At 34.0% G+C, this 56,670-nt stretch overlaps 2 protein-coding genes across 3 annotated transcripts; both read right to left on the bottom strand.

Annotated features, from left to right (window-relative positions):
- Positions 1-315: 315 nt before the first annotated feature.
- On the bottom strand, positions 316-47,954 carry LOC126887287 (cell division cycle and apoptosis regulator protein 1-like). Of its 2 annotated transcripts, none has more exons than XM_050654696.1 (8): positions 47,473-47,954; positions 39,848-40,133; positions 35,089-35,592; positions 26,317-26,620; positions 15,280-15,531; positions 10,460-11,345; positions 5,472-5,707; positions 316-708 (listed from the first exon to the last, which is right to left on the bottom strand). In XM_050654696.1, exons 1-8 carry the CDS (start codon positions 47,840-47,842, stop codon positions 418-420), a joined length of 3,129 nt encoding a protein of 1,042 aa, XP_050510653.1. In that variant the 5' UTR covers positions 47,843-47,954; the 3' UTR covers positions 316-417. The 2 variants fall into 2 exon arrangements, with proteins under 2 accessions (XP_050510653.1, XP_050510652.1); XM_050654695.1 differs by having other exon boundaries at positions 47,296-47,954.
- A 2,477-nt stretch (positions 47,955-50,431) lies between these two features.
- Positions 50,432-52,371, bottom strand: LOC126886307 (uncharacterized). The gene is made up of 2 exons (XM_050653180.1): positions 51,747-52,371; positions 50,432-51,648 (listed from the first exon to the last, which is right to left on the bottom strand). Exons 1-2 carry the CDS (start codon positions 52,369-52,371, stop codon positions 50,432-50,434), a joined length of 1,842 nt encoding a protein of 613 aa, XP_050509137.1.
- Between the last annotated feature and the right edge of the window lie 4,299 nt (positions 52,372-56,670).

Raw genomic sequence — 56,670 nt, forward strand, 5'->3', positions numbered from 1 at the left:
CATGACCCAAGTACTATTCTCTCTTCGACCATGCTTAGTAATTCTTCTGAAAAAATGATAAGAACATATTATCTTGTTAGCATTTTTCACTTTTTTTTAATCGCATTCTCTCTTCTTTTCATCGTCTTGTTCTTTCTCTACCCTTCTCTATCTTCATATTTCACTATGCGTGTATTACTTATTTTTCTTCCACTTACCAGATTGCCCTTCAAATTGCATGTATTCGTTCTTATCTCGTCTCTTTCTCTCTTTTCTTTTGTCTTTTATTTTGTATTTTAAATGAATCTTGTTTGAATTAGTGAAATAAAACAAAACTGTGATTAAATTCCTTTTATTATATTTTTTAACCGAATAAGTAAGTCAAGAAATTGAAAAGTTACAATTAATTAAAATTATTATAAAACAACAAACCAACCTTTAGTCTTTTTCTTTTTTCACTTCACTCATCTCCACGTCATCGTCGTCCTTTTCTTTTTCATTCTCCTTTTCTTTTTCTTTCTCCTTTTCCTTCTTTACCTCCTCTTTCTCCTCCTTTTTGCTATGCGCATGATCCTTATCCTTCTCCCACCTAGACTTTCCGTCGTCTTGTTTTCTGTCTCGGTCCTTCTCGTCTCTTTCTTTCTTTTCCTCCTTGTGCGAGGTTCTTACAATGGGATCGATTTTGTCCTTGATGTCGAGTAAAGTTTGATAATACAATTTCGAATGGGTCTGAAAGACATTTATTAATTATTACTATAACGGATAGGACAAATACAAGGTGATTCAGTGAAACGGTACGATTTGACAACGCTGCTGACGATAAAATAGAATAGCTGCGGGCTTGCGACGTAAACGTTGTGAATCTAGAGAGTGGGAAGTTCAGGTAGTTATCATGGAGACGTGGTCGGGTGAACAACGCGCATTTGATGTGAAAGCTGATTACAAAAACTATCATTTGCCGCCCAACGCTGCTGTTCCGTCTAACAAGGCTATTAAGACTTGGATTGGGAACTTTGAAAGTAGTGGTTCAACATTACAAAAAAGCGGTGGCAGTGTCAGAACTGCATGCACACCACAGAATATTGAAGCGGTGCGAAATTCACTACACGCGAGTCGTCGCAGGGATCTCAAAGATCTTCAATGCCTTTTCAATAACATATCTAACTGTTGCAAGTTAGTCCAGAAAGCCACTGCGCATCCGCTAGGAAAAATATTCAGATTCGGATTTTTTGCACAATCTTACTCAAAAAGGACTCCTTTTAAAAAATTTGCATGTTGCCAGGACCAAAAGTCGGTCAAAAATTTTTTAAACGTTTTTTTTTTGTTTTTTTCCTAAAATTTATTTTTTTGCATGGAACAAAGTTTTTTTAGGTTTTTTGGATCATTCCAAACAGAAAAGGTCTTTAGTGACTTTTCTCTAAAGTTGATAGTTTTTGACATATAGCGATTAAAAATTGAAAAATTGCGAAATCGGCCATTTTTAACCTTCAAAAACTATGTGAAAAACTTAAAATTTGAATGTTGCCAAGGTAGGTAGATATTCTTTAAACATCGATTGATGAAATCCCGAAGAGTTTTTTGCAACACAGTATTCAAAACTCCTTTGTTTTTTAATTTTTAATCACGCGTGCGCGACACTATTTTCCACCGTATGTGTATACAGTATGGTGCAAATGAAAGGAATACATTCGTTATTTAATAAATGAAAGATAGTTTCTGTCCTTGTGGGATCGGTACTCACCGGAGGGACCGCAGACGTTCGGAAACAATTAGCGTCTCTTTGCAAAGACAATGACGTCGACTTTGCAAAGTAACAAGACACTTACTCAACACACACACTACACATTACTCCCCTGACTTAGTAATAAGTTATACAATTACGTGGCTAAAGGTTCTAGTTCTAAACCAAAGCCAGAATCAGAGAGAGAAAAAAAAAACATTCGTTATTTCGTAAACCGGCGACTTTAAGGAAAAACCCGAAACATGTCGATTTTTATTTTTAAGTTATTATATTGTGGCATATATGGTACACTAGTGACGTCATCCGCCTGGGCGTGATGACGTAATCGATGATTTTTTTAAATGAGAATAGGGGTCGTGTGGTAGCTTATTTGAAAGATTCTTCAATTATCTATTCAGTAATGTAAACATTTACATAATTAACAAACTAAGTTATCAATCGAAGTAGCACAGAAACAATAAATATCGTCTCCGTACCACCAGATTGACAACAGGTGGAATACTTTCTTTGGTTAAACCTGAGATTTTCAAAATTTAGAAATCATACAGGATGCCGAGGAAATTAAGATGAGAGAATTTTAAATAATTCACAACTCATCTACTCAGCGTGGTAAAGCTCCAACAAGAAAGATTCCTTAATACTCAAACAAAAGAGTAAATGAATTAAAAATGTATAAACATTCTCAATTTCTTTGCAAAACGAAAATGCAGCAGCTGCATAATACTCTGGTTAAAGCGGAGAGTGCAGGAAGAGTCTATACCGGTTTCGGAGATCTTTTCGGGTTTACTCATGAGGGGGAAAAAGATCTCCGAAACCGGTATAGACTCTTCCTGCACTCTCCGCTTTAACCAGAGTATTATGCAGCTGCTGCATTTTCGTTTTGCAAAGAAATTGAGAATGTTTATACATTTTTAATTCATTTACTCTTTTGTTTGAGTATTAAGGAATCTTTCTTGTTGGAGCTTTACCACGCTGAGTAGATGAGTTGTGAATTATTTAAAATTCTCTCATCTTAATTTCCTCGGCACCCTGTATGATTTCTAAATTTTGAAAATCTCAGGAGGTGTAACCAAAGAAAGTATTCCACCTGTTGTCAATCTGGTGGTATGGAGACGATATTTATTGTCGTTTTCTGTGCTACTTCGATTGATAACTTAGTTTGTTTTTCGGTAGATGGCCCTAGTTCATCCGTGACATTCCTTTCTTTGCAATTCGGGAAGGCCCAAGCTATGGTAAGTGCTTAAAGCGGAGAGAAGAGGATATGGGACTACTGATGAGGGGGAAAAGACCTCCGAAACCGGTATAGACTCTTCCTGCACTCTCCGCTTTAACCAGAGTATTATGCAGCTGCTGCATTTTCGTTTTGCAAAGAAATTGAGAATGTTTATACATATTTACATAATTATTTATACAGGGCGCCAAAAAAATTTTTATTAAATTAAATTATTTGACAAAAAAAAGAAGTAAAAGGACACCCTGTATAAATATATAAATGTTTATTATATAGAGAATTGAAGAACCTTTCAAATGAGCTAGCGCACGACCCCTATTCTCATTTAAAAAAAAATCATCGATTACGTCATCACGCCCAGATGGATGACGTCACTAGTATACTATATATGCCACAATATCATAACTTAAAAATAAAAATCGACCTGTTTTGGGATTTTTCCTTAAAGTCGCCGGTTTACGAAATAATGAATTTATTCCTTTCATTTGCACCATACTGTCGCACAGTGGTTCCAAATGCTGAAAACGTGGTCATGAGGCGAAAAAAGGCGTCCCTATTTAGGGATTTTCATGTTTACAGTTGTTTTCTCATACTATCGTAGAGTCCTAATAAAGTATGAGCATCAGACTGGATGTATTCTGGTTCACAACTCACGAAGAACAAGTGGGTCATGCCCGGTGATATTTTGTTCGGCAGAGAAAGTGAAAAACAACAGGTATATTGAAAACGTTGTAAAACTTTTTGTAGTTTATCAATTTTATCGCTGTAAAGCAGATTCTTTCTATTAAGTATGTAGTAATGTAAGATGTAACTTAAATCGACATTTATTAACAATAAATGCCTTAAATTTGTTAATGCATAAATAGTGAAAATATACTTGAAACAATTAGAATTTTGTAAAGATGCATTGAAAAAGTACAAAATTCTGCATAATTCTGCGACTAATGTTTATTAATCTTAAAACATATGGTAAGAAGATACAAAATCACTTTGGTTTAGCTGCCTATAACTGCCTATGCATTGCTAGCAGTTGTTTGAATACAAAAGTGGGAAATGAGGCATATTACATGATTCTGGCGATTGTTGAGTATGTATGGGCAGTTGTACATTAGTAATAGGTTCTGAATATTGTACTTCATAAAGAAAATGTATTGGTAATCAGCAGTTTCAAAAGTCCCTTATAATATAAAATTTTAAACAAAAATGCGACCAAAATAAAATTTTCGAATTTTTTTCGTCCATATTGGATCCGCCATTTTGTTAAAAAAAGACGTAAAGTTAGATTTGTAATCAGCGACCTTAACCTACCAAATTTTACAAAAAATTTTCCTTTTTGATTGATATTTTCAATTTCTTTCCACCATGTTGGATCCGCCATTTTGTTTTTCAGAAAAAAGAATGCCAGATTCGTAATCAGCGATGCCAAAAACCCTTAAGAACGAAAGTAATTCCAAAATGTATAAACAATATACGCTTTTAAAGGTTCATGACCACATTTTCGGCATTTGGAACTACTGTGTGTCGGTGGAAAATAGTGTCGCGCACGCTTGATTAGCAATTAAAAAACAAAGGAGTTTTGAATATTGTATTGCAAAAAACTCTTCGGGATTTCATCAATCGATGTTTAAAGAATATCTAATTACCTTGGCAACATTTAAATTTTCAGTTTTTCACATAGTTTTTGAGGGTTAAAAATGGCCGATTTCGCAATTTTTCAATTTTTAATCGCTTATAAATATGTCAATAACTATCAACTTTAGAGAAAAGTCACTAAAGACCTTTTCTGTTTGAAATGAGAATGATCCAAAAAACCTAAAAAAACTTTGTTCCATGCAAAAAAAATAAATTTTAGGAAAAAAACAAAAAAAAAACGTTTAAAAATTTTTTGACCAACTATTGGTCCTGGCAACATGCAAATTTGTTAAAAGGGGTCCTTTTTGAGTAAGATTGTGCAAAAAATCCGAATCGGAATATTTTTCCTAGCGGATGTGCAGTGGCTTTCTGGACTAAGTGAAGCTTTGGAGTTTGAATATAAATATCAAAAAACAATGATTATAGATAGAAACAATTACCCAAACTCAAAGAAATATGTAGTAGGAGAAGAAATCGAACAAGTCGAGCAATTTAAACACTTGGGTTATCTGCTAAACGAAAGTTGGGACCCTGAGACTACAATAAGGAGCAGAGTAGAACAACCCAGAAATGCTTTTTTAAAACTTCGTTTTCTGACGATTGCAAGTTGGATTTCAACCTCCAATACAAGATGCTAAAGTGTTACTTTGGTCTGATTCTTGTACGAAATGAAAGTATGGACGTTAAAGGTCAAATCGATTAACAAACTTGAAGTTTTTGAGTGCTTGCGCCGGGTGCTTTGATAGGATGAAATGATATGATCAAATAAGGAAAATGAAGGTAAAAAATAATTGGGAAATAGAAAATGAAGAGTGAAAACAACAAAAACTTATGACATATCAAGTAGTAAAAATAATAAGAATATTTTACGCTGTTGCGAGTACTTACATTAGTCTTGCTGAGGACATCATTCGCGTTGCGTAGTTTATCTTTATTTTCGCGCAAGTCTGACGTGAGTTGTTTGATAGTTGAATTGGACTTGTGGTACTTTTCGGAAAGCTTTTGATTTTCATTTTTCAAATCAATCATTCTTGCTTCTGTGTCAACTCTAATTTGTTCGCTTCTTTCCAATTGGTTCAATAGTTTACCTACGTCCACGACAGAACCTCTGAATTTCACAAAACCTACAAAAACACAAGGTATTCAATTATAATATAAATTTATAACAAATAGAAAGCAAGTAGACCACCAGAGCAGTTAGTTTTGGACCAGATAACAGCGAAACTACAGGATAACATTCCATGGTGCTTAATGTATGCTGATGATGTCGTGTTAGTAGGAAATAGTGAAAGAGACTTAGAACAAAAACTGGAACAGTGGACACGAGCTCTGGAGGAAAATGGTTTAAAGCTTAGTAGGACAAAAACAGAGTATTTGGAATGTTCATTTAAAGATGGAGTTACTACAAATAAAATGGTATCTTTGGATGGTGAACTGATTGTAAAAAGCAATAGTTTTAAGTACTTGGGATCGGTATTACAGAGTAATGGAGAAATAGATGGAGATGCATGCAGTAGAATTAGGGCTGGATGGATGAAGTGGAAAGAAGCGAGTGGTGTGTTGTGTGACAGAAAAATTCCAATGAAGCTGAAGGGAAAATTCTATAAAACAGCCATAAGACCGGCTATGATGTACGGAACTGAATGTTGGGCAGTGAAGAAGAAAGAGGAACAACGAATGCATGTGGCGGAAATGAGAATGCTTAGATGGATGAGTGGAGTGACAAAAAAGGATAAAATTAAAAATGAGTATATTAGGGGTGGTTTGGTCATGTTCAACGTCGAGACGCTAATCACCCAATACGAAGAATAGCTGAAGTGCAGATTCCTGGAAGGAGTAGGGGAGGAAGACCAAAGAAGACCTGGGGGGAGACGATAAGGCAGGACATGTTGGTAAAGGGGATTGACCTTGATATGACCCAAGATAGAATTGTGTGGAGAAATGCAATTAGGGAAGCCGACCCCTCATAGGGATAAGGCAAAGAGATGATGAACAAGTAGAAAGCCAGTAATGCATTAACTATCAAAGTCGTCATCAAAATTTACTTCATTGATATTACCCACAGATTATCTCTAAAAATAATTTTTAAATTTGGATATGCATATCATCATCATAATTGGCTCTACAACCTCTGGTGGGTATTGGCCTGTTCTAGAATCAGATTCCATTCCTTCCTATCCTTCGCCTTAGTTTTTCTTGCTGGTCCACAGCATTGTAGTAAACTTTTTATTATTGTGTACAAGTTTAGTTGTACACAGTTTGTATCAAAAAATTTATTGAGTCGAACAGGAGTTTCTACACTTTTGTTTTATCTTTTTAAGATGTTAAATGCTTAGGAGCAATTGTGAATGGCAAAAATAAGACAAGTGAAGAAATAACGGAGCGAATACTAGCAGGCAATAAAACATGCCTCACAGATAAAAATAACGAAAGATAAGGAAGATTCGAAAGGAAAATTCTTATAATTATGGGCCCTATAAGAATGGAAAACAGAGAGAAATGAGTGGAAGAATGCACCATGAAATAAGAGACATAATGACCGGAAAAGATATACAGTAGAACCCCGCAAATCCGAACTAATTGGGGGGACAGCCTGTTCGGATTCCGAAAAGTTCGGATTATCCGAAAGTTAGCCTAAGAAGCTGCGGCTGTCCCAAGTAGAAACACTGTAAGCGCCAATTCGAAAAATGTTCACCAGAGTAGAAAACGTAAAGTGGTGAAGTGAAGATGGAATGTGATACAATGTGTTTCATAGCAATGTTAAATTGTGGTTTTACTCATTTTTTATTTTTTTTCCTTGGTAAATGGTAGATAACAACACCCTAAATCCAAAAATGCAATAAAAGTGATTTAAAAAAAAAATGGATATACAGTGTTTCTACTTGGGGCAGCCGATGATTTTTAAAAGATTTGGACTGCCACCGATCCCTTTATGAAACTTTATCCGCACATTTATGCCTCCAATATTCTAAAGCTGAAAAATATTTAGATCGCTGAAATATTAAATCGCTAACGCCAGTAGTTTTGTTTCGTCACGGGACATGGGAATTCGGGCATGTAAATGATTCATGTAATTTGTAATCTGGATATTGATTACACTATGTTTCTCATGTTTCTTATCTTTTTCAATGTTTTCGTTCATAGTATACCATAGGAAATGTGTATTATGCACATTCCTTTATTGATTGTGTTTAGTCTAACTCCACACTTTTATTCACCCATTAGTGTTGCAGTGTTTAATACTGTAGCTAGCATCTTACGTAATCATTTTCTCACATAATAAACATGTTTTTAAATTTTTATTTTGAATTTTTAAAATGTTTTTCACTTTCCGTTGGTTCTGATTTGCCGAAAGTTCGGATTTGCGGGGTTCTACTGTAGTAAGATTTATTAAAGCGCAGAGACTGAGATGGCTGGGACACAGAGAGAAAAAACGACATACTGTAGAGATGTTGAAAAAGTATCTATTCGTTACAAAGTACTCGTTACTTACGAATACCGAAAGTAACGATTATTATACAGAGAGGCAAATCGTTACTTCGATTCCTCTGATTACTTCTTACCAATCGTATCAGAGCGAGTAACGACTATTGCATCTACTTTGATTACTCTGATTACTTCGTTATTCCATACCAATCGTATCAGAGCGAGTAACGACTATTATATCTACAACCAGTACACTTGATTACTTTCTACCAATCGTATCCCAACGAGTAACGGACGGGACCGGTATTTTACGAGTGTTATCGAATATAGTTATCGGTATGAAGCGTTTTAAGGGTGTGAGCCTCAGAGCCTCACACTGTGAGGGTGAGGAGAAGATAGAAGATGAAACAGAGGGAGGTATAATGGAGGTAAAATATGTAATGTATCTCATTAACAAAGATCGAATGCGAGAACCCTATATTTTTATCTAGATCTATATCTATACCTATACAAAATACCTACCTACTGAGAAATACGATTTTCGATATGATTACCGGTACTCAAATACAAAAGTAATCATAGTAATCAAAGTAACGAATACTGTAAATGATTACTTTATACAAAAGTAACGATTTGTAACGAATACTCGAAAGTAACTATAATTAACATCACTACATACTGGGGAAGACCTAGAGAGTGAGATGAGAGGACCATATATCAAAATCCTGAGTGAGAAACTGGAAGGACCTATACACAGATCGAAATGAGTAGAAGAAACTTGTAGCGCAAGTCAAGTCATACAAAAAACTTCGACAATGCACAAGACAAATACGGAGTGATTCACCGCAATAAGCAAATATTTGAATAAGTAAGAGCGGTAAACCTTTCATCAGGAATGAAAGGCATTCATGAAGATGAACGCCTGATTGTGATATTTGTTGTAAACAATTGCTAAACTATTCCTTAATTATCAAATTATCTACACATAATAATATGACCCTACTGAGCTAGCACATCAGTTCTAGTTTAATTTTTCATACATATTGGTAGGGGAGCCCAAGAGGGGGTTTTTGCAGTTACTCGACATCGTACGCTGTAAATGAACCTCTACCATATATTGGCTCTTAACACAGGGGAGTTCGTTAAGGGAGGTCCGAAAAAAAATTTATCCTTAGAAAACCTCAAAATCGTCAGATTAAGATAAGGTAAGTTAAGTACATGCAGAACAGTGTATGTATATGTATTTAAAAAATCTGACGGTTTGGGCTGGGTGTAAGGAAATTGATGAGTCACAAAGTTTTACAAGAAAAAAGCGCATATTTAGGGAACATAAACGTCAGATCGAAAAACTAAAAAATACTTGTTCAATATTTTTCAAAAATATATCGAATGATACCAAACACGACCCTCCACGGAGAGGGGTAGGGGTAAATTTTAAATAGGAACCCCGCGATATTTCGTGAACTGAACATCAGATCGAAAAACTGCAAAATACACCTATTCAATATGTTTGAAAACTCTATCGAATGACACCAAACATCATCCCCCACAGTGGTCAGGTGGGGGGTTAGGGGGCGTTTAAGTATTACGTAACACAATTTTTGAAGATTTTTGCCCCCCCCCTCCCCCTATGTAACGCACCGTAATGGGGCGTTCAAGTACTACGTAACACAATTTTAGAAGATTTTTGACCCCCCCCTCCTCCCAACCTGCGTTACGTAATACTTGAACGACCCCTTACTTTAAAATCTTTAATAGGAGCCAAGAGCACAGAAAGCCACAAGTCTCCTCAAAGGCAACCCCCCTCACCTGGCTCGGCTGCATAGATGCCGATCCCAGGATCTGCCACCTCCGATAGGCCAATGCCGGGAATTCCCAGAGGACATGTGATGTTTCCTCCTCCTCATTACATAGAAGGCACCGTGAGCCATCCGCCAGTCCAAGCAGATGAAGGTGCCGTCGGAGTCTACAGTGGCCGGTGAGCATACTGACCACCAGGGAGCATCTTCTACAATCTAGAAGAAGCAGTTGGGATGTAAGACTTTTGGATGGCCCCACTATGTGGAGCCTGACCTGTCTCAAACCTCCACAACTGGCCCAGGAGTCCTGGAACCTCCGCAGAAGAAACTTCCCGAGACTACATCGACCAGTACTGAAAGGCACCCCAATCACAGGTTCGGGTCCCACAGGAAGTGAGGATGAGCCCCGTCTTGCCAGACCGTTTGCTCGTTCGTTACCTTCCACACCTGTGTATCCAGGTACCCATACCAACCTAACCCTGTTGGTCAGAGCAACATCATCTAGTGCTCCCTTGCACTCAAGAACCGGCTTAGAGCTGATCTTATGCGCTTACAAAGCCCATACATGTGGTTTATAAAAAGTAATTCTACGATTGGTATCATAAATACATAAACCAATAAACGTCAAGTAAATCTAAAAATACCACTTACCGTTTGTAGTTTCTAAAGTACTTGTCGTGCGGCGTTTGGACCCCTTCTCACTAGATTCTTTAGCGCCAAACACCGGCAGTAGCTTCCTATTTCCCTGAGCAATTTCAGCTAAATCTAGTTCTTTAGGTGGTTCTTCAGCAGATTCATCTTCAGCGTTTTTCGGTTTATCAGTCAACTTTCTGTAATGCAAGGAATCTCTGACGATAACTTTGCTGATCATCTTTTTGATTTGTGCTCTGGACTGTTTCAAGCCTAACGTGTATAGCAAGTCCTCTATATCCTTGTCAAATATATACCCACATTGTGTCTGGTCGAAATAAACGAACGAAAGCAACAAATGTTTGTCTTTGGTGTATAATTTTATCTTTTCTTTTTTCTTTCTTTCCCGTTCCTTCCTTTTTTCGCTGTCATCGTCAGATTCCTCTTTTTTCTTATCTCCATTTGATGCCTTATCCTTTTTGTCGTCTTCTTTTTTCTCAGTTGCATCACCACCTTCTTCCGCATTCGTTGCTTTCTCCTCATTGTCGCCGCCTTCTTTCACTTCAGCCTTATCGTCTTTCTTATCTTCCTTACCGTCTCCCTCCTTTTTATCTTTCTTCTCCTCCTTTTTCTCAGGTAATGCGTACAGCGTTTTATAGATGTTAAAACCGAAATCTCTGCTCAACATCTCGTTGAACAGTTCTGCGAATAGGGACACTTCGAACGAATGTTCTTTTGAATCCTCGGTTCTGTAGTCTAACAAGAGCGACAAGGACATCGTAGTACACTCGAATTTGCCGGATTTGGCTGATTTAGAGGGATGGACTATTATTTGTGGATGCTCCGGTAACGTGTGGCGTCTTTCTAGCATTGCCTTTTCCTTATCGTCCATTTTTTTCTCTTCTACCTGCAATTCAAGATAAATTATTTAGTTAACTTCCCTATAATTAGAGACCGGAATACATATATGAAAAATGTATTTTATGCATTATATTATGGCATACTTTATAAATAAATTTCATATTTTTGGAAGAAGTTGCATCTATCTACATATTTCTATAAACAAAATGTGTGATGCTCGAAATTTTTCCTTGAAATTCAAAATAAGTAAGCTTAAAGTTCTTCTTGAAGAGACAAAAAACTTAAAAAACAAAATTTGACCTTTATGAATCTGGTTTTTGTCGTTTATAGTAGTGATGTAACGAATGTCATTTTTTGAACATTCGCGAATACGAATGCGAATATCTAATAACGACATTCGCGAATGCGGATGCGAATGCGAATGCTCAGTTTTTTTTAATTTGTTTTTATTTTTGAAATGTTTTCTAAATTTGTAATGAGAAGTTAATTGATATTTAGTGTAAATCAATCTCAATCTTAAGCTTTATTACATTATGCCAAATAATAAAACAACGTGAAGGCTGATAATCTGATTATACGAGGTTAAGTTACCTTTTTTTAATAAAAAAGATGAGAAAGAGAATAAATAGATTTTGATTTTATTAATCTAACTTTATTTTCAAATTATTATTTCTCTGATATTCATATTCGCAAAACATTCGCACAAATTTTGCGAATGCGAACGCGAATATGCAAAAAGATGCGGATATTCCCGAATGCGAATACGAATATTCGTTACATCACTAGTTTATAGTGATTCTATTTTTGTCTTTTATCTGGTATATTTGTTGTTGGTCCTTGCTATATAGAGTTATTAACACTTTCATGGTAACAAGAGAAAAACCAAGTAAACTTCTCCAAGAAATTAACGCACCACCTTAAAAATTGGTCATTTTTAGTGTCTCGAATTTCCTAAGCCTGTTGTCCGATATAAGTGATTTTTTTAACATGTTATAGCCTTATTCTTTAACAATATCGCTATAATAATATTGTTGCTAGACAGGTAAATTGCCATTTTATACCGGGTGTACCAATCAAACTGCCTCATGATTTCTTAACATTCTGTTTTTTTATTCATTCGCTAATGATGAATAATAAAAAAGTTAGGAACTTTAACAACTAGCCTTGTTTTTCATCAATACAGGGTATTTTTAAATAAGTACGGCAAACGCTTCGTTTCCGAGATAGGGGATGTTGAAATTTTTCTTACAAACTGATGATTTATTTATTGCTCTAAAACCGGTTGAGATATGCAAATGAAATTTGGTGGGTTTTAAGGGGTAGTTGTTGTGCATTTTTTGACATACAATTAAGAATTTTATGCTCACTATTGGCGCACATAAGGGTCATATTACCCGTATGCGCTCCAATGGTGAATATGAAATTCCTAATTGTATATCAAAAAATATGCAATAACTACCTCTTAAAACTCACTAAATTTCATTTGCATATCTCAACTGGTTTTAGAGCAATAAATAAATCGTCAGTTTGTAAGAAAAATTTCAACACCCCCTATATCGGAAACGAAGCATTTGCGGACATAAGTTTTTAAAGAAAACTGCCATTATTTTTTCATGCAGAATTACCCCTTAAAGCAGTGGTGCTCAAAGGGTCGATCGCGATCGATTGGTCGATCGCCAAAGATTTTGAAGGCGATCGCGATTCACGGAAAAAAAAAACAAATACAGAAAAAACATTGATTAATCAAATGAACAGAAAAGATTTAAACAACTTTCCATCGTTGAAAAAAAGGGTAACCGCTCATTAGAATTATGTTTATTAGGAGACGGAGGACGGAGCTGCAAGCACATAGCGAGTTTAAAAGACTGTTCGCTGATTTTAAAAAACTGACAGATATTGTAACATTCTTGTCTAATCCATTTTCTTGTGAAGACGTAGAAAAAATTACCACAGAAATATTCATTACTTTCAACATGGAGATCATTTCCGCCCAAACTGAGGTACTGAAAATAATTTCGCATGTACACCAAGTCCAAAGCGACCGATACGACATGTTGGTCTTTCATATCGTTCTGAGAACTATCCGTCTTTGAAGCAAGCATTTTGGATCAACGTACTTGTGTGAGCCTGCATTTTCCCAACTGAAATTAGTGAACAAAGTAGCGTAATATGCTAACTTACGAACATCTCTCATCATGCTTACGTTTGGCCCTCGGTAATTACTTACCATCATAAGAAAAACTTGGGATAGATCATGGATCAACATACAAATAAAAGTAATATGAAAAACATGAACTTAATTACAACTCCCTGTAGTTACAACTTTTTATCAATTAGAAATGTGCAATAAAGTTTTTTATTTTCAAAATTTTTTTTACTAGCAGTCGATCGCTGGACGTTTGCAATTTATGTGATAGATCCCACGCAGTATAGTCTGAGCACCACTGCCTTAAAGTTTGTCATACTTATTTAAAAACAGCCTGTATTGACGAAAAACAAGGCTAGTTGTTAAAGTACCTAACTTTTTATTATTCAACATAACCGAATGGATACAAAAACATAATATTTAGAAAACATGAGGCTATAGTTGGGTTTTAATTTCAGAATTTTATAAATGCTAGAATATTCCACAGGGTCATACGAACTTTGGAGAAAAAATTACAGTTTGATTGGTGCACCCGGTATAAAATGACAATTTACATGTCTAGCAATAATATTATTACAGCGATATTGTTAAAGAATAATGCTGTAACATTTAAAAAAATCACTTAAATATTACTTAAATCGGACAACAGGTTTAGGAAATTCGAGACATCAAAGATGATTCATTTTTAAGGTGATGCGTTAATCTCTTGGAGAAGTGTATATGGAAATGAGTAGTGTTGCCCAAATGCAAGACCAAGACGAGACTTGGACAGTCTTGGTCTTAGTCTTGCAACAGTACATCTGGTCTTGGTATTGCGCTCCAGGTCTTGGTCTTGCAGCAAGAGTCTTGCAAGTCTCGCAGTTGCCCATTAGCCTATTACATATCTTAGAACAACGTAACAGAGTAGGTAAATTTTAGGCTTGAATTATTTATTCGTTAACAATATCGCTCTAATAATATTGTTGCTAGAAGGTAAATTGTCGTTGTACCTATAGGTACCGGATACCGTACCGGTACCAATGAGTGTACCAATCAAACTGTTTTTTTCTCAAAGTTCGCATCATCCTGTGGAATATTCTAGCCTTTATAAAATACTGAAATTAAAACCCTACTACAGTCTGATATTTTCTTAACATTCTGTTTTTTTATTCATTCGCTTGGATAACAACAAAGTTAGGTATTTTAATAACTAGCCATGTTTTTCATCAATACAGGCTGTTTTGAAATAAGTATGGCAAATTTTAAGGGGTAATTCTAAACAAACCGGTTACACGTAGGTATGCGCGCCCTTGGTGAATATTAAAATCTTAATTGTGTGTCAAAAATGCGTAATAACTACCTCTTAAAACCTACAAAATTTCATTCGCATATCTCAACCGGTTTTAGAGCAATAAATAAATCGTCAGTTTGTAAGAACAATTTTAACATCCCCTATTTCAGAAACGAAGCATTTGCGAACATACGTTTAAAAGCAAACTGTCATTACTTTTTCGTGCAGAATAATTACCCCTTAAAGTGTATCATACTTATGTGAATGGGATGAGCTCAAAAATCGAAACTATATCATTTTAAGAGCTCATAAATAGCTCGTAATTCTGCCGCAAAAATCGATTCAGTATCCCTATTTTTAAGTAGTGGGGGGGGGGCTCAGCCCCTCCCACTAAAATATTAAATTCCTGCTCAGTGTAACGAGCTCAAAATTTTTAATTTGCGGAATTTGAAAGCTCATAAATAGCTCATAAATTAGCGCTGTTTGTTTTTTAATTTTTGCAAGTGGGGGGGGGGGCAGCTCAACAGGGGTCAAGTCACTTATGATGATGAAAAAACCGCTTACCTCTTTTCTAACTTCTACAACGGAAGTCTCCGATTCAGATTCGACTTCTTTAGTTTCTTTCTCTTTGGCTTCACCCTTTTCGGCTTCTGACGCCAAAGCTTTCATCAACCTAGCTGCCAATTGCGATTTCAGCCCTTTGGTGCTCAGACCTCTTGCCGTTAGCTCGTTTCTTAAATCATTAACGACCATACCCTTGGGATCCAGCTGGGAATGATGCGTAGGTTCCAATTTATCGGAAGTCGGTTCGTCTTCCTATAGAAACAAAAATGATATAAAAAAAAAACGTTCGAACGAGATACTCTGATACACACATTCGCTTCTCCAATCAAATTGTTCCCATTCGCAACCTGACACACACACCTATACTATGTTCAGACATCTGCGTTTTTTGGCCATTTCGAGCCTCAGCTGAGTCTTTACCTAGCTTTGGATGACGACGTTTGGGGCATTTTACGAGGCTGTAAACTACTGTAATGTAACAGTTATTTAAAATATTGATGGTTGGTTTCTATTTTATAACATATTTAAAAAAAACTGCAACTAAATTTTTACTTGTTTTACCTTATACAATAGGGATGTTCACTAATTTTTTAAATATAGTTAAATTCAATAGATTATAAGGTATATAAAAACGTAGCAATCATAAAACTGTTAAAAAATGTATATTCTTAAGATAAATGAGTTCATAATGTTGATTTTCTTTGAGGCTAGAAAAACGGTACCCTGCAGCGAGGCTACGGTCTGTGACGTCAGCAGTCGTATCGTCTTTGATCGACGACTAGTTTTGTATACTTATTTACGAAGTGTATTTGAATGTGTGCAGTTCTTTACGTATTTAATTAGTAAAAATGAAACCAAATAAGTGGTGTTTTATTCCTTGGTGTGTAAATACCTCTAAAGACAATTCTGACAAGACTTTTATTACAGTTCCAGCTAATTTAAATCGTGAAAAGAAACGTAAAAAAGAAGTATGTATCAATAAAAACCAAGCTTATCTCTTGCGAAGATCACTTCTTTATTGTAAGTTATGGATCTTTTCCTAAATAAATGAGTTTTTAAATTAAGACTCGTTTTTACCCAATTCTATATGTTTTAGATTTAAGTTAGCTTAGTTATAGAAAAAAAATTATAAAAATTCTTAATACCTACAGTCGAAAACTTCGTATTTTGGACTTCTAAATATCTGTTTCTAAATATCCAGGCAACGAAATAGGTTAGCTAGAAAAATTTTTACAAAAATAAAAAGTATACTTGGTCTACCAAGACTTGGTGTCCATAAAGTACCTATTTATTACCGACAGACCCTATAAACTAGACATTAATTTTTTCGAATCCTGAGAAAACTAATAAATATTTTTGAACAATTTGAACGCACAATTAAATATTGCATTATTACTCTTACTCTTAAAGATTACACGAAAGTCCGTTAGAATAAACAAGAAGTTTCCTTTGAATGAAATATTTGAAATTAAAAATTACACTAAATGTTTCTCTTTTTTTTCACCCCTGTACCTCATTAAAATAAACATTCCATTACTCTGTGGTTGATTTATTTCTTTACAAGATGACAAGAAATCAGACACCATGGTTACATGTACCTACAGTACAGGGGCGTGCAGTCCATGGAAGCAAGGGAAGCATTGCTTCCCTTGGTTTCCGTAGTAATGCCGTACCATCTGAGTAACTGAGATAATTTTAAAAAAATTGAACAAACACATAATAAGCAGGATTTTAAGTTGCGCACGAGAATATTTAATTATGTAGTACAAGCAGCAAGTACCTACCTAATAAGAAAAGACAAACGTATTTTACTCTATTTTTGTCATACAGTAAATAACTAAGCAATGAAATAGGTACCCATACTAGTATAAGCAGCGCTGTATGCTGCATCCTTCCGTACTCGGACCATGATCGTATTTCTACGGTGGTATTCGGAGTTATATCGGCATAATAATCTGATTTTTAAGTTCCTTCTCTCCAGCGACTCAAGCCTATGTAAAAATCATCGGGGTATGGTGAGCGGTGAGTTCAAATTTGGGGCATATCTTTAGCTTATAAGCAGTTTTGTCAATTGCATACGAAGATGTTTTTGGTGAATTTAAATGGGATTTACCAGCATTTGACAACGACGGGCCTCGTTGACTGATTTTTTGAAAGTATGAAGATGGATTTTATTGAAGTATTTATATAAATAAGTACATAGAATTATTTATATTATAAATACTAAATATAAATATTATTTATATAAATATATTATAAAATATGTATTAGTGTTTTGGAAAATGGTGAAAATGTGAAATGTGGGATACAGAAACCATAAATAGCTCGAGAGGATTTTTGGATAGTTTAAAAGATTATTTGAATTTTACTTTATAACTTAGCTTTTTTCAGAAATATTTCCATTCTCAGATAATTTATTTAATGTATTGCAATGCAAGATAAACGAGATTGGTTTCTGTGTAAAAAAATTAGCGTATTTAAAGATATTATTAACAAAAAGAGAGAGATGACTTTGAAAAATGCTCGAATAATATGATGGCAAGAAGTTAAGTTAAGCCTAAAAGGAAACGAATAGGTACGCACTGATAATGTTGGAGATGTCGAATCGTGCTACCGCCAACTATACAATTTACCAGATTTTCGATCAAATATGTCAACGAATGGAAAATAGGTTTTAAGAATTTTGATGACCGAGACTTTCTTTAGCTGTGCAATTTTAATACATTAAAAAAACACATTTTCCTGAAAAACAAACAAAATCTTTGATGCGTCTTTATGGACAATATTTTGACTTGATTTCATTAAGTTCAGAACTAACAGCTTTATATGAGACTGAGGATATTGAGTATTGACACAAAAAATATTGCCAGTGAGTTACTAATATTTTTTCCACCTACCTCTACCGAAACTATACATTTCCTGACCTGATTGTAGGGAGGAAAGGCGTACCTACTTTTCGTCCCTAGGGAGACAAGGTACTTTTACTCCCTAGGGAGTATACCTAGTAGTATGTATACGTTTTATAAAGGATTTTACTTGTTTTCTTTTCCAATTGAATATAATCTGATTAAAGAAATGTCACAATATCCACGTTTGTACAAGGAAGTTACAGACAAGTTTTCGAAAAATGGTAGAACTGAATTACATTATAAATAGGTAAATTTTTTTTATAAATTGCTTCCCCTGTTTCAAATTTCACCGCACGTCCCTGCTACAGTAGCTAGGTTAAGCGAATCAGCTATTTTAAAACCTTTCATTTTATTTATTTGTACTACCCAAAATTATGTCCTTAGAAACAGTCTATAAACTTTAAACTAAACAAATTCACCATAAAACTTCACGTTAGCCCTGATAACACAATAAGAGAACAAAATACAAAATAAAATGACCTGAACTAACGTCAAACAGGTACCTAAAGAATAACACTATGAACATGGCGCGCGCTGGGGTATACGACTAGTGACGTCAGAAGCGTTTTCTTGAAAGGACCAGGCAACACTCCTTATGGAAAAGTGGTCCCGGTCAAATTTGATGAAAGTTTGGTCAATGATACTTCTTGATGTGTGGATTAAAAAAGTCTAAGGTACCTGGGTCTGAATAACTACTATTCTCGAACAGCCTTCTGAAGTTATTGGATTCGTTAACTGCACTAATTTACGGTCAAGTGAACGAAAATATTTATTATTAGAAGAAGAGAAACTCATGTTCTTCATACATACTTGCGTGTTGTATATGAATTCGTGGTCAAAAATAGTTGGAGCGTATTTTAGTCTTCAGAAAACCTCCGAAAAATCTTCAGAAAACTAAAGAAGTGCGGTATAAAAAATGCTGCTAGATCGATATAAGCATTATCATGTTTTCATGAATGCTTCTCAGTTATGGAATACCAGCAAAACTGCAGTTCCGCCTTATCTTTAGAAAACTACTGAACAGTGGCGGATTTGGGGGAGATGGGGGTAATTCCACTCGTAACATGTTCCAGAATAATTAAAGAAAAAATTGTTGAAACAAAAAAATACATTATTTGACATGAAACTTGTGCCGCATATCAGATATAAGACAGGTAGAGATCATGGACTTGATTTCAATACAAAAAAAAACAAAGTAAATGGTATTTTGTAAATGCTAAATATTAATTACAATCGTCTATGGGAAAATCGGGTTTAAATCAATATGTTAAAATTTTGCTGATTTCGGTTAGATGCATCATACGTCGTGTTAACTAACGACCTATCAGGATACTTAACATTGAGTTGATGTCGTGCAAAGCCTAAAAACCATAACACACTGGTGATATGAGCACAAGTACCTACAGTTCTCGCACCAGATTGACAGGTACAGTAGTACCCGTTAATCGGTTTTTCTACAGGCTCATCTTCATCAACCGTATAGGAAATGAATACTTGGTGTTTTGTAGCTTGCCGAAACCTAGAAAATATTCGAACTCTTACGAATCTTGGTTCATCCATATTCTCATCAATTTGAAACTCTTCGTCATTTTCTCTTATTATTTTATCTTGTATGTAAGATGGTGCCAGTTTAATTTGATATATCCCAATCGTAAGGTCTTTTAGGTAAGTCGAAAACAGGAAAGTTAGCAAAATCATGATTATGAAGCCTTCGCGATTGACCATTTCTTCTATATGATTATACTTAAGTATGAATATTATAGTTGTTATAAAAATAACCCTACAAAATTATTCTCCATAATATTTTGTATTAAAAAGCTCTTCATCATTGGCTGTAGAACCCCTGGTGGACCTCGGTCTGTTCGAGAATCAGCTTCCATTCCATTCTATCCTCCGCCTTGGTTTTCCAATTTCGTACTCTTAACACCCGTAACTCATCTTCTCTGGTCCTTAAATCGTACTCTGGGCCATGGGCGCACATACCCATGAGCAGGGAGGGCCGTGACCCCCCTGCCCGTGCTCTGGGCTTACGTCTTTTCGTCACACTATCCGCTCTTTGGTTATAAATGTGTTTTGATGGCTCCATCTCGTTCATTTTCGTTAAATAAAGTTATTTCATTAATTCTGGAACATGTTACCGGTGGAATTACCCCTATCCCCCCTAGATCCGCCACTGTTCAGTAGTTTTCTAAAGATAAAGCCAAACTACAGTTTTGCTGGTATTGCATAACTGAGAAGCATTCATGAAAACATGATAATGCTTATATCGAGCAAACAGCACATTTTATACCGCACTTCTTTAGTTTTCTGAAGACTTTTCGGAGGTTTTCTGAAGACTAAAATACGACCCAACTATTTTTGACCACAAATTCATATACAACACGCAAGTATGTATGAAGAACATGAGTTTCTCGTCTTCTAATAATAAATATTTTCGTTCACTTGACCGTAAATTAGTGCACTTAACGTAAACCGAGCACCCGAATCCAATAACTTTAGAAGGCTGTAACTCGAGAATAGTAGTTATTCAGACCCAGGTGCCATGGACTTTTTTAATCTACACATCAAGAAGTATCATTGACCAAACTTTCATCATATTTGACCGGGACCACTTTTCCATAAGGAGTGTTGCCTGGTCCTTTAAAATAATGCTAGATTTCTAATGAAGTTTTTTATAGACAAGCTTTTTTAATTTTCTTAATACTTCAGACAATTATTCTTAGGGTGTTTCTTAATCGATTTACATGTTTAAAATGACTATTAAATTTTTTGTGAACATCCCTATTGCCTAAGCTCTTTGTCAAAATTCGTTTCTATGGTTTGAAAGAATTACGATATAAAACTATAGTAACTAGTGTTCGCTTTTTGGAAGGACGTGATTTTGCGAAGTAAGTAGCCACCTAAGACTGCTAAGTTCATGTCACATGTATTTTATTAATTTAGCGTATGGCATACAATCATCCAGCTTTTTCTCTTGTCCAGTGCAGGACAAAAGCCTTCTCAGCACGTATCCAGGAAGTTCAATCTTGTGCTAATTGCATCCATCAACCATCTATTCTTTTTATGTCATCTGTCCAGCGTGTTAGTGGTCCGCCTCTGCTTCTCTTGTCCATGCGAGGTCCCCATTCTAACAGTCTTTTTGTCCACCTGTCATCCTGCAGTCTCGCTATATGTCCGGTGAAACTCCATTTTAATCTGGTAATTCTTTCTATGATATCTTGCACACCTGTTCTTTGCCTTATTTCTAAATTTATCACTCGATCCGCAAGTCTTATTCCTAGAATGGATCTTTCCAATTTCAACTGTGCTATTCTATTGTATGCCACAGTGGATGACATACAATAGGAACACATAATTACTAATTACACATTTTTATAAAAAAAGTACTTTTTATAATACCACCTTTTTATTATATAAAAATACAAAAATAGACGGTTTAGTTTTGATTTAAATCTGTCTCCTGCCATCCCCCGATAGCGCTATTTCTAGGTCTACCTTTTGTCAAGGAGGCTATGCAAGAAGACAAATTTAAATCAAAACTTCCGTAGTTCTCGGTATACAATAAAACTATTTATACCGGAGTAAGGTTAGAACGCCCTCTAACGGGGAATAAGTGAAATAAATGGCGACTCGATTCTAGTTTTCTGTTGACCTAGATATCAAAATATCAAAAGGCACCGCTGGGAAAATATTCCAAAAATGCGGTTCAGAGAAACTATATGAAACGAGTCTTTGTACTCTCATACAGAGTATGGCATTAGTAAAAATACAAAAATAGACATATTTTGGCTATTTTATTATATATTGGCTAATATCTTTTATACATTAAACTGCAACTTCTGACACAAGAACTTTAGAATTTTTAATTTTAAACATCCAATAGCGGTTACAAATATGTAAATAGAAAATTTTACATGACATAGAAAGTAGCGCCATCTTTTGAAAAAAGTGAGAACTAATTTTACCATAGACAATTTAAAATGGCTTAAAATTCCAAATAAAGCAATGCATCCATGTAAAAGCTGTTGAATATTGCATTGTCATCGAGTTCTGAGCTATTCTGAAAATTTCAGATCTCTACATAGTCGGGAAGCATGTTTAAAATCGAATACAAAATTTTTCCCGGACAAAGTGACAAAGAGACAGACAGACAAAGAATAGAAGAACTATATAAAAACGTGGTAAAACAATAGAAAACGTTAAATGTACGCGCACCACAGTTACACTAAGGATTAAGAGTTTTTCCCCATCTATGTAAATGTTGTTCATGTATTGCGGGGCAGTTCAAAGCCTGGCGGTTTCTGATCAACCATTTGGTGTACTTCCTTTGGTGAGTCACTCTCTCATTAGGCCAGGAACCGAAGCTTTTCACCTCGCAATTTTTACAGAATGGATCGATTTGCTTGAAAATTTGAGAATAAGTAGTGGATAGTCCAAGGATCAAAATCTATATGATGCCGAAAAGCGCTTTACCCATGCGGGTGGTTGCCACCCCATCTCGGAGGTGGAAATTTTTTATTATATTTTTTCCGCAAAAGTTGATAAAAACATTCATTCTAAGCAAAATATACATTTAAAAAAATAATAATAGTTTTCGATTTATTCGCTATCGAAAGTGTTAGTTTTGAATAAAAAAAATAAATTTTTTTCGATATATGTATGTACTAATTTACGATTCACTCGATTTTTGTAGTATAAAAATTGTTTTCAAGCCAAGTTCTTGGGAATTAAATAACCTAAAATTTTATATTAAAACATTTTTTCGTATCTCTGATGCTAATCTTTCTATTCTGAAGAAGATGTCATTTTTTTTACAAACTACAAAAATTCGTTATTCGCTTTTAACTCCAGTTTTTTAAAAACTAATCATTCTCAGCCAGTCAAACTTCTAGAATCTATTAAGAGGAAACAGTAGCGATCAACAGGTAGCAACAAACACGTTCCAAGATTGCGGCTCTAATTTGGAATATTCTGTCGAGGTATTTGGCACACATATTCGTAATATAATAAAGAATGGCGGTACAGAGCCCAATTTCAGAAATATGTTAGTATGTGGAAATTACTCTACAACTAAATAAAATATTGAAAAAAGGAGCCTGTACCGCCATTAAGAAAGACAAAAAAATACACTTTCTTCAAATAAACTTTTTTATTCCATGTCTAAATTTTGTGTAATCTTGGAACTACTAAAAATCGATTTTTTTATAACAAGAAATCGAACGTCACTGACTTAGCAACATTTCGCGCCTATGTGTATAAAAATTATTGTTTTTGATAGTATAAACGCCACTGTCAGTGTCGAATTACCGACGCACTGTTGCCTCACTTTTGAAAGTTCGCAGAACTTTCGCAATATTGGACCGCGTTTGTTGCCACCTGTTGATCGCTACTGTATCACCTTAACTAAACCAAATAAGAACCAAACCAAATAAGAACCAAACCAAACAAGAAACAAACCATAACCAAATAAGAATAAATAAGGCCAATGATTAAAAACACCGCCAACTTACATTATTATGCTTACACTTGGATTTCTCCTTTTTTTTTCAAAAAAATATATTGATTTTTTAACCGTAACTTTTTAATTTTGTACCTTAGAAAGTTTTGTAAAAAATAACTTTGTAGGTTTTTACAAGAAGCCTATTAATATTAAATTTTTTTTAAATCCTCAGTCGCAAAAAGAGGCGACTTTGAAAGGGTTGGTATTGTCCTTTTCATGAGCATTTTTCAGTGCGTAACAAATGATAGGAAAAAGGGTAAGTCCGTGATAATACACATTTATGACATTTATTCTAACATGACATTTTAGTTAAATCTGACAGTTGTCACATTTTATTTTCAATTTGGAACAAAAACAAATCAAATGTGTTTCTTGGATTTATAAAATGGTATTTTCTTTGATTTGTATAGTCTTATAAATTATACAGATTATATTTGTAATATTATTATATAATTAAAAAAAAATATTTTTATTATTATGGCGCCATCTATCGACAACTAGAATAACTAGAATAAATGTTGGAAATGTCTGTAATCACGGACGTGCCTTTTTTTCTGTCACATACAATTTAATGCGTTAGAAAGAAATCGAAAAACTGTGACGCACTGAAAGATGATCATGAGAAAAAAAATAAAGGTGGTTTTTGCATGTTATTACAAGTTTTAATTGTCAATAGCTCACTCAATTTTTGCCGTAAGAAAATTTATTTTAAATGAGATTCTTGGGAATTAAATAAGATACAATTTCATATTTAAATATTTTTTCGTATCTCTGATTCTAATCTTGCTATTCTGAAGAAAAGGCCATTTTTTCCAAACTACAAAAATTCTATTCGCTTTTAACTCCATTTTTTTTAAATTAATCATTCTAAGCCGGTCAAACTTCTCGAACCTATTAATATACCTAAATAAAAAATACCAAATAAGGTTAATGACTAATTTTAATTAGGGTAGTGATTAGGGGGTTGCTTGCGATCACTTTTTCGCTGAAAAAAATGGACACTGACATTCTTTTCATTATAAGTCACTTAATTTTTGAGCTAGAGACTTTTTTTATTTCTGGATATAGACATTTTTAAGTACTTTAAATTAGTTTAAACAAGCTGTCCTCGAAAAATGCATAGTTTTCCCGTCTTTTGACTTTGAAACTACAATGTTTAGCATTTGAGGAAGAGGAGCCAACATATAATAAAATATAGCTAGATTACTGTTTTTCTTTAAAGAAAATTTAAAAAAACAGTTTTGTTTATTTTTTCGAAAGGAACATTTTTGTTAAGTAAAGTTGTTTTGATAAAACGAAAACTTTTGGAGTTATTAGCAGAAAACTTATTAAAAACATTGATTTTTTCGATATAAAACTAACACTTTCGATAGCGAATAAATCGAAAACTATCAATTTTATCAAAAAAATGTATAGAACGTTTTTTGCTTAGAATGAACGTTTTTACCAACTTTTGCGATTAAAATATAATAAAAAATTTCCACCCCCGAGATGGGGTGGCAACCACCCCCATGGTAAAAGCGCTTTTTGGCATGATATAGATTTTGATATTTGGACTATCCACTACTTATTCTCAAATTTTCAAGTAAATCGATCCATTCTGTAAAAATTGCGAGGTCTTGTCCTATTTTAAGCTTCATTACTTGGACTACATTGTCTTCTCCAGGCGTTGGTGAGGCTGAAATGTTTTTGATATAAGGAGGTGGTCTTTAACAATGGAGGATATCTGTAGCGCAGTCTGTTCAATTCGATATCAGGCTTGTCATGATGAATGGGTGTTGATGATTTTTTTATATTCTCTGAAAAGAGATGACTTCTTGGCATTTTCGGCTGTAGGATGTAGCACAGAATAGGAAGCCAACAGTTCGGTGTTGGTCTAATTGTACCTGAGATCATTCTCATTGTCTGGTATAATTGGATGTCAACAATCTTCGTATGGTTGCTATTGAGCCAAACCGAGGAAGCATATTCAGTTGACGTAGTCTCCATCATGAAGACTACGTAGTCTAGTTCCAAATCGAACTGGCTTCAAATAGCGTATTATAGCTGATTTATGCTCCGTCATGGTTACCAACTCTGTGAGCTAAGGACAAAACTGATTCCTTTACAGATATACACAAAAAAATCTTTCGAGGTCGCAGTAACCACTCCTTTACTACAATCTACAAGCTTCAAAATAATCAATCAGCCAGCTCTGACAACTTACATAATTACAACATTTATCATAAAAGATTTTATATCGAAATGTGTAAAACCAACACTGAAAAGTTCTTTGAGTCACTTTTTGGCGTCTACACCTAATACATGTGAAAGAAATGGTTGAAACATGGTTGAAAGAAACATGGTGTGAAACAGTTGTGCTAAATATGTAAATAAGATTAATATTGATAATAAATAAATAATTTCCACACCAAATTGTTGTATTTACTTACTTACTGTTTTCCTATCTTTACGTGTGTATCTCATAAATTTTCTTAATTTTAGTAAAATATATGAAACCAATCACCAATAACTGGATAATTAACAATCTCCAAGTCTCTAGAAACCCTTAAAAGCCCTACCAAACAACGTCATCTCAAAATAAGCCACCAAAATACATAAATAGTTAAAAAGGAACGGTTCAGGTGCCTTTTCATCAGCTTGCGACGACTGATCCCCACTGGTATCCGCAACTCGGGAAGCAGCATCCCCACTACCACCGCTCTCTGCAGCACCAGCACCATCAGCAGCAGCGTCAACAGTCTCAGGCTGGGTCAAGATGCGTTCGCATTGCTTTTTGTAGGAGTTCTGCAGATCGTCCCACTCCACCCTGGTAGGCAAGCAGCTCCAGACATCCGGCAGAAACAGTACGACGGTCTCGACACGGGCAGGGATGGTCTTCCCCTTGTAAGTAGACTCGCTCCGACGATAATACAGCTCCAAGAAACGGTACCTAACGGAATATATCAATATATCAACAAGGTAGCAGTTTATTTGCCCTTTTAATACCAATAGAGGCGACAAATATTGAGTCGCCTCGCAAGAATTTTACATGAAAATGTGCATTCTTGAGAGATTAACGATATTTATGCGTTCAATAAATTTTTATCTAATTTATTTTATTCTACATTGAATTTATTACTGTTTAATTATTAATATAACTTTATCACTAGGCTAAATTTAATATTATCTATAGAGTTATACTCATATGATTACACCAAAACAAACCCAAAATAAACATACAAGTCCAACTGCGGTCAAATCAGAGAACAATATTCAAACTTTCTACGAAGACATATGTAGACAATATTTTAAAGTCCATTGAAACTCAGGAGGTTACAATTACAATGGGAGATTTTAATGCAAGAATCGGGGAAGAAAAAGTGGAAGAATGTACAGAAGGATACAGTCTGGGCAACAGAAACGAAAAGGGTGATAGACGTATCGAATTTTGTCAAAACAATAATTTTGTTAAAGCACGGCAAATACATTGCTAAAAATGGCAAGAATCACGTGGAATCCAATAGATCGAGAAAAGAGAAGTGTAAGAAACAAAATATGTATTAGTTAGACAAAGAAACAGGAACATCATCATCATGGACATCATACAGGAACATCATCATCATCACTCCTAGCGGAGTGATTGCCGCCCTCTTTGGGCTCTTCTGATTCATTTGTCGCTGTGAATCAATCCGCATTAACATTTTGGTTTTACAATTGGTTGTGTGACTTGGCATCTTCTACAATTTTTCTCCATTCGTTCCTATTTTTGCTTATGGTTACCCATTCTCTAACTCCCATCTTCTTAAAGTCCTCGGCTATTTGGTTTTCCCATCTGGATTTGGGTCTTCCTCGTGGTCTGCCTGATATCCAGGTAATATCAGCAAAAACATGTCGGAGTGCTGACATAGGATCAGATCACAATCCAGTAGTGACCAAGATTAGACTCACAATGAAAATAATAAAACGAAGAACAATAGATGCATAACTTGATAAAAGTAAATTAAGGAACCTACTCATAAAAACCTACCAGATGAAATCAATAATAATTGATTAATGAATAATTGATGAATTCGACCGTTACTTGATGGACGTTCATTTTATCTGTTGTTCTGAAGCTATTTTCTTGTGGCATTTTTACAATTTTAACTATTTTTAATGGGAAATAAGCCACAATATTATTAAAAAATGATTTTTATTAACGTTTCTACGCCCAAATCGGGTACCGTTGTCAAAATACAAAATACTACTAACAACAAAAATGTTGTTGCTTAGTAAAAAATTCTTCTAATAATTTATTTAATTTGACTCATTTATATCGGCAATTCAGATACATATGACACATTTTAAAGTAGAAGACTTTAAAATGATATTGCCAATATTTATGAGTTGCGTTCCTGGGACGACTTTACTGAAAGATAGTTCATTCGATTACATGAAATCAACCCCAACTCGAGAATATCCGTCACAAAAAAATCATATCATGTGATCTGTCTTTAAAAAGACAACCACATGCAACGGTGACATTAAAATTCTCGCGTTAGAGATCTCATAGTAAATCACGAAGGAAAACCAGGAAAAACCTCGTGATACTATCCCGACATCGTAAGTATTTGGTCTTACATTTAAATTACTCTCAAAATTAATACCAAATTCTGACTTTACTATAATTTTGTTTAAATTATAAATAATATCAATAATACATGGATATATAAGATATAAGTAATACTAAAATATAAAATATGTACTAACTCGACTATTGACTTAATAATTGTGGTATTTTCTTTCTATTGACTTCCTCTTTCAGTATGGGTATCCACATCCTACTGCATTCCACCGAGGAATTTGCGACACAATTGGTTTCGTTTAGCATAATTAGAGCCGCTTCTTTGATTTTTCTCTTTTTACTATCTGTTTCTTTCAGGACTATACTTGAATCTCTCCACTGAACTCTATGTTCATTATCCCATGCGTGTTGACATATTTGAGATCTATCAAACTCTCTATTTTTAATATAAGATTGATGTTCACTTATTCTAACGTTTAATGGTCTTGATGTTTCACCTATATAAAACTGTTCGCATTCACAAGGTATTTTATAAATACAATTCTTTGTCCTTTCTTGTTCATTGTTAGGTTTAGTCTTAGATAGAATATATCTCAATGTGGATACCCATACTGAAAGAGGAAGTCAATAGAAAGAAAATACCACAATTAGTAAGTCAATAGTCGAGTTAGTACATATTTTATATTTTAGTATTACTTATATATCCATGTATTATTGATATTATTTATAATTTAAACAAAATTATAGTAAAGTCAGAATTTGGTATTAATTTTGAGAGTAATTTAAATGTAAGACCAAATACTTACAATGTCGGGATAGTATCACAAGGTTTTTCCTGGTTTTTCCTCGTGATTTACTATGAGATCTCTAACGCGAGAATTTTAATGTCACCGTTGCATGTGGTTGTCTTTTTAAAGACAGATCACATGCTATGATTTTTTTGTGACGGATATTCTTGAGTTGGGGTTGATTTCATGTAATCGAATGAACTATCTTTCAGTAAAGTCGTCCCAGGAACGCAACTCATAAATATTGGCAATATCATTTTAAAGTCTTTTACTTTAAAATGTATCATATGTATCTGAATTGCCGATATAAATGAGTCAAATTAAATAAATTACAGTAGAACCCCGCAAATCCGAACTAATTGGGGGGACAGCCTGTTCGGATTCCGAAAAGTTCGGATTATCCGAAAGTTAGCCTTAACTAGTAGTTCAAAGCTTTCATTGTGATTTTGAGTAGCCAAACGTTCTCGCAAGAGTGTGGACAATATTTTTGGACTCAAGTTGACTACGAGAGAACCAAAGTAAGTTTGTGTTTAACCTTTATAAATACTTTATAAACCTATATATTAAAGTATAATATTTATTTTTAAGAAATTTTAAATGTCAAAGTCCTAGTAATCCTACATTGTCCAATTTTCTGGCTTTACTCTGTATAATAAACATGTTTTTAAGTTTTTGTCTTGAATTTTTAAATTTTTTTCACTTTCCGTTGGTTCGGATTTGCCGAAAGGTCGGATTCGCGGGGTTCGGATTTACGGGGTTCTACTGTATTAGAAGAATTTTTTTACTAAGCAACAACATTTTTGTTTATGTTAGTAGTATTTTGTATTTTGACAACGGCACCCGATTTGGGCGTCGAAACGTTAATAAAAATCATTTTTTAATAATATTGTGGCTTATTTCCCATTATAAATAGTTAAAATTCATTTTATCTAACAATAAAACACTGAAAACTTTTGTTTTCTATACTTCCACAAAATTTATTACAACTATCTGACTACAGCTGTTTCGGCAGAGTGCCTTTCTCAAGTGATTTAGTTTACTATGTGTTTGCCTTTTTAAAGTCTTTAACTGAAGAGGTTGAGGAGTGGGGAGCTGTTTGTCTCGAGTTGGTCATTCAGAATTATATCTGTATTTTTCAATTTATTAATTTCCATAGATTCTAATAAAGATAGTTTAAGGCCTTTATTTTGAATATGCAGAATTTGAAACTGTTCATTAAAAGAATGATTATGATCTAGAAGGTGAAGTGCGTATGTAGAAGTGTTTGTTTTTCTATTGTTGAAAGCCCTTTTGTGTTCTGCTATCCGTTTGTCAAAGGTTCTGCCAGTTTGACCGATGTAAGTTTTCGGACAGTCACCACAAGTTAGTTTGTAAACACCGTAGTTGTTTTCTCTTTCGGCTCTTATTGTTCTTAATATATGTGCTTAAGTTGTTGTTAGTTCTGAAAGCTGGTGTTATTCCTTTCTTTTTTATGTATCTGGCTATTTTTGTTGTTATCTTGCCAGTATATGTGATAGAGCAGAAGGTACTGGGTTCTTTCTGTGGTGGTGGATAGACTAATTTCAGGGCTTTCTTATGGAGTTTTTGGTTTAAAATTTTGTTAATTGTTTGTTCGTTATAGCCATTGTTTACTGCTATTTGTTTAATGATGTTCAGTTCTATCTCGAAGTTATTTTTTGACATAATAATTTCTGTCAGTCTATGTATCATGCTATGGTAGGCTGCTAATTTGTGTTGTGTAGGATGGGATGATGAATTGTGTATAGTTGTATCAGTATGGGTAGGTTTATGATATACGGAGAGCTCATGTTTGTTGTGTAGTCTGGTAATTGTTACATCTAGAAAGTTTATGGACCTATTCTGTTCTGTTTCTATTGTAAACTTAAAATATTACTATGAAGTGAGCTGTAGTCAGATAGTTGTAATAAATTTTGTGGAAGTATAGAAAACAAACGTTTTCAGTGTTCTATTGTTTGATTAATGAATGTTTTAAGAAAAAAAATATTCAAGATAGAAAGCGTTGATAAATACAAATACCTGGGAATCTGGATTTCAGAAGGTAATAACAGAAATAAGGGCCAGTATAGAAATAGCAAGAAATGCGTTTGTAAAAGTTAAAACAATTATTATCAATACAGACCTTAATTAGAGTGTGAGATAAGAGTAAGAACTCTGCGATGATATGTACTTTCAATTTACTTTTTAGAAGCGGGGCACTGAATCAAGAATATATAAATAAGCTGAAAAAGATCCAAAAACAAACAAATATACCACGATTTGATGTCTCAAATTTAAAAGAAGAACCTGTACGTCAGAGTCTAAAAGAAAAAATAAATGATAACTTAAAGAAAATCAAACAAGACGTGATAAAAACAACAGATGTTAATTACAAATGGAACATGATACAAGAAACGTTAGTAGAGGCAGGAAAGAGAAGATATTACCCACAAAAATAATAAAAAAACAGAGATGGATAACTTCAGAAATCCTAGAGCTAACGGAGGAAAGAAGGAAACATAAAGGTAGGAGTAAGGCAAAATACAAGGAAATCCAGAGATTAATAGGAAAGAAAATAAAAGAAGTCAAATCCACCTGGCTGGCAAATCAATGTAGTGAAATAGAAGAATATTCTAAAAAGTATGATAGCTTTAACATGCACAAGAAAATAAAGGAAATCACAAATACCCAGCGATATTCTAGAAGTCAAAGAGAAATTAAAAAAGTGGAAGACATACATAACAAATCTGTTTGAGGATAATAGACAAGAACCGAAAGAAATCGACAGCGAAATGGGACCAGAGACCATAGTGGAGGAAATCAAACAAGCAATACGAAACGCAAAAAACGGAAAAACTGTAGGTCCAGACGAAACACCTGCGGAATTACTGTAATGTCTAGACGATGAAACTCTATCGGTATTACTGGATCTGTTTAATGAAGTACATAAAACCGGAAAAATCTCTCAGGAATGGTTGGTGTCCACCTTTGTAACAATACCAAAAACAATATATGCCAAAGATTGTTCGGACTATGGGACAATATCACTAATAAGCCATACCCTCAAAATATTTCTAAAGGTGATTCATGGAAGATTATAGAGAAAACTAGAATATGATATGGATGATATCCAATTTGGGTTCCGCAAAGGACTTGGAACAATAGAGGCATTGTTTGCGTTTAATGACCTCTCTCAAAGATGCTTAGATATGAACCTGGATATTTATTCCTGTTTCATCGACTTCGAAAAAGCGTTCGACAGGGTCCGACATGAAAAACTAATAGAATTATTGAAAAACAGAGATATAGACAGACGAGATTTACGAATTATCATCAATCTGTATTGGAATCAAAAGGCCAATATAAAGATAGAACAAGAATCCGAGAATATTGATATAAAGAGAGGAGTAAGACAGGGTTGTGTTCTGTCGCCGCTACTGTGTAACCTGTACAGTGAAGCCATATTTCAGGAAGCGATAGCGTAGCTAAGTGACGGAATCTCTATAAACGGAAGAATAGTAAATACCACAAGATTCGCTGATGACACCGTTATAATGGCAGACACCCTGGAATCGCTACAAGAATTGCTAAATAGAATTAACGATTACTGCATTCGATACGGACTAAAAATAAACAAGAAAAAAACTAAATTTATGATTGTCTCAAAAACAGAACATCGAAATGAAAAGTTAATGATAGAGCAAACCCAAATAGAAAAAGTTAACGACATACAAATATCTGGGAACCTGGGTTGATGACAAAAATGACCAAAGCAAAGAAATTAAAGTCCGAATTGAAACTGCAAGGCAAGCATTTATAAAAATGAAGACACTGCTTACAAACAAAGACCTTCAGTTCCCTCTCAGATTGAGGGCTCTAAGATGCTACATATTTTTTATATTGCTATACGGAATGGAAGCTTGGACATTGAAGAGACAACACATAAGAAGAATAGAAGCGTTCGAAATGTGGTGTTACAGAAGAATATTGAAAATTCAGTGGGTTCAAAGGATTACCAATGTTGAAGTGCTACGACATTTAAATAAGGAGTTAGAAATTATGAAAAGTATAAAAACTAGAAAACTGGAATATTTGGGTCACATTACCAGGGGAGAAAAATATGAGTTGCTGAGAATTATTCTGCAAGGAAGGATCCAAGGAAGAAGAAGAATAGGAAGAAGACGCATCCCCTGGCTGAGGAACCTTAGAGAAAGGTTTAACTGTCGTTAATTACAACTACTCAGAGCAGCAGCCAACAAAGTGAGGCTTAATATCATATCGGTTAAGTATCGGAGGTTTAATATCATAGCCATTATGATATTAAACCTCCGATAGGAGAGGGAACTTTAAGAAGAATAAATAAGCTACAGTCGTTTGAAATGTGGTGTTATAGAAGGATGCTTATAATAGTATGGACACAGAAGAAAACGAACATGAAAGTATTGCGAGAAATGGGCAAATAATGCGAAATAATAAACACAATAAAAATAAGAAAGTTAGAACACCCGAGACACATAATGAGGAGACAGCGACATGAAATGCTAAGACTGAAATAAGGAAATATAAGAGGAGGAAGGAGTAAACGAAGAAGGAGAATGTCTCCCTCTCTCTCCTATGGCGCTACAGCCCAAGTCGGGCCCTGGTCTCCCCCGCATCTGCCTCCAAGTATGTCTGTCTCTAGCTGCTCTCCTCCAGTTGTCAACCCTCAATATCTCTTTACATCGGTTCTCACTTGGTCTAACCACCTCTTCCTTTGTCTTCCTACTGACTGACGTCCCAGTACGCAGATGATGTAAACTTGATGGGAAGAAGGAGAATGTCATGGTTGAAAAATTTAATGGACTGGTTTAAATTGCAGCTCAATAGAACTCTTCAGAGCAGAGGTAGATATAGGAAAGATAGTAATGATGATATCCAACTGACAGGGAGACGGCACTTAAAAAAGAAGAATCCACTGCCAAAGCATGTTCGATAAGACGCTGTTTTGCTGCCATTTTTGATTAATTGCTACCTAAGGTACGTTTAGAGACTACATCTCCGGACCAGTAACTCTTCCTGGTGGATTAAAATTGTTAATGTGTTAAAGTAATTATATTAGTGTTTGTACTACATTTTTTCTAGTTTTTGTATTATATTTAGCATTTCTGTCAGTGACATTTATACTTTCATGGAATAAATAGAATATGTGTAAAAATAAACATGAATCGAGGTGTATCAGCTTTTTACGATCAAGTTTTGTAATAATACATTGTTTTATACATTCCACGGTCTGAAGTTACTTCAGACCAGACTTTTTATCTGGTAAGTTTCAAGTCAACCAAAATGACAGTGTATAAAACCGTATATATGCCAATTACAATATATGGGGCAGAAAACTGGGTACTTAATGACAGACAAAGAAAAAGTTTACAAGCTACAGAAATGAGATATGTACTTAAGAAAAGTGGTGGGTGCAAGAAGATTAGACAAAAGAAGAAACGAAGATATAAGACATGAATTACAGGTAAAATCGCTCAACGAAAAAGTCGAAGAAAAGAAGTTAAAATGGGCTAGACACATGATAAGAATGAGTGGTGACAGACAAGTGAAAATGACACGGGAGGCCAAAGCAGTGGGTAAAAGCACGAGGGGCAGACCAAGGAAAAGCTGGAACACCAGTGTAAACAAAATACTTAGAAAAGAGGAACATTGTGACAAGAAGCAAAAGTTAGCAGCAGATAGGAAGAAGTGGCATAAATTTGCAGAGATTATATATAAAGGAGGAATCCTTGACACCTAACGGTAAAAGAGGCAATCAATTATGTATGTAAGTTTCAAGTCACAACCAGAAAGAAATATGTACTGCCAAAACCACAGCCTATAAACCCTGAAAACAATGTATCTTCCTATGTTTACAATTATGTTATTGTTTGTTGGTTAATTATTAATAATACGTCAAACCAAAATTAAATCAAACTATTGGTATAAAAAAGGAAATAAAACCACTGTATCTTAAAAATCCAGATTTCTTTTACAAAATCGGGATTCCAAGAATCCAATTAAAACAAAAGAAAACAATCAACGACTTACCATTGAGTACAATTAGACAGGTCGATACCTGTCAGATTTTTACAAGTCCTTATAGCTGTTTTGATCAACACAGTGGGATCCTCTTTTGGGTTTTCGCCATCTAGGGATGGACTCCAAGCACCTCCTATAGCCATAGTTTCATTCTTGCCCCTGAGACCGATCAAAAAGTCGATCAGTCTGGTAGGGTGCACATAGTCTTTCTCGTCATTGTCTTTATCGTCAGCGAGAGAGCAGCACCTGTGGTAAATTTCATCCAGTCCAGGGGTGCTCATCAGCATGACTTTAGCGGAGAAGAGATAGTCGGCATCTGGCGGATCGGAGGAGCGGTTTTCAAGGACTGGTGCGACGTCTTTGTGCATTATTTGGAATGAACAAGGTTTGTTGATAGCAAACGGTTTGTCAGCTGGAAAGGAATCAACCCATTTTATGCTGGTGAAGAAGAAATCTGAAGGGATATACATGTTTTTATATCTTCTTTTAAGTTCGAGAACATCACCACCATCCCTGTAATTAAAAACATTTTAAAAACATTACTCAGTAAATAATACATATATACTGGGTGTCATATTATAACTAATGCGAGTATTTAAATTATCATAATAGAATAGAATAGAATAGAATACTTTATTGGTATAGCTTTACAGCTGCCATCATAAAGATGGATATACACGTCAGATATACAACACAATATAGTCACAGACACATAATCAAATACCTATACATACACTTAAATTTTAGATTTAACATAATGTACATTGATAAATATGAAAATTATTAATATTAGACAGAACTCATAACAGCAATCTAGTTGCTAAGTATTCTTCTACACTGTAGAATGCATGTTTACATAGTATACTTTTCACAACTCTTTTGAATTTCACCGGATGCAAAGATCTAACTTCATTTGGAAGATGATTATATAGCCTGACCCCCACATAATCTGTGGACTTCTCAAATTTGGATAGTTTGTGACCAACAGTAACAAACTGATTGGCATTCCTAGTTGAGTATGCATGTAAATCAGAATTTCTCTTGAATGAATGTAAATTATGCTTAATATACAATATGGATTTCAAGACATATATGGAAGGCAACGGTAAGATATTGTTATTAATGAAAACTTGCTTACAAGTATGCCCAAAAGGAATATTGAAGATAAGTCTAATAATTCTCTTCTGTTTAATAAACACTGTGTCTGATTTTGTGGAATTACCCCATAACGTAACATTATAAGTAAGGTGACAATAAACCAAAGAATAATATACATTAATGAGAGTTTTAATACTGAGTGTTCTCTTCAACTGTACTAAAGCATAGAATGAACAATTTAGTTTCTTATTAACATATTCAACGTGAACATCCCAACTCATAAACTGGTCCAAGAATACACCTAAAAATTTTATGTTTGGAATATTTACAATTTCAGGAATAGACACAACTGGCATATTTCGTTTGCATCTAAAATGTATATACGATGTTTTATCAATATTCAGTTGTAGCAAGTTTTGTGTACACCATGTTTGGAATAATCTGATAACCCTTGACACTCTATTTTGAAGCTCTACGTATGTATGTGCTGATACAATCACAGATGAGTCATCTGCGTACATTACAATGTGGTCATGAGTAATATGATCGGGTAGGTCATTGACAAAAATAAGAAATAGCAGTGGTCCCAACACAGATCCCTGCGGCACTCCTACATCTACACTGAAGATGTCTGACCTTTCCTTGTTTAATTCAACATAGAATTTCCTCTCCAGAAGATATGAGTTCAATAAATTTAACATGTTACCTCTTATTCCGTGGACATACAATTTGTTAAGGACAAATTCAAATTTAAGACTGTCGAATGCTCTGGAAAGATCAAAGAAGATACCCACTACAAGAAGACCATCATCAAGGTGCCTATAGACAGATTCCATAAATACTTCAGTAGCCCCCTCTGTTGATCTTCCGGATCGAAAGCCATGCTGTTCTGAACACAGTGCATTATTTTTGTCCAAAAACTGTATGATCCTAGTGTAGTAAGCTCGTTCAAAAATTTTTGAAATTACATTTAACAAAGAAATAGGTCTATAATTATCAATACAAGTGTGATCGGATTTTTTATATACTAGGTTAATTAAATATGCCAGCGGTTCTGATATAACATCCTTGATGTGTTTGATCATTCTTGTGTTTAATTCATCATTTCCAAAAGAATGTTTATTTTTAAGACCACAAATAATATCAAGAACCTCATCAGATGTTACTGGAAAATAAACAAAACTGTCTATAGTCCACCTATGTGATAAAGTACAGTTTTGAGGGTTATTGTCAAGCCTATTTTTTAGTGCATTATTTCTGTCATTGAAATGGCATGCAAAATATTGAGCTAAATTTTTATCATCTGATATTAGTTTGTCTTCAATTTTGAGTTTAATTTTATTAGTACTTTGCTTTCTCCCTATAGTTTTATTTACTATACTCCACATAGTTTTTTGTTTATTATTACTACTTACAATTTGAAGATAATTGAATTCCCTTTTCTTTTCAGCAATAAGATTATTGTATTCCTTCTTGGTAGCTTTATACTCATTCCAGATGTTACTATTATTAGAGTTTTTAGCTTCATTAAATAGGTTTTTTAATTGTTTACTCCTAGCATATATGTCATGATCAACCCAACCTTTACTTTTATGCACGTCCTTACCTATTTTACTTTTAAGGGGACAGTTTGAAGTAATAGCAAAGTTTAAAGTATCCATAAATTCGATAAAAGCGTTATTAATATTACCTTCATTGTATACCTCGCAAAAACCAATCCTCATTAAGTCTTGTTTTAGGATGTCTAAATTATTATCATTTAAACACCTAAAACACTGCTGTTTTATATTAGATTCCATCCTATCCTGATTACGACCTACAACAATGTCAAAAATAATGGCAAGATGGTCACCCATATTGGGTTGATTGACTTGACAAGTATGATTCATAGTGATATTATTAGTAGCAATGTAGTCAATTTTTGTTTTTGTTACTTTATTGTTAATCATGAAAATACGTGTTGGTATATTTGGGATATTAAGAGACAAACCAAACGATTGAAAAAGATCATCTAATCGAAGTTTTTCATTGCTCTGAATTAAGTAGTTGATATTAAAGTCTCCACAGAGATAAATTTTATCAACACGGTTGTGAAAATGACCTAAAATATTAAAACAATTATTTATAAAAGAATCTAGATTGCTGTTAGGCGTTCTGTACACATTAATGACTAGAAATTTACAGTTACTGATTAAAATAGTCACAGCACAACATTCAAAGCTTTCTTCCTCAGAGAATTTACGGCAATCAACGACTGAGACTGCATACTTGTCTGTCCCAGATTTAGATAAAATAAGAGTTCCACCATGTATTTTATTTTTTCTAGTAAAATGGGTTACTAAAGTGTACCCTGGGATATAAATAAGATTAATATTATCCTCATTACACCAGTGCTCCTGAATACATAGAATGTCAGGTTTTTCAGCATTAGAAAAAAGCTCAAGATTTAAAAGTTTGTTTGTTAAACATTGTACATTAACCGAGATTAACTTCAATTTAAAGTCATTTACTATACGTGAAATAGTTGTATTGCTTGAGGACCCACCTAATGCGACAGCGTCCTCCTCATCTTGAAAAACGAGACTAATGCTCCGCTGGGCCAGATTTCTCGCTTCCATGCATTCTTAATTAAGTCTCGTCTAATGGTCACTTTCATGGATGCATATATGTCAGGTTTTTTGGACTGATGGATTTCGCATTTTACGCCATCTAAATGATTTTCCAGGAACTTTTCTAATTGCTCCGGTTTTGTATCAGGCTTTAGGCGAGTCACATGTAGGTTGATCATTTGTGGAACAGCCTCAATGTTGCAAGGTGACTCGGTACTTCCAACTAAGAACTTCCTCTTTTTTCTATGAGCTACCTGTGTCCACGCACCGTTGCTTGAAGACTCTGAAAGAACCGGAGCATTATTTTCAGTGTTCAACAGATTATGTAAAACAGTTTGAGTTTTGGCTTCTTGCATTGCGGCACTCATTTGTCTTGATGTAATGTATTTTTTTTCATTTGGCACTTCATTTCCAAAGTTTGTCGATGTTGAGGATCGCGCTAGCGTTCCGTCTGCAGGAATTTTAGTCACTACTAATTCAGTTTGTTTACTATTAGTAAGGTCATTAACATTTTGTAGTTGTTTATCATCTTTACCAGGGGAAGTCCAGTTTTTTCTTTTGTCAACGTTAATTACCTTGAATTCAGGTTCTTTAGTTTTTTGTTTTACTTTTTCTTCAAGGAGCTCGTTAGTTCTTTTTAACAATTGATTATTATCAAATAAAATTTTATATTTTTCCTCTTTTTCACTTAAAATTGTTTTTAGAAAATCAATTTCCAACTGTAGGATATGTGCATTTACCTCTTGAGTATGACTTACTGAGTTTCCTTTGGGATTTTCAGATTGTTCACATGTCTCACATACAATTCTAGTATCACATAACTTTATACATTTCTGCTTTTTTCTTGATGAACAAGATAAATGAAAAATACTTCCACATTTTATGCACACTATAACGTTAGTAGTTTTCTGGCAACATTTGAATGCTTTTTCCTTAAAATTCTCATCATTTACAGAGAGGAGTAATTTCACGTGCGCATCGTTCGGCGCCATCTTGATTGCTACTGATTGAATAATAAATAGGCTACACAGACATAAAAAAAACAAACATATTTTACTCACAAATCCAAATTAATTTTAGGGATCTGCACCATATATCTCGGAATAATCCTTGGCCTCCTTCTTACACCCTTTGGGGATCTCGACCGTGACTTGGATCGTTTCCTGATGGGAGATTTCCTGTCGTCTCTCTCCCTGTCTCTTACCCTATCCTCCCTCCTCCTCTTTCTATCAACTTCGTCGTCTTCTCTGTCTCTATCTCTAGATCTGTCTCTGCCCTTACCATCTCTTCGTCTTCTATCAGATTGGGGCACATAGTTACTGCTGCCATAGCTTCTAGACTGGGAACCTGAAAATAATTGTGTTGAATTAACAAAAAATTTATGTGCAGAAAAGAAATAAGAGAATACAAGGATGAAAGTTCCAAAGCAGTTTATACACCTCTCGACTTTCAGCAGCGAATCATGGTGCTAAAGAAACAGCAAAAGAGCATAGTAATACAAGATATGAAGTTTTTAAGAAGAGTTGAAGGTGCTACCAAAATGGAAAGAATAAGGAAGACAGATATAAGGAATGAACTGAAAATACAATCCAGGTTGGAGTTTATAGAACAGACACAACTAAGTTGGTTGGATCATTTTCACAACTAAGTTGGTGGGAAGCAAAAATATTGAAAAACAAAAAAGAGGATGACCAAGACAGGCACGGGCTGAAGTAACTGGAAAGATATTGGAGAGAAGAGGAGTGACATACATAGATGCAAAGATGCTGACACAAAACCGCAAAGAATGAAAGAAATTTGTTAAGAAATAAATTAAACCTTACATCATTATATGGTAGAAATATATTTTTAATTATTTTCCGATCACATTACAATGGGATGATTGCATTTAGGATACAGTAGGGCTAGTCTTTAACAAGATCCTTTAACAACCATATTGGTGTCTTGCTGGTTTTATGTAGCGGGCCCTATTGGTAATTTCCTTCTAAACAAATTCTTAATAATTGTCCAAAATGCAGCTCAGAAAACATTGACTCTTCAATTGAACAATTTACTGATGTTGTCATGTAACTTACCATGAATTGAGGCATGTTTAAACATTACTTATTCTTAAATGTAATTATAAATGTATGTAGATCGTTTAGACAGTAAGCTATGGAGTTTTGAGAAACTAAATTTTTTTTCCTTTATAAAAGGTATATTTGTTAAAATCCCTATACAGGGCTACATCATAAAACAAACAGAACTAGTTTTCAATCGGTTGACCGATCATCATCAGTGTTTCTTGAATCGAACATGCTAACCACCAAAGTAAAAATATTAAGGTAAATGCCCTTTAAGCAAGGATTTAAGCATGGATTTAACCCTTTAAGCATGGCTGTGTAGAAGCTAGTTGCTTCTACACAGCCATGATGTGATCAAGTCATATTTAGCTCTATGGTACCTCGAGAGTGAAAATTGGATATTTTATACACCCATGTGTAAAATCACATCATTTTTATATGTTCCTATGACGGATTAAGTTTAAAGGGTTTTTACCCTAATATTTTTACTTTGGTGGTTAGCATGTTCGATTCAAGAAACACTGATGATGATCGGTCAATCTATTGAAAACTAGTTCTGTTTGTTTTATGATGTAATAAAGATATAAGAAATCTGTATTGAAAGAGGTTCGAATATCTAGTAACAACTATAACACAAAAACCAAATATAGAAGAAGAAATACAAAATAGACCAATGAAAATGAACAAGTGTGTTTATACATTAAATAGAATTAAGGAATAAATGCATATTAAAAGGTGCCGAATTAAGAACAAACAGAATGGTTATTAGGCCAACACTAACTTATGCATCAGAGATATGGACATTAGATAAAAAAACAACAAGAATTGGTGCAGATATGGGGACAAAAAGTAGTAAGGAAAATATTTGGATGAAAAATGGAGAAGTGTTTTTATCAGACAGGCAAATAAAGATCTGAGAGTACAAAGAACCCAGCATACTAGGAGTGATAAGAAGTCAACAACTATGATGGCTAGGACACATACAAAGGATGCTAGATCCAGTAGACACATACTGAAAATGTTACTGTCAGGTACAATAGAAAAGCATCAGAGAGAGAAGAGGTTGGCCCAGAAGGTAGAAAATGAATGTAGATGATCTAAAAAGACTCACTGTCACAAATTGGAGGATGAACGCAATGGACAAAGGATGGAGGAGAGTGGCCAATCAAGCCACTAGCCTACTAGGCCCATTGCACTATTATTATTATGAAAATTGCATTATTACTATGAACATGAAAATTCATAGACATGGTTGAGGCTTTAAATACACAAGTGTGCATGTACACCTAAGACTTTCCTAATTTTCTATCAATTATGTTATATATGTACAATGTGCTGTTTTTAAATAATATATATACATACATATATCTGTACCGTTGAGGTAAACAGTTGTAACTCAAATTTTTGCTGAAATGGAGTTAATACCACACTCTCGTTGTCAGATTTTCATAGCATCTTGTGGCAAAATATCGTACATCCAGCGTTATTAGATGCCTAGATAAGGCGTTTAGAAACAATAGCAACTCCATTAGTCAGTTGAGGTAAACAGTAATACATCCATAGCAACTCCATAGATGCATGCGTATATTATGATAGTATGCTTTCGTGTGCAGTAGTGATAAACAATCGTACCTCCCTCCATTTTTATACTAAATGGCATTTTGAGAGTGTTAAAACGGGATAATGAAAAACAAGAGTTCTTTTTTTGTTCCAAACATTGTGATTTGGTTTTTGCATTTTTAAATACGGAATATAATATTTTTGTAATCACTTACGATTTTTATTTTGCATATTACCTGTTTAAAGACAGAGATAAAAAGTTGTAACTCCCAATATTATACATCAGGTAAATAATTTCTTAACAATACTAATATCCAGTAATAGATTTGCATTTACATATTATTATATAATATACCAATAATGTTGAATTCGATGTAATGGAAGTAAAATTTTTTTTATAGTTTATTGACTAGTCTGTACGTTTTGCATTTCTTGCAAATGTATACATTATGGATATACAACTGTTTACCTCAACGGTACAGATTAACGCCCTTCAGTAGGGAACTATGGACAAGCCACAAGCCCTTATCCCTTGCCGTACTGCTCCTCCATAAGACGATCAGACACCAGTTTATTCCAGACAGAGTCGTAGATTCTATTGAATTTTATACTACAACGTTGGCCTTTTTATTAATTTCAAATGAGCAGGCTGAGGCTCGAACCTCGATCGCAAATCCACTAAACTTGTTGATCGACTGCGCCTCAGCCAACTGAGCCGTCTAGATCGACATAATGATCCTTCATTTTTGTATATTGTTTTTATCCTAAAAACCAAAATAATTGGTGCTTAACTTCTACTTTTCAATTTCCGTTTTGTCTGCTAACTTTTTAAAACCCCTGGTTTTGTCTGCGTAACTTGGAACCATATGGGAAACTTTTTTAATATCAATTTTACAAAAAAAAGTTATTCTCTATAAAGTGCTCTGCATAGTCTAAAACCTAAGATGCAATCATCAGTTATCAAATTTTGTCAACAGTATACGAGGTATGTTAAAAAATATGAATTTCGCTCAAGAGCAAACTACCTTTATATTTCAAAATATCAAAAAATATTTATTATGAAAAGTTATTTGTAATTAAAAACCATATTCAAATATGTAATAACAGCCTTCTACTTGAAAAAAAAAATTTCTGAAATTTTATTAGACATGTAATAACTCTTTTATTATTAATTTTAGGAAAAAAAGTTATTTTTCATAAAAATCTGTGCATAGTCTAAACCTCAAGATGCAACCATCAGTTATCCAGGTTTGTTAATTTTATACGAGGTGTGCCAAATAATATGAATTTAGAAAAAATTATTTCTAAATTCTTTTTAAATTCATATTATTTGACACACCTCGTATAAAATTAACAAACTTGGATAACTGATGGTTACATCTTGAGGTTTAGAACATGCACAGATTTTTATGAATAACTTTTTTTTTTCTAAAATTATTAATAAAAGAGTTATTACATGTCTAATAAAAAAAAATGATGTTCGGAATTGGTAATTTAGGAAAATTTCAGAATTTTTTTTTTTAAGTAGAAGGCTGTTATTGTATATTTGAATATGGTTTTTAATTACAAATAACTTTTCATAATAAAATTTTTTGATATTTTGAAATATAAAGGTACAGTGGAACCTCGATAACTCAGATTAATCGGGACCGCGGCCGATCCGGGTTATCGAAAATCCGGGTTAGCCGGAGAATATAGTAAAAATTAATAAATAACCTCCATTACAATTACAAAAACATGAAACACATATGCACAGTACACATCTAAATTACGTATAGTTGTATAGAGTGTAGAGTTTTGTTCATTTCTTGGTAAAAAACTCAGTCATACTGTAGAGATGTACCGACACCATAATATGGTAGGTCTGGATCCTGCGTACAAAAAAAAAATTGATAAATAGCAAGCTGAAAATTTGTTATTAGCTTAAGGGTGTCTAGTCGGACAAACATTAATATATGGGAACACTGGAACAGGGGAAGTTTTAACTGTGGAACAGGTTAAAAATTTGGAACGGTCAGACCACGAAAACGGCACATGTATTTTTTCCGACAGAACAGACTTAAACTCTCCGAACAGAGATTAAACTCTCATGCAAAAATCAGACTGCTATTTATCACCAAATTGGCGTTTTAATGAGTGGAACATGTAGAATATGTCAAATGACAGGAATTATGACAGGTGATAAATAGCAGTCTGATTTTTGCATGAGAGTTTAATCTCTGTTCGGAGAGTTTATGTCTGTTCTGTCGGACAAAACAAATGTGCCATTTTCGTGTTCTGACCGTTCCAAATTTTTGACCTGTTCCACAATTAAAACTGCCCCTGTTCCAGTGTTCTCATATATCAAAGTTTATCCGACTAGACACCCTTAAGCTATTAATAAATTTTTAGCTTGCTATTAATCAACTTTTTTTTCATACGCGGGATCCAGACCTATGGTAGCATAATATCATATTATGATGCTGCAATAAATTTATTTTAAAGATTCGTCTTTATCAATCGTACCTAATGTTTCTAGTTTCTTTTCCATTGTCACTGCAACAGTTTTACGTTTTGTTACCATTACGTAGACAAAGCAAACACAATCTGAAGCACGATTACATTACAGAACGGAAGTGATTAATAGGCTGTACTACACACAATACAAGAATTTTTAAATAGTCACGTCTTTTTTAAACAATGCTAAGACAGTTTGACATAAATAAAGAAAAAGGAATACAGACAGGTGTCTGTTCTTTCCGATAAGCTGAGACGGTCGCTCTGGCTGCCGCCGTGTGCATGAATCATTTTTACTATTGTACTTATGTGTTCAAATTACACAAATACACATTATCTCTGAAATATTATTTGGCCTACATACATTTTTATTTGATAAAATTGTTAAATTGTTTATTTGTTAAATTTTTGTCTGATGAAAATCGGTCCGGGTTAGCCGGACTTCCGGGTTATCGGGGGCCGACTTATCGGGGTTCCACTGTAGTTTGCTCTTGAGCGAAATTCATATTTTTTGACATACCTCGTATACTGTTGATAAAATTTGATATCTGATGATTGCATCTTAGGTTTTAGACTATGCAGAGCACTTTATAAAGAATTACTTTTTTTCGTAAAATTTATATTAAAAAAGTTTCCCATATGGTTCCAAGTTACACAGACACCCTGTATCTCAATTCCCAATTTTTATTAATGTTCATATCCATATCCCTACTATTTGGAACTACTGATTTCTCAGTATTCAGTTATGGAAAGAATATGCCTTTTCTGTTGCTAATCATCACCCCTATAAGGTCTTTTGATCTACAAATCTACATGTTTTACCAAATCTTAGGTCGTATCCGGTATGTACAATCCACAGACTGGTAACTAATTCACTACCACTATTCCACATACAATGGTATTATACAGTCATCAGACTCCACTGTCTAATCAATAAATGGAAGACCTAATGCTGTAATGACCTACATCCACAACTTTTCATCCTACAGCTTTAGATCAATATATTTGCCAAATTTTCCATTTTCATGAAAACATTTTTCTGTAACATTAAGGCATTTAGCTACCTTTTTCAGGAATAGGACTATTAGGTAGTCTTTGTAGGACTGATTCACATACTTTCCGTTTCACAAAAGGTATGCTCAAGTACTTTTTGCTATTAAATTGCAGCGGGCAACCAACTCCCTAGGGTCTGCCTCAGTGGCGGCTCGTGATTTTTACAATAGGGGAGGCTATACCTAACTGTAAAATATCTAGACAAATTTGCACTAGCAAAAAAATGCGCCAAAAAATGTAATTTAAGGCCCCATCTTTTGACCATTTTTTATTTACATTTCATATCATCCTAATTCATAATTTCATGATATCATTTTAAAAATAGTTAGTCTAATAGTAAGTTTAATACCAAAGTTTGTGTCGTTTATTTGTTAACAATTCCATCTATTTGTAAATAGATACCTATGCATATCAAAATAAATACAGATTTGAAGTTTTGCAGTCCATACATAATGAAGCTTCAAATTTTTTAAGATACCTACTCAACTGAATTTTTTTAATTCTAAACGCGGCCTACTGCGAATTCAAAAACACGATAAATTACCGATATTTTGCTTAGAGTTAGAAATATCGGAAAAAGTTATTTGAGCAAGTTGTTCCAAATATTATTATAACCCCACATACCAAATTTCATAACAAAATTCGCACTTTTAGATTTTTCATTATTTTTAGCCAGGACCCTAAAATTCGTTGTCCCGAGACGCACCCAACCACCCAACGGAGCTGAGAATCTACTCTGCCTCCCTTGGTATATCTCCGGGCAGCGTGTGATGGCGCCGTAGATGCCACTGTTAGGAGACCGGGCCTCCTTACACGCCTGCTGCGCTGCACGGAGCATTAGCAAGGGAGAATGCTGGGCTTCTCGGCTCCGTTCGTGCATCTCGGGATAACCCAGGGTCCTGCCTACAATAATATGTAATAAAACTGAGATGCGATCATGCATTCTAATGCTAATGCGTAATGCTCCGTACGTATGGATAAATTAGTGATAATATGGAATTTACACGTTGTATAATAGTGAGAGTAATTGTTGTTTTCGCGATTCATGATAAACAAAACATTATAGAGTGTGTAAAAAATTTATGGGGAGGCTGAGCCTCCCTTGCCTCCTCTGACGAGCCGCCACTGGTCTGCCTTAACTATGCTACCCTGGCTACTAAAATAGGTACCTACACACCGACTTTATCCTTACTAGTTGGAGATTTTAAATATAATTTTGCTGTTTTGCCATATATTGTACATTGGTCACATCATTTAGTAAGCCAAACAGGGAAAACCATTAGTCTTGAATGTGTTAAAAACTCAATTGGCATACAAGTTACGAAATATATAAATACCTGTTATAACCTGTATGCGAGTAGCGTTCCACTTAAAAGGCATATTAGGGGTATTCTGGGCTTCTACGAGTACCCGATCTCCAACAGTAGGACGAGAGCCCATAACACACACATTCATTTGAAACACAACTTCTTCATCAACTAAACCGAAGTTATCGTGCATCTGAGTGACCTTACCAGTGAAAACTCTCTGCCTTCCAGATCCGTTATTCTGACTATTTTGCAACGGCAAGTTCGACTGGAAAGCTTTAGGGTTTAGTCCTCTACTATTCGGGTAAGATACTTGTTGGAAAATTGGGTTGCTAGCAACTTGGGAGCTGAGTGCAGCTGCAGCCGTCATTGCATTGTTTATTTGTTGTAACCCTAGCCCCAGGTTCTGCTGTTGAAGTCCCAATGGGTTTTGAAAAATTTGTTGATTTCCCGGAAAGGGGACCATGTTTCCTAGACCACCGGGTTGTTGTGATTGTAATTGATTCTGATTCATTAAGTTGGAGGAGTTGTTAGTTCTCCCCCATGCTTTATTATTATATCCCATATTATTATTCATCTTTCACGAAGGACGAACACAATACAAATTAACAAATTATAATATAAAGTATGAAATTGAAAAATTGAAAGCTTCTTTTGATTGCGTCACTTTTGCTTTCGTTATGTTTTATTTTTGACATAATTACTGACATATGACAGTTTATGTATTATGTGGCTGTGTTCCACAATTGAACATAAATTATAAATTTTTTTAAATTCCAATTTTTTAAATTCTTAATTCATTTCTGTTATTCACAATATATACTTTTTCTTTTACTAATTTTTCTGTTTATAACTTTTTTCCTAATTAACTGTCTTCTTATAGTTATTTCAACTATTGTCTTTTAGGTCTTTATTAGGTCTTTATTACATCACATTTTTCCACTCATGTTTTCATTAAATTTACTTGTTTTAAAATATCTTATTCAAAACCTAATTATAGTCCAAGTAATTAAGCTTAAAATAGGAAAAAACATCGCAATTTTTACAGAATGGATCGATTTGCTTGAAAATTTGAGAATAAGCAGTGAATAGCCCAAGGATCAAAATCTATATCATGCCAAAAGGCGCTTTTACCATGGGGGTGGTTGCCACCACATCGCGGGGGTGCAAATTTTTTCTATATATTTTAATCACAAAAGTTGGTAAAAACGTTCATTCTAAGCAAAAAACGTTTCAATCATTTTTTTGATAAAATTGATAGTTTTCGAATTATTCGCTATCGAAAGTACCTATTAGTTTTATATTTAAAAATCCATGTTTTTAATAAGTTTTCTGCTAATAACTCCAAAAGTTTTCGTTTTATCAAAACAACTTTACTTGATCAATAGATAGCAAAAACGCGTTCCAAGATTGCGGCTACAATTTTGAATATTTTTTCGAGATATTTGGCACACGTATTCGTAATATAATAAAGAATGGCGGTACAGAGCCCAATTTGAAAAATATATTAATATGTGGAAATTACTCTGTAATTAAATACAATATTAAAAAACGAGCCTGTACCGCCATTAAGAAGAAAAAATAATACACTTTCTTCAAATAAACTTTTTATTCGATGTCTAGATTTTGTGTCATTTTGGAACTACTAATGAAATAAAAAATTTTAGTAGTTCCAAAACGACACAAAATCTAGGCATCGGATAAAAAAGTTTATTTGAAGAAAGTGTATTTTTTTGTTCTTCTTAATGGCGGTACAGGCTCGGTTTTTTAATATTGTATTTAATTACAGAGTAATGTCCACATATTAATATATTTTTCAAATTGGGCTCTATACCGCCATTCTTTATTATAGTACGAATACGTGTGCCAAATATCTCGAAAAAATATTCAAAATTACAGCCGCAATCTTGGAACACGTTTTTTCTATCTGTTGATCGCTACTGTATCACCTTGACCAATAGTAATTGAGCTATACTGTATTATATATTGGCTCGTCTTCGTCAAATGCTAAATATTGTAGTTTCAAAGTCAAAAGACGGGAAAACTATGCATTTTTCGAGGACAACTTGTTCAAACTAATTTAAAGTACTTAAAAATATCTATCTCCAGAAATAAAAAAAAGTCTCTAGCTCAAAAATTAAGTGACTTATAATGAAAAGAATGTCAGTACTTATTTTTTTCAGCGAAAAAGTGATCACAAGCAACCCCCTCATCACCACCCTAATTAAAATCAGTCATTGACCTTATTTGGTATTTTTTATTTATGTATTGTTAATAGGTTCTAGAAGTTTGACCGGCTTAGAATGATTAGTTTAAAAAAAATGTGAGTTAAAATTAATAACGAATTTTTGTAGTTTGGAAAAAAATGGTCTCTTCTTCAGAATAGCAAGATTAGGGAGATACGAAAAAATGTTTAAATATGAAATTGTAGCTTATTTAATTCCGAAAAACCTGGCTTGCAAACATTTTTTCTACGGCAAAAATTGAGTGAGCTATTGACATTTAAAACTTGTAATAACATGTAAAAACCACCTCTACCAACCCTTTCAAAGTCACCTCTTTTTGCGACTGAGGATCTTAAAAAGATTTAATACTAATTGGCTTATAGATCTTGTAAAAACCTACAAATTTATTTTTTATCAATCTTTCTAAGATAAAAAATAAAAAGTTACGGTTAAAAAATCAATATATTTTTTTTGAAAAAGAAAGGAGAAATCCAATTGGAAGCATAATCAGTGGTGTCGCGAGAGCTTTTTTTTGGGGGGGGGGGGGGAGAATGAAAAATATTCCCAACTCTCATACTTTATTTTATTTACATAGGTACACCTTTTTCCAAAATTCAGAATAATTAGTTATTATAATAATAAACATATTTTATGTAAGTAATAACTTTACTATAATCAAAACATAAAATAAATACACAGCGTTTTTATAACATTACCTTATTTCATACGTATTATATTTACATAAGTAGTTGTTTAGATTAACAGGATTAGGACAAAGAAAAAGACTACAAATTTTAAATAAAGTCGAAACGTCGGCAGTTTAAAAAAAAATAAAAAAGAAAAACTCTGGAGATTTTTTGTCCTAATCCTGTTACCTGAAAGACTATTTACAAAAAAGGACGATATTACGTATTCTTCCATTTTATTTAAGCCCTAAAATGTTATTTTAAAATTATTCGCCTTTTCTTTAGAGTTGCCCACTTATCAATTGTGTAACCTAAATCTAATTTTAACGCCATGTCAGATTCACACTTTAATAGCATTAAATTATCAAGCCGTTCATCAGACATTGTTGTTCTTAACACATTTTTAATAATTTTTAATTGACTAAAGCTCCTTTCGTTGGTTGAAACACCATAGGGTACAGTCAATACAAACATACAAAAGCAAAATGCTTGATTTAAATTATCTTTTAACTTGGTTACATTAGATAATAGTTCAGGAAAAGAACTTACTTTAGAGTTCATATCAAATAAAACTTCTAATTCACCTTGTAAAGAATGGACATCAGGCTTTTTAGAACCTGGAGGAAACATGGCAACAATGTCACCTAAAATCTTTAAGGTAATATTTCTTTTATCAAGTGGAAATGTTAAAACTGAATACAGTGGCTCAATTGATTTTTTGATATGCTCAAAATTATCATTTAAACCACTTGATAAGGTATCCAAAATTTCCTGGAAATCTCGCCTATAAAAAGTTTTTAAATCCATATCGACTTCAGTGTCACGATTTTCATCAATTTTTTTTGGCATAATCCTTCGTCTATGATATTTCGAAAAATCAGAATAAGGATCAATATTTAATTTTTCGGCATATTTTATGGCACTTTCAATTAGACTATTTAAACTGTTATGGTCATAATCGGTATTTCTTAAATTAAGGGCAGTAGTTTTTATCAAATTAATGCAGTCTATTATATTTAAATTAGGTGTTTCTGTCGTTTCAGTTAAAATTTTAATTTTTGGTAAAATATTTTTTAGAAAAAAGAAGCTAGCTATGAAATCAAAATTTAAAATCTTTTTGTAAAGTCCCAATGCTTTAGTTCTTGTAGAACCATCAAATTCTCTATTTTTGGAAATGTCTGATAGAACTTCAATAATTTGATCTACTGTTTGGTTAAGAGCTCTGACTGAGTCTGCCTTTGCAGTCCATCTGGTTCTTGAAAGGTTTTTAAGTTGAACTGATTTATCTATTTCTTGTATTTTTTCTTGCAGGTGTTTAAATCTTTTTGTGCTTGATGTAAAAAATACGTAAAGTTCTTCAAGAGTGTCAAAAAAGTTTCTAATCAATGCACTTACGTTACAAGCATGTTCAAGCACTGTATTAGTCTTGTGATCTTGACAGGGAATGTAAGGTACATTGTGCTCGACGATATCTGTAATTTTTTTTGTACGCCATTAAAACGACCGGACATGTTACTAGCAAAATCATATGATTGAAAAGCAAGTTTAGAACTATCTATTTCCAACTCACTTAGGCATTTAATTAACAACTCGGCCATACCCAGTCCGGATTTATCGCAACATTCAACGGTCTTAATAAGCCTTTCGTGAATATTACCCTTATTGTCGGCATAACGTATTACCAGGGAGAGTATATCCTTATGGGATAAATCAAGTGTCGTATCAGCCATTATCGAAAAAAATAAACATTCTTTAATTTCTTCAATTATCAAACTACGTACCTCTGATCCAATTAAAGAGATCATTTCATTTTGAGATTCACCACTCATGTATGTCACATGATAAGGGCGCAATTTTCTGTCGTCAAACCATTGTTTCACGACACTGTTATGTCGTGATATAAGGTTTACAATTTGTCCAAAATTTCCTTCGGAAGCCGAATCAGATTTTCGAAAACCCAATCCTAGAATGCCTAATGTTCTGATTGTATCCATTAAAACCCATAAAACTCTCTTATTTTGACTATGGATTTTCTCTTGTTCGATTAATGTATTTCTCTTATTTTTATCTAGGAAAACATCAATATGCCTTTCTGTAATCAAGAAATTACAATAATCGGACAATGCCGCTTTATGAGCCATGGATGAAAAATGTTGTTGAAGTTTGCCCAATTTATTTTTTCCAGCACTTTTCATTTTTCCCCACCCCCTTTTACACCTCCTTCAACCCAAGAGCTTTCCCCTTTTTCCCGCCCTATACCCTTTGGAAATAAGCAGCAAACAAAACAGAAAACAGAGTCATTTATGGTACTATATTCTAAAAATTCAAATTCATTATACCATTGGGCATTAAACCTATTCTTTCCATCTGATGGAAATGCCGCTAAGCGAGGTTGATGGGGTCCCAAACGAATAAGATAGTTTTTTTGATTAGTACTTAACTTAGAAGGGCGCATTGCAGGATCATGATTTACTATATTATCAGAAAGACTATTTTGGTCATCAATTTCAAAAGAAATATTATCTTTGTTTAAATTTGCTAGCACTTCATTGGCAATATCTATTATTGAGTTGCAATTCTGCCTAAGTTCTGTCACGGAATTTAAAATATCAATTGTAGTCATTTTTTCATCTAAAATTTCTGATTTATGATATTTTTCTAACAGCCCTTTGCTTTCATTTAAAGAGTCTAACAGATACGAAAATTTTCCTAACAGTGATATAAAAGATTTTTCTTCACCTGGTTGATCAGAAGAAATAGTGTTTGATAAGCATTGGGTTGCTTCATCGTCAGTATTTATAGAGATTACGTCTGGTTCCACGTCTATATCACTGGGGATGGTAGTACTGGCACTTGGCATATTCAGGTCCATATTTTCACTAACATCAGTATTTTCACTCCCATCGATCTTTTTGTAGGGGCTATCGTTAGAGCTTATTCGAACGGAATCGGTGTCAGAAGCAGTAGAAGTAGCCTTAAGTAAAAGGATTATTATTATGCCAAATTATACCAAAAAATATTTAAAAAATTATATGGATATTGCAGTAAACTTTTTCTATTATGCCTATATACACCTATAAATATTTCGGTTTTATCTTACCTCAATTATAGTTTCTGTTTCTGCCTCATATTTCCGTTTCTTTAACGCAGCCTCAAATGGGTTTGCAGGCGCCCCAATATTTTGTATGGATACTCTTTTTCCACCATGTTTAACTTTTTCATGTTGACTTTTAAAATCATTGTTAAACACAGATTTACATTCGCAGCATTGCACTTTGTATCTTTTAGGTTTCATTTTTCTTTTAATTTATGGTTTACCGCAAGTAGAATTATGCCTACAAATTAAAAACCGTTGCTAGTGAAATCAATATTTTCACATCACATCAAAATAAAAATTTAAAATTAATATTTTAGATAATTCTTACATAATTTTAAACTCAACAACAAAGCGAAGCCAATTTAATTTTTACTTACCAAAGATAAAAGTCCAAAATTTCCAAACTGCATTTACTCAGTCAAATTAATTAATACTCGAATAATGAATTGCAGCTCCACGCAACTGCTTCAAACAAATTGTAATTAATAATATTTAATATAATTTACCAGTGTAGCAGTAAATTAACACTAATAATTAAAGTGTGTTTTTATAACCCATTCGGTCACTCGGCCTTATTCACTTAACACCAAATAAAACCTGAACCCGGCTTACAGCTTACACCAAACAGAGTACAAAATATATTTTCAGCGATTCCCCTAACGTGTAACAAATTGTGAATCACTCAACCAGGGCACGCGGCACGCGTAGGCGTAGCAAGTTATTTAATTGACGCGTTGCCGGTTGCGGCGGCGCGGCATTGCCACATAGAAAACGAATTCAAAGAAATGAAAGAAATTCAACCCAAACTTTATTTTTTAACTTTATTTTTTTAAATTTTATTTCTTTTCCAGTCGGAGTCGGGATTTATAATTTTCTTAATAAATTTTCCAACTGAATCTCTATTGGGGGGGGGGATAATCCCCCCTCACCCCCCGTATGGCGACACCACTGAGCATAATAATGTAAGTTAGCGGTGTTTTTAGCCATTGGCCTTATTTATGCTTATTTATTTATGTATTATTAATAGATTCTAAAAGTTTGGCTGGCTTAGAATGATTAGTTTTTAAAGAACTGAAGTTAAAAGCGAACAACGAATTTTTGTAGTTTGGTAAAAAAGGCCATTTTCTTCACTATAGAAAGATTAGCATCAGTGATAGGAAAAAATGTTTAAATATAAAATTGTAGGTTATTTAATTCCCAGGAACTTGGTTTGAAAATATTTTTTCTACGGCAAAAATTGAGTGAATCGTAAATGAGTAAGTATATCGAAAATCGTTGATTTTTTCTATACAAAACTAACACTTTCGATAGCGAATAAATCGAACACTGTTAATTTTATCAAAAAAATGTATAGGGCATTTTTTGCTTAGAATAAACGTGTTTTTAAGAACTTTTGCGGTCAAAATATAATAAAAAATTTCCACCCCCCAAGATGGGGTGGCAACCACCTTCATGGTAAAAGCGCCTTTCGAAATCATATTTTATATATTTTGATCCTTGGACTATCCACTACTTATTCTCAAATTTTCAAGTAAATCGATTCATTCTGTAAAAATTGCGAGGTGAAAAGCTTCGTTTCCTGGCCTATTAGAAGCAAAACTCTCTTCATTATATATAGTCCTGTCGCCAGGGGGGGTACAACGGCCTCCTTAATTCAGATGGACTTACCCAAGTTTTTTTTATATATTTTGACCCGCAGAATACGAATTTTTTGGGTAACAGTTGATCCGGATGTCGATAAGATTGTTATAGACAAAGAACTTGAGGAATTACATAACAGCGATTTCTCGCAAAACAAAGCATCTTTTTATATTTTTTGGGTCATTTTAAGCAAAAAATATTCCTACAAGTTTTTTCGTACATTGCATAGTTTTCGAGATAACCGAGGTTGAACTTTCAAAAAATCGAAAAATTGTTATTTTTGAACCCGAATAACTTTTGATTAAAAAATAAAGTAGCAATTCTGCTTACCGCATTTGAAAGTTTAGGTCAAATTATATCGGTTTTGATTATTTGCATTGCTAAAAATTCATTATTTTATTGTTAAACAAAGCTATAAACACCTAGTATGTGAGTGATGTTTTCAATGATTTCTCATTTAAAATCGAACGAGTAGGTAGAGTAGCTACAAGTGCAAGCGAGGCAATTTCTACGTAGCATGCGTTAAAACGCATGTATTAGGCACGGGAAACACTATGTGTTTATGTATATTTTAACAATAAAAAAATTAATTTTTAGCAATGCAAATAACCAAAACCGGTATAATTTGACTTAAACTTTCAAATGCGGTAAGCAGAATTGCTACTTTATTTTTTAATCAAAAGTTATTCGGGTTCAAAAATTGCAATTTTTCGATTTTTTGAAAGTTCAACCGCAGTTATCTCGAAAACTATGCATTCTACGAAAAAACTTGTAGGAATATTTTTTGCTTAAAATGACCCAAAAAATACAAAAAGATGTTTTGTTTTGCGAGAAATCGCTGTTATGTAATTCCTCAAGTTCTTTGTCTATAACAATCTTATCGACATCCGGATCAACTGTTACCCAAAAAATTCGTATTCTACGGGTCAAAATATATAAAAAAAACTTGGTAAGTCCATCTGAATTAAGGAGGCCGTTGTACCCCCCCTGGCGACAGGACTAATATTACAATACATATTCCACAGTACCTAGTGTACAGGGTGAGGCAGATAAAGGGCCTATTAGAAATATCTCGAGAACTCAAGGTAAGAAAATTATGAAAATCGGAATACAGGGGTTTTGAGGTGTGAACTATTTAATGAAAATATTTTGGTCTCTTTGATACTTCCGGTTATACCGGAAGTTAGTTGTAACTTCGTTTTTTTAAATAGGACACCCTGTATATTTTTACATTTTTGGATTCTACTTGATTCAGGGCAGGTTAAAAGATAATTACGTTTTTGAAGTTATACTTCTTTACGGGCGTAATGACGGTGAAATTTTATATGGGAAAACCTAGCGACCGGGCGCATGCGCATTATAACTTTGTTCTGATTGGATGTTCAAATGACATGACAAAAATTATCCAATATGGCAGCTGTGGCACAGCTGTGGAACTGTGCATGGTTTTGTTATAATGTATGCTTGTTGCGTTTTAAAATTTGTAGGAAGAGAAACAACAAACAAAAAGTTAGTTAATGGTTATACTGCCTTTTTAAATAGTTTTCATATTATATTTTTGGACTTATTGACATAGAAGAGATGATTGTTGCATGCCAATGTGAAAGCTCATCAAACTGTGCCTAGTATGAGTGCCGCAGATCTCGCTTATTCAAAGCTAAAGAATCTTTCACTGGTAAGTGTTTTATAAATAGTTGATCAAATTTTGTTATGATATTTGAACATAGCCACTTTGCACGACGCAAGTGATTGCGAA

This window comes from Diabrotica virgifera, chromosome 6 (assembly GCF_917563875.1).
Source record: "Diabrotica virgifera virgifera chromosome 6, PGI_DIABVI_V3a".
NCBI classification, from domain to species: domain Eukaryota; kingdom Metazoa; phylum Arthropoda; class Insecta; order Coleoptera; family Chrysomelidae; genus Diabrotica; species Diabrotica virgifera.

What these genes read in the sequence shown, in the direction of transcription:
- LOC126887287 (XM_050654695.1), bottom strand. Translation starts at nt 47,842, where the DNA reads ATGAATAATAATATGGGATATAATAATAAAGCATGGGGGAGAACTAAC. An exon ending in TCGCATACAGGTTATAACAG is followed by an intron (nt 40,134 to 47,295) that starts GTATTTATATAT and finishes AATTATTTTCAG; the next exon opens with GTTCCCAGTCTAGAAGCTAT. An exon ending in TACTTTAGAAACTACAAACG is followed by an intron (nt 5,708 to 10,459) that starts GTAAGTGGTATT and finishes GTGTTTTTGTAG; the next exon opens with GTTTTGTGAAATTCAGAGGT.
- LOC126886307 (XM_050653180.1), bottom strand. Translation starts at nt 52,371, where the DNA reads ATGAAAAGTGCTGGAAAAAATAAATTGGGCAAACTTCAACAACATTTT. An exon ending in GTTGTTAATTAAATGCCTAA is followed by an intron (nt 51,649 to 51,746) that starts GTGAGTTGGAAA and finishes AAAAAATTACAG; the next exon opens with ATATCGTCGAGCACAATGTA.